Here is a 63032-nt window from a genome sequence, read left to right as displayed (position 1 = left end):
CTCATTGTTCTTTTCAAAGGAAGGCATTGATATGAAGCCAAGGCACCTCTCTGGTCAGCAGAGTGGCCTCTGCTTCCCCTCCCTCCCGAAGGGAGGGAGGGAAAGCAAAGCGGAGGCTCACACAGAAAGCCTGGCGACTATCCGCTCATCCTCTCTGGAAATAAATAATCAGGCGCCATCAAGAACGCAAGTCTTCTCTCCAAGAGCAGCATTTAATTACTCTGCCCTCCACGCATGCTAATCACGGAGGCTCGTGGTGGGAGTCACCTCTCCTGGCCTCTGGGGAAGCGGGGGCTGCCTCTGCCCATTCTGTGCCCCTGCAGCAGGCCAGGCCGGTGCTCCCTGCTCTTGGCCTTGGGTGAGACCCCCAGTGCCGCGGTGTCTGGGTGAGGAGGAGGCAGGACCCTGCGGGTGCTGGGAGCAGGCCGGGGAGGCCTGCGTGCCCATCAGAACCGGATTCATGGTTCCTCCTGAGATACCCGCAGGATGGCTCCTCCCTGACCATCCACATCTCGTCTTCCCTGGCCACCAGCCAGACACAGAGTCACCCTCCAGACCATCCGGAACAGATAAAGCTCTATTTCCTTTTTCAAAGCCAGTGTATCCCCCAAACATCGGGGCCACCACACTCTCTCCCCTGTTAGCTTTCCCGGCTGAGCTATCACATCTGGGTCCCTCCCGAAAGAGAGACAAGGGTAGGGAACGTTTGGAAAACAGGTCTGTCCGCACGACACTGTGTTTCGACCCCACATAAATGAAGACTGGAGCGTCCTTACCAGGACGTGGTCACGTGACCCTTGGCCCAACCCACGCGGGGTGCCTTTCGCTGGAAGGAACCGACCTCGACCTCGGTGAAATCACAGATCCCTCGACGCCCCCCCCTGCTGGGGAGGCTGCCGCAGGCCGGGGCTCCCCGGTGCTCACGTGCTCACGCTGGGCGCGGCCAGCCGAGATGGACTTGAGTTTGGCCATCAGGGCCGACCGCAGACCGAAGGGCCGGTCGACCTCGGGGCGCCGCCTCCGGGCTTCTACAACCGGAAGGACGAGGCGCGGGGAATACTGGGAGCGGGGACCCGCGTGCACCTGGAACCGCACCTGCGCTCAGCCGCCGCCTCCACGCAGAGCTTCTCCAGACCCTGAGGCAAACACAGATTGCCTGGAGAGCTTGTCTCTCACGGGCAGCGCCGTGTTGTCAGCGCTGCAGGTCTGGACGCCACATGCCGAGCGGGAGCGAGGATAGAGGGAAGGACAGTGCAAAACCATGACAATGGGACCGAACATTCCCACTAAGACTGCCAATGGGGACAAAAGGCGAGAAGAGAGGGACCACTGTCCCCACCTTTCCCTGCTCACCTCCTCTAGCTGGAGCACATCCCTGACACTTGAGATTTATTTTTAACTGCCAGCAGCTTTGATTAGCTTGTCTCTGCTGCCTCAGACACCTGCTGGCAAGATGCATGGGGGGAAGGAGTGGCTGACCCAGATCTGACAAATCCAAGGCAGGAAGGAAAGCTCCGGAGGATTCTCGGCTTCCCTTTTGCTGAGGCGGGTGAAAAACCCCACAGCCGGCAAATAACCTGGTGTCCCCCTCCCCCCCGCCCCACCGTGACCCTTGGCATCCTTGACCACAGAGCCAGTGTATACAGAACTGCAGTCATCCCTTTCTGCCAAAGCACTGGGGCTCATGCCGGTGTGTTGGCCCTTGAGGGTGTACACAGGAACCTAGGGTTGTTTCAGACACCCCCCCCCCCCAACAGCAGCCAGGCCTCCACCGGTATAGACATTCTGCTCTAGGTGGATGCCTGAGTTAGACCTGTAGGCACAGGGGCAGCTTCCCTGGAGGTGGAGGGCCCCCCTCACCCCAAGGTAGGACAGCCCCTGCTCTGTGGTCCTGCTCCCAGAAAAGCAGGGGCCCAAGAAGTGAGCGGCAAGGCACCAGGGAGGCCTTCCATTGTCACTCACCTCAACCCGCAGCCTTCTGTGGGGTTGCCCACATGATAAAGTCTGCCTTTCTGTTTGGCATGTTTGGTTAGAGCAAACGCCATACGAAGAGTGAGTGGAAAGGGGCAGTCTGACTGCACCCCTTCCGACGGTCTCTGCTTGCTAGTCTCCTCATCTGTAAAACCTGGGCGACACCATTGCCTCCTTGCCTCGGAGGCTCGCTCTGATGTGAGACTCGGTTACGATGGGATAGGGTCAGTGGTAGGCACATGGCAAGGGCTCGATAAAGGTTTTTGTTTTAAGACGGAGCTGTGGAGGGGCGCCTGGGTGAGCTCAGTCGTTAAGCATCTGCCTTCGGCTCAGGTCATGATCCCAGGGTCCTGGCATCGAGTCCTGCATCAGGCTCCCCGCTCAGCAGGGCATCTGCTTCTCCCTCTGCCTCTGCCCCTCACCCCGCTTGTGCTCTCTTGGTCAAATAAATAAATAAAATTTAAAAAAAGAAAGAAAGCAAGAAAGAAGACAGGGTTGTGGGAATTCATATTGTTATTCAAGCCAGAAGATGGAAGCCAAGTTCAGGTTGTGGCGAAATCAAGGCAGCATGCTGGTATGAAGACGGCAGTCATCAAGGCTGACATTGCCTGCCACCAAGGCCAGGACAGCATCCAGGAGCCGGGGCGTAGGACCTCTGGGGCTACAGGAAGGGCAGGGGAGGGCACGGTCAGCCACAGGACACCACTCCCCAAGGTCACTGGAGGTGTTCAGGCAGAGCCGCAATCCCCCAAGCTGGGATGGCTTAGCACAGCTGACTCCCTCCAGCCCCCGAGCCTCCAGGTCGCCATGGAGGGGCTGGTTAGGGCCGGTGTGGCCTTCTCAGGGGGAGCTATGGGCTGTTCCTTGAGACCCTCTTATCTGCTAATGTCCCTGTGGCCCCTCTAGTCTGACACGCCCCCCACCAGCAGTTCCTCTTACACGTTGCATGTCTCCCTTAAAGTTGCCAAGCAGCAAGATCCTGAGGGCTTGTGGATGGCCTCCTCCTTCTGACTGTACCCACAGGCCCCACGTCAGGGCCCCTGCTCGGGTCCCTCAACAGCCGGTCATCTGCTGTGAGCCCTGGAACGTCACGTCAAGGCAGTCCCGCCGCCGCCTTTCTCTCCCGGGTTGACACACCACGCTCCAGAGCCCATGAAGAATATTAATTAAATGAACGTTTATTTCAAAATTAGTCTTAGAGTGTAAGCTGTTTTCGAGGGCTGGAGCCAGACTACACAGTGAGCGGGAGGGCACTCGCCTTCCACCGCCGCGGGCGGAGAGGCGCCTCCCCAGCCCTGCCCCTCGGTCATGCATCCAATGATCACTAGGACTAGAAGCCAACAGCAAAGGACCCCGCGCGCTTGCTCATGTTTAATCCAGGTTAAGCTATACACGTTTAAATACACGTCGGAGGTTACGTGGTGTCATGCAGTCCCTGGGTTGGAATGACTCTTGCTCCGTGACCTCCGCGACAAGGCTGCCCCCGAGGGCAAGGTTAGGTAGGACAGAGCACTGCAAAGAAAAGGAGAGAGGAGAGAGGTCAAAGCCCAGCGCGGGTCAGGACCTGCCAGTCCAGGGGGGCCCCGGCCCAGAGGCGGTCCTGTCCTGAGCAGAGAGCCTCCCGCCCCGCTGGGACCCAGGGAATGACTGCCATCACACGTCTTCCTTCTGGAAGAAGGAAGAGACAACGGGAAGGTGGCCGCCCGGTGCACCTATCTGGTCTCTGGTGCTTATCTGCCTGAGTTCAAGCCCTGGATCCGGCCTGTGCTAATTCTACGACCTTGGGGAAATCGCTCCACATCTCCGCGCTCGGTTCTCCGTGTGTACAACAGACAGTGCCTCTGCCTACCCCACAGGGTTGTTCAGAAGCAAACAGAAAGTGCTCAGTAAATGTTAACTAGTTTTATGAATTCACTGACATTTCCGTGGATCGCGGTGGGGAAAGGGGTCCAGCCCTCGAGCTCCCAGACTTACCCAACCCATTTCCACAGACCTCCTTTGAGAAATTGGTTTTGAAAGCCTTTAAGAGGCAGAAGTTCTTCCCAATGTTTAGCCTGAAGTCCTCCTGCAGAAAGTTAAGACTAATCTTTCTGATCCTTATGGAAACAATACCACCCAGAGGTTCTTATCCGAGATCCGCAAGCCTACTGGAAGCATACCCAGCGTCGCATGTGCTTGTGGGCAAAGCCAAATGAAATCAAGAATCCAGACAACGGATGACCATCAGTGGATACTGTCACAGCCTGAGTGTCTGGGGCCCCCAGCCAAATTCCCATGTGCAGCTGTATTTGGAGACGGAACCTCTAAGGAGGTGATCTTAAATGAGTCACAGGACGGCACTCTGCTCTGATCGTCCTTATAAGAGGAGACACCAGAGAGCCCTCATTTTCTCTCTTCATGTGCACACAGGACAGGCCACGTGAGGACACAGCAAGAAGGTGGCTGTCTACAAGCCAAGAAAAGAGCCCTTGCTAGCAACTGGATCCGCTGGCATCCTGATCATGGACTTCTAGCCTCTGAAACTGTGAGAAAACACATTTCTGTTGTTGAAGTGTCTCCCCACCCCCGCCCCATACTCCTTACCCCCCGGTGGTATTTTGTTGTAGCAGGATGAGCAGACTAATACAGATATTAACATCACAGAAAGAAAGACAACCAGAGAATATGTGTCTCTTAATGGAAGTTTAGCGCCACTGATCATGTAATGCTTATCAAAAGATTTGAGGCTGAGTCTGATCCAGCCTCTGGCTCTGCCAGCTAACAGGAAATACGAAAAATGGAAGAACATGATAAATTAAACCATGGGGACACAACTGACGAGCAGAAGCCAAAACAAGGAAACTCTATGGGGCAAACAGCCTGGTTTCTCCAAGAAATAAATTTCAAGGAACGAGAGGAGAGGAAGGGGAACCTGTATATATATAAAAAGAGACTCGGGAGAGATATTATCTAATTGCAGTGTATGGGCTCCCCTTGGATCCTGATTCAAACAGATGAGAAAATGTAACAGGGAAATGTGAGCACTGATTGGACAAAGATATTGAGACACTGTTTTATTTTTCTAGTTGTGATAACGATATTGTGGTTAGGTTTTTGAAAAGAGTCTTTATGTTTTAGAAATTTATACTGAAATATTTATAGATTAAGAAAACTGGGGCGCCTGGGTGGCTCAGTGGGTTAAAGCCTCTGCTTTCGGCTCAGGTCATGGTCCCAGGGTCCTGGGATCGAGCCCCGCATCGGGCTCTCTGCTCAGCGGGAAGCCTGCTTCCCTCTCTCTCTGCCTGCCTCTCTGCCTACTTGTGATCTCTGTCTGTCAAATAAATAAAATCTTAAAAAAAAATAAAAAAGAAAACTGATGGTTGGGATTTGCTTCAAAATCATATGGAGGGGAGAAGCTGGGTAGGGGTGTGAGTGAACAAGATCGGCCATGAATCCACAGTTGCTGAAGCAGGACAAGTACATGAGAGTTCATTATTCTCGTCACTCAGCTTTTATGTATGTTAACAGCTCCCTTAATAAAAGATAAAACAAAAGTCGGGAAAGGATGTAGCTAGGCATGACTTCAAGCAGCTGAGACCAGTACATGTAGCCCCGGGCTCTGTTTTTCCCCTAAGAAAGAGCCTGAACTCTCCAGAACTTTCACAATCAGGCTCGCGCTGGTTCTACAGCTCTAATGTGGAGTCGCTCTGGTGACTCCAGGGAGAAGGAATCCCCTTCTCGGGCCTCCTGGCAACATGCAAAGACAAAACCCCATTCCTGGGAGGCCTCACGATCACCCACTGGAGGACCCTGGCCCCGGGCACCCAGTGCCATCTGGGCTGGTGGGACGCTCTGGGAAGGCTGAGGAAGAGAGCGGGTTCCCTGCCTTCAGCGGGAGGTCTTGGGGAGGGGACCCCCGGGAAGCCCTGCTCCGGGGGCCCCGTGGGGCTGCTCTCACCTTTTAAAATGTAGTCCGTTAGCAAAGTGGGCACCTTCTCATTATCCTCCTTCATGGCAAAGAGAACTAAGGAAGAAGAGAGAGAGAGAGAGATGAGCCAAGATGCCAGCATGGCATAAAGGTCACTTCTAGACTGACAACCCACCAACCCAGAGTGAGAAATCAAACCAACCCAGAGTGAGAAAGGAAACCAGACATCACTGAGTATGGAGCAAACATCTAGAAGCTTCTGTCAAGCATCAGCACTCCACCTGCTGATGGAGTAGAATACATCCAAAAATCAGAGTGGCCTGTTGGTGACTTTATTTTCTTTTATCTTTTACTTCTTTTTTTTTTTTTTGGCTCATCTATAATCTCCACATTATTTCCTAAGTATCTCTCTTTAATAAGCATGAAAAGAAATAAAGCAATTTAAAAAAAGAATCAGCTTTCAGATGCAATCTAAATGTTAAGAATAACAGTCATCCCATCACTGAATCGGCAACAAAACTCTTTAAAGACATTCCATGCATGTAAACAGATATTGGAAAATTTTCTCTGATTATTATGATTATAAATTATTATTCCCATTTATTAATAACAAATGAACTTATTTTAACAAATGATTTTTTTTCTATTTTATGCCCACCACAGTGCTAGAATTTGTGAAAATGCAAAAGACTTATGGACCCTCGAGGAGCTCATAGATTCCTCATTGAGACTCCTGATGATTTCCACACATACAAGGCAAACAAGTGGGAAGTTACGAAAGCGTAAGGCTTTTTAAATAGAAGTTTTGAAAATAGTTTTTTCTGTTATTAAACAAGATGCCGCTTTCTCATATTCATAATTCATATCGTGGAAGTCAGCTTTGTAGAAAATCTTTTAAGAATGTTGTTGGACTTTGTTTACAATATCAAAAAATGAGGGCAGGAGAGAGTGCAGGATTTTTCATCACACATGGCTTTAAATAAGCCACTGTGTATCTATCCCATGTAGTCTTATAGACCCCTATGAAAAATGAGAGACAGATTCATGGGTACAAGACATATTTACCGGTGAAGCAAGAAGGCTGCAGAGCATCGTGGATTAGCTTGGAAATGAATAAATCAATGCTAATATTCATAGAAAAAGTCTGGAAGAATGCACGTGAATCTGTTAAGACTGGTTATCTCTGGGTGCGAGACCACAGGGGATGTTCCTTTCTATACCCTATTTCTGCAGGGTCTGGTCTTCTTCAATGAGTACGTTTTGCTTTTCTGCAAGCAGGGAAAGCAAGAAAGGTCAGCCGGCACCAGTCACCAGGAGGAGGCAGCCTCGGCAATATAGGGGACGGATCTCCATCCTGTTCTACAGCCCTGCTCTCTACTGATGCCTCCGCCTCGCTTCAGGTCAGCATGAGTTAGTGGCGTGAGTTAGTGGCCAGGTCCCGAGGCAAGAAAGAGCCTGAAACTGGGGTCCTCCAGGTCTTGGTTTCTTTTATTTCTTCTGTAGTTTAAGATGTGTGTTCGTGTCAACCTAACAGGCTGCAAGTACTTTACAACTGAATATGGGCGCACCAAATGCCGCTCCAAGAAGACAGCTGTGGGGGGCGCCTGCGTGGCTCAGTTGGTTAAGCATCTGCCTTCGACTCAGGTCATGATCCCAGCGTCCTGGGATCGAGCCCCACCTCCAGCTCCTCACTCAGTGAGGCATCTCTTTCTGCCCCTCCCCATGCTGGTGCACACTCTCTCCCTCTCTCTCTTTCTCAAATAAATAAATAAAATCTAAAAAGAAGAAGAAGAAGGCAGCTGTAAAAATGCAACCCTTGTTTTCAGCCAATATGTATCTAAGTTTATTGCCAAAATCCAAAATGTATAGGAGTTGTCTGGTCCCAAGAGCTGGTCCAGGGCCTGCGCCCTTGGTTCAGGAATAAAGAAGAGACATTCGCTGATCCATATGAGGACTGGCCAAAAAAAAAGAAAGCTTTTATAACCTGCAGAGAATTCACATTCAGGAAAGATGGCAGTTTTTTCTTTTAAAAAGAATAAAATATTGGAATGCGGTGTACCCACATGATAGAAGAGAGAGCCATAAAAAGAATGTTAACCAAATGTTAACTGATATGACTAAAATCATGATAGAAAATTTTATAGCCAGTATAATCCCAAGTATGTGGAGAAGACATAAAACATTATGGCTGAAAACACCAAAATAGTAACCACAGTGGAAGGGACAATGAATTATTTATTTTCTTTTGTTCACTGTTCTGTATTTCCAAACTATTCTAAATGATGGAAACACTCCAATTAAAATTTTCTAAACGAACCTGAAACATGTAAACAAACCCACAGTTTCTTAATTAAAATGAAAGGATTTCGCGCTGAATTCCTGAATGGGTATCTGTAATAAATTTATAGCTCTTCCTTTAAAAAAAAAAAACACAAAAAAACCATGATCGAGTACTTTACATACATCAACCTTCGTAATATGTCCAAATTATTTTCCAAATGCTTACTGCTTGTGAAAACACAAACACCTATAAATGTCAGTTCGTTTCTGTCTGCTCCCTTGGAAAAAAAGTCTTAGTGCATATTTATGCAAATAGAGGAGTTTAAAAGGAGTGAAGAAGATGCCAGTGTACTTTGAATTGAAAATTCCAGATTCTCAAGGACGCAGTATCCATGGATGTAGCCAGTGTTTCTGTTTACCAGAAACGCCTGCTTTGGTCCCCAGATTGATAACAATGAAAATGTGTGGTCACTTTTATAGCCCGGGGTGGGGGGGAGCCAGAGGGGGCAGCAGGTGTCTGTCTTCCTCTGCAGAACAGAAGAAGCTCCTCTTACTCTCCCCCGCGCTAGCCTGATGCTCAAGCCCCTCCCTCCCAGGCAAAGGCAGGGCGCCCCTGGGCTGGACAGGCCCGGTGACTCTGTCACTCCGCGCAGTTCACGGTCGCCAGGGAGATGGACATTCCTGTGATTCACTGCGCCTGCCACCCCGTCTCAGTCTCGGATTTTTCTCTTCCTAAAAGAATCAGGCTGACACTGATGGCTAATACCAAGAGGCCCCAGCCTTTTGGGGGTTGTTGCGTTTGTTGTACATGAAGAGATTTTGCCTACAGAGGGCTCTTTGTCACACACGGGTTTCTCCCATCGCTCAGGATGTTTGTTAATATTTGACAATAGAGCCAAAGCAGAGGAGAGGAGGCAGTCGTTTTCTGGAAGGAAAACTCTTCTCTCCGGTCCCCCACTCCTGCCTTGCTTCTCCTTAAAAAATGCAGCCAGCCCCATCGACCAAGCCTCCTGCTGTGGGGCCATAGGTGGGACGAAGCAACAGCAAGCTCATGCCAAGAGAACAGACAAGAACAGACAAGGTAGAGAAGGCCAGGCTTTGAGCACTGTGGGGTGAGCCAGCTCATTCCTTCCTGGCAAGCCTTTGCCCTTTACAAGGAAACAGGGACACAACAAGTCACCTCTGGGTGCCACTGCAGAGCACTGTAGCTTTGCCCACGCTCAGGGGGGGAGTGACACAGGGACACGGAGCCCATTCCCACCCATCTAACGCTGCCCCTCGCGGGGAGGGAGGGACGGGAGTGGGCGACCGGTCTCTCTGAAGATGAGAGGAACTCACTGTTTGTCAGCATCTGGAGATCTTCCACTGACGGGGGTAAGGCCTTCTTCTCATAAGGGATGACCGTGTTCAGATACTACGAGACAAACACACAAACATGCCAGGCAGGGCTGGAGACACCAGTGTGGTCCCCCCGCGGGTGAGACCCGTGGACAGTTCACACGGGGACTGTGATCGTCTCTCCCAGACGTGCTCCATGGAAACTGACAGGCACAGCAACACCCATGATACTCCTCATACCCTTGCCTCGGGACCCCTTCCTGTCTCTGGCGAAAGTCCCTAAAAGGGGCAGCTGGGTGGCTCAATGGGTTAAAGCCTCTGCCTTCGGCTCAGGTCATGATCTCAGGGTCCTGGGATCGACCTCTGCATTGGGCTCTCTGCTGAGCAGGGAGCCTGCTTCCCTTCCTCTCTCTCTGCCTGCCTCTCTGCCTACTTGTGATCTCTGTCTGTCAAATAAATAAATAAAATCTTTTAAAAAAAAAGAAAGCCCCTAAAAGTAAGACTTTCCCATATCAGCCCTCCATTCCATCGAACACATTCTTCGGACAACCAGAAGCTCTTGGATATTTAGGAATCCTGGGGAGCTTTTTCCCTTCAGGCTGAGTGCAGAGAACATTCTAAAGGCAGATTATACTTTTGTGTGCTTGCACGGGCAATAGGAAATCAAACAGTCTCTCTTTTGTCAAAAATGTCAGGGGAGAGAACCTCAACCCCGCCCTTGTTCTTGGACGTTGGGTTTGCTCCCTCTGCTGGATATGAGGTGCTTCTACAACAAAATCATCTTGGCCCCATGGGGCCCAAGAACAGGGTTCCCGAGAGATCCTGAAGGTTGGGGGGTTGGGGGGCTGGGGGAGTGGGTAGACTGGGGGACTGAGTGAGAAGAGCTGCAGCTCAAACACCAGAAGACTTCTCTTTTGGTCTTGTTTCTGCCCCTAGCCATGCGGTCTTGAGAGAAGACCTAATCTCTCCAGATATTAGTTCTGCAAAACGAGGGGAGCAGGTTCCATGTTCCCAGAATCTCCTCCCATGCCGCAGTGCCGAAACTCTCACCCTTAGGATTCAGCTACAAAGATGTCTAACACGTACACAATCACGTGCGCTCTCTCCAGGATCTCAAGCTTGTCCCTTCTATCAGATTATGCACCTCAAGAGGGCAGGGCCCAGGACTTACTCACCCAGGGCTCGGCAACAGCTCAAAAAAACAAAACAAAACAAAACCCAGTTCACCCTTTAAAAGACACTGTTCCTTCTTAAGAGTGGGAGAAGATGATGGGGCGCCTGGGTGGCTCAGTGGGTTAAGCCTCTGCCTTCAGCTCAGGTCATGATCTCAGGGTCGTGGGATCAAGCCCCGCATCAGGCTCTCTGCTCAGCAGGGAGCCTGCTTCCCCCTCTCTCCCTGCCTGCCTCTGTACCTATTTGTGATCTCTCTCTCTGTCAAACAAATAAATAAAATCTAAAAAAAGAAGAAGAAGAAGAAGAAGAAGATGAGTGGAAGAAGATGGTAAGACCTCCCTTTGCCCGAGGGCTGGGATAATTCTAGTGAATCACCACGCTGTGTTCTCCAGGGGAGGCCAGGTTGCAAGGGTCAGGAGGAAAGCTGGGAGCCCGGGAATTGCAGGTACCTGTTTGTCCGTCCCTGAGGAGCCGAAGGTCTGGCGGATGCCGCTCTGCAGAATGTTGGAGATGCCTTCCATGCTGAAACGCTGGGGAGAGGATGGGCGGGGCTCAAGAACAAATGCTTCCTGCTCCATAGTCATCACTCCCCGGGGACGTGGATGTCCTCCCTAAGCTACCCAGACCCACGGGCCACCCCCTGTCCCAGATAACAACTGGGCTAACAAATAGGCCAAAACTTAAGGCTGAACTTTGCAAGAACCAAGAGCCGAGTCTCAAAGACTCTTTTCTTAGTCAGTCCCTCAGGCAACAGGTCCCTCTGCCCTTTCCCGGTTTCCTCCCTTCAGCCTCCTCGCAGACAGAGAAGAATAAAGCAGGCCCGTACACCTGGGACAGATGATGACACAGCATCTTACAGAGGAAAACAAAGTGCCCGGCCACTGGGAAGGGCAGATGTAAGTAAAGCTACTGTCCATATCTGGGAAGCCTTTACCAAAACGCACAAGCCTAGGCCCAATTCGGGAGGTCTGGGACAGAGCCTCGGCCAAGGTACTTGGAACAATCTCTTTGGAGGATTCATTCTCCGGAGCTTCCCTGATCATGAACCAGTGGTCTGAAGAATCCTGTCAGGCTCCCAGCAAGGCGTCAGAATGTGCAACCCCCTCCCGCCATCCTAAGGAGAGCAGTCAGGACGAGTAGCCGGGATGCTGACCTGAGTCCCGGGCACAGCGCCCCTCAGTACTAACTGTCTTCCCCCCTCTTTCTAAGGTCTTGCCTCAGGGAGCACAGGCCACACACAAGTATTTTCCAGTGTCCACGTCCAGTGTCCCCCTGCTAGACCGAGGTCCTCAAGAGGAAGAAAGGAGAAAGGGGGGCCTTATTTCTCTTTACAGTCCTACTGTTTGCCCACGGTCCTGCTCACAGCCCCTGCTCAGTCCAGGTCTGCTTACGGGTCCTGCGCAGGCTTGGTACTAGGGCCGGACATGGCGAGGACCGGAGGCCGGGCGCACCTCCTCTTCCTGCGGGGGGCTTCACGTACCTTGAGAGGCATCTGGTTTCCCTTCTCTATCCGGCTGCTCTGCAGGCTCAGACCTTTCTCTTTCCGCCTCTTCTTCATCAGTTCCCGCTGCTCCTTCTGCTTGTTCTGAACCTCGATAAGCACCGTGATGAAGGAATTCTTCACTTCTTTCTCGAACTCCAGCTCGTCCCGGCGGGCCAGCTGCTGCACCAGCTCCTCCGAGAAGTCCCGGATGGCACCCTCCACCTGGTCCAGCAGCTCGGTCAGCTCTGACCCAGACATGTGCCTTAGACCTGCAGCGGGAGACCGACCCGCAGGTGACCACTGCATCCGAGCCAGAGCCCACTGGATGGCTCCTAGGGCCATGTCTCCCAAGGGGACCCCTCCCACCTCCTTATAGGATGGGGAATTTAGGGGCATCCCCAGGAAGGAAAGGACCCATATACAATGGCCAAAGTGAACACCACTCTCAGGATAACCGAAGAGGAAGAAGAAACAGCCCCCACAGAAACCCACGGACTCCATTCACAGAAATGTGCATGGACAGGGACACCTGGGGGGCTCAGTCGGTGAAGCATCTGCCTTTGACTTCAGGTCATGATCCCAGAGTCCTGGGTTCGAGCCCCATGCTGTTGGGCTCCTTGCTCAGTAGGGAGCCTGCTTCTCCCTCTGCCTGCTCTGCCTGCCTCTACCCCTACTTGTCTCTCTCTAACAAATAAATAAATAAAATCACTTTTTAAAATGTGCATGGAGGGGTGCCTGGGTGGCTCAGTGGGTTAGGGCCTCTGCCTTCGGCTCAGGTCATGATCCCAGGGTCCTGGGATCGAGCCCCGCATTGGGCTCCCTGCTCGGCAAGGAGCCTGCTTCCCCTCCTCTCTCTCTGCCTGCCTCTCTGCCTACTTGTGATCTCTGTCAAATAAATAAATAAAAATCTTTAAAAAAATAAAATAAAATTGTGCGTGGACAGGGGCGTCTGGGTGGCTCAGTGGGTTAAGGCTCTGCCTTCGGCGTGGGTCATGATCTCGGGGTCCTGGGATCAATCCCCATATCGGGTTCTCTGCTTAGCGGGGAGTCTGCTCCCCACTCCCCCTCTGCCTGCCTCTCTGTCTGCTTGTGATCTGTCTCTCTGTCAAATAAATAAAATCTTTAAAAAAAAACGTGCATGCACAGGCATGTGACTTTTTGATCCCTTCTTCCTCTTCCTAGTTTTCCTCTGTGTCTCTGATATTCCTGGTGCAAAATGGGTCAAGGATCAGGGGGAGAAAACATTCAGAGGAGGTTTTGGGCATATGTGCCACAGAGCAGGAGAGAGGTGGTGTTTGTTCCCAAGAACTGATCAAGCTCTAGCCAGCCAGCAATCTCAGCACAGGGGTCTGAGGCCCTCTTCACCCCCACGGTCCTGCACAGCAGTGCAGAAATTCAAGAAACAAGGGAAATGTGCAGCTGACTGGGACCACAGGCTGAAAAGCACATCCGGGCTGGCCAGTACCGAGCCTGCTGTCAGGGAAAAGGGAAAGGAAGCTGAGATAATGGGATACAGGTAACTTTGTTGTAAATTCTCGTCCCCTCAGATTTCTTCATTTAAAATAGATTGGGGGTGGGGGGTGGGGAGTGCTTCTGTGGGCTCAGTCTGTAGAGCCTGCAACTCTCCATCCCAAGGTTACAAGTTCAAGCCCCACGGTGGGCAGGGAGCCTACTTAAAAAAAAAAAAAAAAAAAAAAAAAAAAAAAAAAAAGACCTGGGGGGCGGGAGAGTGAGCATCTTCTCAAATGTGTCCCTTTCTAACATCTTTTGTTTCTGCCCCAGCACCCATTTTACTTCTCTGCTCTGTTTCCGCCATGGCCTGTGGATTTGCTGACTCAGTTCGACCTCCCCCTTTATGCTGCTCTTTGGAGCTGGCCCCCTCCTTCTGCCCTTGCCATGTCCCCGTGCACTTGAGCTGTTTTCCTGAGTCTTCGTGGAGCGTGGCTATGTTTGGGGCCTTTGTGTGGCTGAGAACAGCCTGAATAGAGCTCCGCCGCCAAATCAGCCCCGTCATCGCGAGCACATTCCTTCGGCTTTTGCCCTCGCCCGGCCTCTGCTCTTAAGAGCCACAGAGTCTCGGTTGCTCTGACAGCCTCCGTTTTCACCCGTGTTCGGACCTCATCGCCTGCCCGGTCCGCCTTCCCTCTGCCGTGTTTCTAAGTCCCGGCCGGCCCACACGTGCGCCTCCTCCCCGGGAAGGGAGGTTTTCTGGGTGGTTCTACTTCCCCAACAGCGGCATCCAACACGCCACCTCGCCTCTCAGCACCCTCAACTGCCCCAACCCGCGTGGAGCTGGGGTGGGGATGAAATGAGACGACGCACAGAAACTCTTAGAACTGGGTCTGGCACGTAGAGAGCTTTCCAGAAATACCAGCTATCATGATTATGACCTTTTTCATTGATTTCACGGGAGCCTCGTTTTGGACAGGGGGTTCCAATTTCTTCTGCTCATTCTGCTTTCATCCTCACCTTTGCTTGGTTCTAGCATTTGGACTGTGCTCGATTGCCTTCCCCCCCCCCGCCCCCAAAATGTGCTAACTTCTCTCCTGATGCCCAATAGGAAAGGGGTTGCCAACTCCCCGGATTGGAGGTCCGACTAGGTACATGTGAAGCGGGTGCCCAGGGCCCGGCCCACAGGCAGGAGGGTCCATCCTGGGCAAGGCCGCCCGCCAGGCCCCTCACCTTCGTAGGACCAGTTGTTGTTGAAGGTCTGGGTCAAGGCCTGCATCTCCTGCAGGAGGACCGAGTCTGCCTGGGAGGAGGTTTCTCCCTCATCCTCCTCTTCCAGGACCTCCTCTTCTTCCTCCGGGTCTGGGGAGTTCTGCATCATTTCCTCGATCTCCTCAATCACCTGGAGAAGGTACGCAAGAGAGTGCTAACTCTGGTCTCTGCCGGGGGGGACATCCCGGCTCAGATTTGGGTCAGTTAAGGATGTTTCTAATTTGCTGCCTATAAGATTCCTAAAGCAATATTGTTATTTAATAAATATTGAATAATAATAAAAATAGATCTGATCAAAGGCTGACATACACTCTTCCGTTAACGTAAAGCACTCTAAAATGTGAAATCTCTTCCAAGAACACCATTTAGATGAGTGCTTTATTGGAAAGAAACTCCTCTTTCGGGAACCAAAGCAGGGCTGCCTGGAAGGGAACATTGACTTCAGTGTGCTGAGCACTTGATTTCTAAGTGGGAAAACACTTTATCCCTCCCAACTTGAACACAAAACCCAGCCCATTAATTGTTACAGTGCTTACACTGTTCCTAGACCAACTCAAATTGGGGAGGCTTTTTTTTTTTTTTTTTTTTTTTTTTTTTTTTTAGGTAGAGGAAATTTCTCCAGAATTCACCTAGGTAGGAGCTAAAGCTGCGTAGCCACCAATGCCAAACAAGAAGCTAAAATAACAAAAGGATAGGTGGGGTCTGGAGAGCAGAAAGGAACCAAGGAATCCAGATGTCATCTCCACTCTTGCTAGGGATCTGTTCCTAGCAGAGAGAGCGAGATCAAAGGATTGCCACAGGAAGACAGGAGAGCTGCTGCGTTCATTAACTGCTGACACATAAAGAAAATGGAAGAAGCAAAGACAGTCTGAAAGGCGTCCATGGATGGGTCTGGTCACGACAGGGCACTCATGCATTTGTCTGTCCTTGATTCTGTGACGGGTTCAGGCTCCAGGCCCCTGGGCTGGGTGCTCTCTGAGGCAGGCTTCTTCACGTCAGCTGGACCAAGGACAAGAGGACTTAGGGTGCCCGCCTTAAGAGTAATTTCTATTTTATTCCCACACCTTCTCACTTCCATTCAGCAAATTTAGGGAATACTTAGTCTTTGCTTCCTGAAAGCCATTTATAAAATGCAAGCAAACGACAAGCCCCCTTCAGAAATTTTAGGGCTGACTTTCTCCCTCTCTCACAGAGAACTTTTCACTAACCTTGGATCACTGAATTGTATTTCTCCTACAAGAGCTGTCAGGCCCTCTTCTCTTTTCATCTGGTGCCCCTCAATCTCTTGACCCTTACCTGTTTATATCCCACCTTTTTGCCTCAGATATGAAAGAGTTCCTTTGGCCGAAAAGTGCTTTCTGGCACCACAGGCTCCTGGCGGAGCTTTTTCGGAACTACCCTGTGAAAACCTTGTATGGTTCCTGCTCAAAAAGTTGCCCAGAAATATTCATTGACCAAAAAGTTGAAAAAAGAATCCAGAGACCCAAGATGATTCCCTCCTAAGTAACAAATGACTAAAGCCAACATTTAACTAATTCAATCGAATGTCAAGCACTACCTTTTTTTTTTTTATTAAACAAAGACACAACTGTCCATTAAGACTCCTTTTGGAAGGCTCAGCATTTTGGGTATTCTGTGAAATATGAGAAAATACCCATCGTACAAAAGCCTCAACTGTCACCTCTATTTTTGCAAGAATAAGTCTTTGGGACCCTCATTTAAGTGTCTTGACTCTTCTTTTTTTTTTCCATTTTATTTTATTTCTTTTCAATGTTCCGGTATTCATTGTTTATGCACCACACCCAGTGCTCCTTGCAATACGTGCCCTCCTTAGTACCCACCACCAGGCTCACCCAAACCCCCACCCCCCCTCCCTCCAAAACCCTCAGTTTGTTTCTCAGAGTCCACATTCTCTCATGGTTTGTCTCCCCCTCTGATTTCCCCCAACTCACTTAATGAGATTGCACTCCGAGGCTTAGCAAGAACTGAAGCCAGTCAACACCAGGCCTATCTCTGGCTATAATCAAACATGAGTCCCACCCAACCCAAGGGTCAGGAATTATGTTCCTATTTACTGCAGGTGGGTAAACCGAGGCCTAGAGAGAAATGAATTCCCACACCAAAGACACTCCAAGTCATCGACCCAGGCAACCATGAGACCAAATATTTGTCTTTTGCTTTAAATGGACATGACACGTAGGTACTCAGACTTTTTCTTGATCCAAAGAACAAAAAGTCCCAAGAACCAAGAGAAACATTCATACCTGATCTGCTGTGAGTAGAGGCTCCTCATTGATACCAGAATCATGTTCACTCTTCTCATTGAACTCTTCCTCTTCTTTCTCATGGATCTGAAGGGGGGTGGGGCGTGGAATTCTGATTGATCATCAGCAGAACTAGGGTTCTCTTTACTGTCTGGTCTCTAGAACAGACGACACGGACTGAGAGGCCCCTCCGGCCATCCGCTGTGTGAGGAGGGAATCTGAAGAGATGCCCAGAGTTTCATCCAATTCCAAACACACCCCTTCTGCACAGCATGCCTCCCCGAGTCCAGCAAGAGCGTCTGACTCAAAGGGAGGAGCACTGTTCCTTAGCCCACGGATGGGTCGTCCCTGCATGAACAAGGTGAGTGGTACCTCAACCAATTCCTGCATCGAAGCCTCTCTTACTTAGACGAGGAGTTTCAATCTGGGGGGTTGTTTCCAGAGGGCACTGGTTGAGGCATTTTAAGGGGTGGGTTGTTCCAGTCCAAAGAGTCAAGCTTTGACTGGATTGGACGCAACGCCACCCTGTGACGGGAATCTAGGCGTGAGGTCACGGCTGCTGAAGGGGGTGCTGAAGCTACGTGAGACATGCCGGGGAGCAACCCGACCACGTGAACCGAGGCCCGGACAAAACGACAACCACAATATCGAAACAGGTGTCCTGATCCTCTGAGATCCCGCAGTGCCAAGTAAGATTCTGGAAGTTCACAACCACTGAGAGTCTAGATGTTGCAATCCAACAAGATATTCACAGCACATCTGGCTTTCCTAACCATATCCCAAATGACCACTGCCCGGCATTTATGCTCATATCCTGCACAAAGTCAACCCCTAAGCCACCCAACAATTTGTCTATGTCCAAAAGTCCATCTGAAAGTCATTTAGGGGCTGGCGAGGGGTGCCTCCGGGAAATCTTTCTGCAGAGACACTTCTCACCCAGGAATCAATTTGACTTGCTCGTGGATAGCTGGTATGCTGATGGGCCCCTTTCCTGGGATTACGCTTCTGCTCTTCCAGCAGAAGACGCCCAGTTCCCTCCCAAGCAACCATGTCGGAGATAAGCCATCCTCGGAAACTTCTCCCCTAGTCTTTGAGCTCCACCTTGCCAGACATGCCTAACAAAATACATCACCTTCTATCTAGGTTTGCTTAAAACCAGGACTCTGTCATTAAAAAAATTAATCAAATGCATCTTAAATGCCATCTGCACTCCACCTGGGTAAGGGGTAGGGCAGGGAGGTGATGGGATCATCCGAGGGGCTTGTGTGCCAGATGGCGACATCTATTTCTGCGGGCGAACCCATATGCTCCCCTCTCTGCCAGGTGTACCACCTGTGGTAGTCGCCTGGCTTCCACACTCCCCACTCTGCCAAACGAAGCCCCTGGAACCTCAGTTTGTTCACGACTACACGGCTAGGGCAAACTTTCTCGGGGCCAGAAAGGCCTGTGCTGGAAGTCACGCTCATCCTGGGAGAAACAGCGTTCCTCATTTTCTGTTTGGATTCTTTTTTATAAGCGAGTGTGAGTCTATAACCAGAATTTTTTGGGGGGGTGGGGGGAGTGGTCAATAAGTGTATTCTAAAGGTGGAAGGTTTACATTTTCTGAGACATGGACAGTTCCCACTGTTAGTAGAGCATCGTTGAGCTAAACCAACCCCCTTCAGGAGGTCTTCCCTCTGAGTTCCTGGCGGAAGGCGGAGAGGAAGCTTCTAGGCATAGACCCCCTCTTGTCATTTTAAATGTTATCAAACCTGAACAGAGGTGTGTGGATCCCTCTTAGAGCTGTCTCTCCTCTCCCCATCTCCGGCACAAAGCCTACAGGTCTGACTTGTCAGGCTTGGGTGAAAAAAAGACCTGAAAATCACCTATAATCACTGATACGGTTCCCTGAGTTCGAGGGTTGTGGGAGCTGCACCTACCCCACACTTCCTCAGACCTCAGAAGTGTGCCACTAAGAAGTAAAATAGAAGGAGAAGCAAACACAAAGTACTTACAGGAAGCCCTGGCTCCTTCCCTCTCCCCAGTGTGGACAATTCCCTGCCTCTGCTTTCACCACACCCAACCTGTATCTGGCCTTTCCTCGTCCCTCTCTAGGTCTCCGGTTCTCGTCCCTCGGCACCTTCTCTAGGGCTCCTCCCACATTTCCTCCCAGACCCGGCAGACTCTGTCCCACCCTGACCCTTATGTCTCAACGAGTTCTCTCCTCTTACAAATGCCACTGAGAGGATCCCGACCTGCCGACCTGCCCTTCCTTATCGTGACAGTATCTTGTGCAGAGAGTATAAAGCTGGATGGGGACTAACAGAGGAAAAGAGAAAGAATTTTGAAAGATGACGGCACTTATATATATGGATAGGATTATGTGATTTACACACACACACACTTACGCAGGCGGAAGAGTGTATGTATACTCTAATTCTTTTTTTTTTATTAAAAAATTTTTGTTAAGATTTTACTTATTCGACAGAGAGAGCACAAGCAGGTAGAGCAACAGGCAGAGGGAGAGAGGGAAACAGGCTCCCCACTGGGCAGGGAACCCAATGCGGGGCTCGATCCCAGGACCCTGGAATCATGACCTGAGCTGAAGGCAGATGCTTAAGCGACTGAGCCACCCAGGCACCCCTACTCTTATTCTTAATATATGACAGAGACCTAGAAATTGCCACAGGGGGTTCCTTTAGCCTCTCGTGTGACAATGAGAAGGCTAAAGCCACAAACAACCCACAGGCCAGGTCATCTGGGGCTGAATTTCTCTGTAGACCGAAACTCGAGCTGGTTCCACACTATAGAAGTGAACTATGGCTCTTCCAAGAAATATCATTCTTCCAAGAGACTTCTTTCCAGAACGGAGAAGAGAAGACCTAGAGGCAGAAAAGGTCTGGCCATCTTCCTCCCCGGCAAGCTGTTTCTTCCTTCTGCTTTCCATAAAGGGTGTGCCCTTAAGGCTGTGATGTGGTAGCTTAAAGCTTGACAGTAAACGAGGGAATCTTCCCTGGGCCCTAACTGCTACTAAATCTTGCCACACAAAGTCTGCGTGAGGACTAAAATGATGCTGAGTCCTTGGGTTCAATAGCGACTGTTAGCCGTGGGCTCTCGTCAGAGCAATCCAGATGATTCTATTCACAAGAAAGGGAGTCTGCACTGCCTTGTATTTCCCTCCCCTTATCACAATTGTTCCACATAGGTGGTTCCTTCTTGACCAAAATTAAGAAAACAAAGATCCATTCACCTTCACTCAACAAGTTAAAAAAAAAAAAAAAAATTCCACGACAGGCACCCAGCCCAAGGAAAGGACAACTACATCCCTTCATGCTTGTGAACAACCAGGAAACATCTGTGTGAGGTTAAGTCAGTGTCTCCAAATCCCCACAGTGAGACGCACCAGAGCATAGCAAACAGCATGTAGACAACAGACCTTTCTGGAAAGAATTAATGAACAAATAATGAAAGCGAGAAGAATGGTCGCACGATCACCTCCTATAGTCAGTCCAACTCCACACACAACTTAGCTGCTCAGTTACCTGGAAAACAGAAGGGCTGGACTCACTGTCGGGACTTTGTTTCCTCTTGTCCAAGACAACCACCACCTGCTCTTAATCACAGTTACAGGGATAAAAGAGACAATCTTTTATATAAGCCAGGGACAGAATATTGGTAAACTGAAAAACCCAGTAAGTGTGGAGAGTTGTAAATAATAATAATAATAATATTACATAACTCGAGCATATTATTTTGACCTAAAAATATAAGAATATACTTGTTTTTCCCCAAGCTCTTAATGTAAGGTCAGTGCCTTTTTCTCCATGATGGGTCTCTGAATAGAGGTTCCACATTGTCTTTCTTCTATCATCCACATCAGTACACCATTTTTTAAGTGGGCCCTCATTCCCATTTTTTTTTAAGATTTTATTTATCTATCTGAGAGAAAGCGAGAACAAGAAAGAAAGAGACAGAGGGAGAGCATGCAGGGAGAGGGAGAAGCAGACCCCCTGCTGAGCAGGGAGCCTGATGTGAGGCTCGATCCCAGGACCCTGGGATCATGACCTGAGCCAGAGGCAGATGCTTAACCAACTGAGCCACCCAGGTGCCCTCCATTTTTTTAATAACAGAAGGAAGACATGTAGGGGATTGAGCACACACGTTTATCTCCTCTTCCTTCTGAAACCCGACTGAAGTGAGAGCAAAAGGACCAAAAGAGAATATTCTACAGGGACAAAACAAACCGAGGAAAGACAACAGTGAACGAGATGCCAGAAAGCAGATGCTGAGCTAGTAGGCTAGAGGGTTAAGCCCTGTGGGAGAAAGCTTCCCAAAGTATGTGCTTTCACTCCCAAAATGCTCAGAGGCTCAGGAATTGGAAACTCCGGTGGGGGGTGGGGGGGGTAGGGGGGGAACACTGGGAGGTGGGGCTACAAGAGGAAGGATCCGCCAGGATTCTTCACAGGAGCAGTAAGACCCCAAGTCTCTTCTCCTCTCCCATGAAGAAAGGCAACTGCCATCCCCCACCACCACCAACAAAAGAAGTGGAGATTTCACTTTGTAAAGGTTGAACTAAGGGGACCTGTACACAAGAGACACCAGGTCACCTAAAAGCTGGGGTGAGGGATCGTGCCCAAAACAGAGGGATTAAGTGAAAGTCTACATACTCACCAGAGACCCTTAGCCTCTTGCCCTGATTAGGCTCCAAGAACGCTTGCTAGCAGCCAGGCTTATCCTCCTCAAGCAAAACACTGGAGTACTCCACTTAGTGGTCACTACATTTCCGAAGTTACACCACGCAAGAAAAAAGACGTACATGCCAATATCCAGGTCTCCAAACAAAATGACCAGGTCCTTACTGATCACTGCAGTGGGGGCCAGTAGGAGACAAGCCCTTCCCCCACAGGAAGAGCTCTGTGAGTTTAGCCTCACTTTTAAATATGCCCAAAGATTGTCAAATATTTTCAGACAATCCCCAACATGAAAAACAGGGACTAAAGCAAATACATAGGAAAGGTAAATCACAAGTAATACAGAGGGCAGAAGAAACTCCTTCCTGTCATTAGGAAGAGGGATACCAAGAAACATTGCCTGCTTGAAACATGGCCTGTTTAGTAGAATTAATTCTAAAAAACAAGATAAAGCTCTTAGAAATTAAAATTATGGTAGCAAAATTAGTATTCTCCGTAGAAGAGTTGAAGTTAAGGCTGAGAAAATCATCTAGAGAGTAAAAGAAAATAAGTAGATAGAGAATGGGAGGGGAGAAAAAGCAAATGATCAGTTTAAGTCCCACACTTGAATAAAAGGAATTCCAAAACACAAAAACAGACGAGATGGCCTCTTTCAGCCACAAAAGAGTAGCTAGTACTGGACTTACCCTGCCACACACAAATATAAATCTGGACAAAATCTAAGAGCCTATTGTTCTGAGGCACTGGGCACAGACAGTGCAAGGCTGTGATCGTTGAAAGAAGGGAAAACATGAAATAAATGAAAGCAGAGAGTCTGTCACCTGTGAACTAACACTATAAGATTACTGTAGAAAGTTTTTTGACCTGAAAAGAAATGATTAAAAATCTGATTTACAGGAAGAAATAAATAACCCCAGAAAGGGTAAATAGAAAAAAATTGTTTTTCCTTCTCCTAAACCCTTTAAAAGACAACTAACTATCTAAAGCAAAAATTGTAACTTGTGTTGTGGGGTATGTAATGTGGACTGAAGTAAAATATATGACAAGAATAGCACAGAGGATGACAGGAGTATACTCAAACTGTTGAGAGTGTTTCACATTTTATGTGAAGTAGCATAATATGAATCCTAAATAGACTATGATAACTTAATAATGCAGGGTGTAATCCTTAGAGCATTCAGTAAAAAAACAAAACAAAACAAAACATATAAAAAACGAGCACACAAAGAGGTATAGCTAAAATCCAATGGAAGAGGGAGTGCCTGGGTGGTTCAGTCTGCTAAGCGTCCCCTTCAACTGAGGTCATGATCCCAGAGTCCTGGGATCAAGCCCCACAACTGGCTCCCTACTCTGTGGGGAGCCTGTTTTTCCCTCTCCCTCTGCCTGCTGCTCCCCCTGCTTGTGCTTGTTCTCTCTCTATCAAATAAATAAAATCTTTTAATAAATAAATAAATATTAAAAAATAAAATCCAGTGGAAGAAAGAAAATGGAATACAAAAAAATTTTGATTAACCCAAAAGAAGGCAAGGAAGGTGGAACAGAGGAACAACAACAACAAAAAACCCAAATAGGACAAATAGAAATGCAAGATCATACCACTAAACACAAATTATTAAAGTTATTCTAAATGCTAATGAACAACATACTATGCAAATGAACTAAACTCAATAGGCCAAAAAGCATAGATCATCATTGTCAGACTAAACACAAAAGACTCAACTGTATGCAATCTATAAAAGGCATACTTTAAACATGAAGACACGGGTGAAAAGTAAAAGGATTTAACCCTAACCCAATCTATTAATTACACTACCAGGTATTTACCCAAAGAAAATGAAAACATTAATTCAAACATTGATGTCAGCATTATTTACAATAGCCAGGCTATGAAAGCAGCCCAAGTGTCCTTTGATGGATGATGAATGGATAAAGAAGACGTGACATATACATCTATACATAATGGAATATTACTCAACCATTAAAAAGAATGAGATTTTTGCCATTTGTGACAACATGGATGGACAACGTGGAGGGTATCATGCTAAGTGAAATAAGCCAGACAGAGAAAGGCAAATGTTATGATTTCACCTATATGTGTAATCTAAAAGACAAAACAAGCAAAACCAGAAATATTCATAAATACAGAGAACAAACTGGTGATTTCCAGAGGAAAGGGTGGTGGGGAGAGGCACAGGCAAAATAGCTTAAGAGGGTTAAGAGGTACAAACTTCCAGTAATAAGATAAATAAATCAAGGGGCACCTGACTAGTTCAGTTGGTAGAGCATGTGACTCTTGATCTCAGGGTCCTGAGTTCAAGCCCCATGTTGGGTGTAGAGCTTACTTAAAATCAATCAACCAACAATGGAGATCAAAAGTATAGCAAAGAGAATATAGTCAGTAATACTGTAATAACATTGTATGGCAACAGATGGTAACTACACTTGTCATGGTTAAGCATTGTGTAACATATAGAATTGTCAACTCATTATGTTGTGCACCTGAAAAAAGACGTAATTTAACATTGTATGCCAATTATATTTTGAATAAAACTTAAAACAAAAAAATAAATTCTCATGGACAAACAGACAAAAAAATCAGTTAAGAGCTAGAAGAATTCAATAAAACTATAAACTAACTTAATCTAATTGAGCTTTATTGACCATTATAACCAATAATTACAGAATATACATTATTTTCAATGGCATATAGTGCATTCTAAGATACAACATATGTTGGGCTATATATCAACTCCAATATATTTTAAAAGATTGAATTTGTACAGATTGTGTTCTCTGACAAGATTAAACCAGAAACCAATACAAAATTATAACTATTAAATCCCTAAACACACTGAAATTAAGTAACATACATCTAAATAATCTATAGGTCAAAGAAGAAAGAAATCCCAAGAGAAATTAGAAAATATTTCAAAATGAGGTTAGTAAAAACACACCATCTCAAAACTGGGATTCAGGTAAAGCAACACTTAAAAGAAGTTTTATTATTTTAAGATTCTTATGTTATTGCTGGCCTAAATGTTTGCGTCCTCCAAAATTCGTTTGTTGGTATCTTAATGCCCAACGTGATGGCATTAAGAGGAGGGGCCTTGGGGATTTGCTTACCTTATGAGGGTAGAGCCCTCATGAATGGGATTGGTACCTTATAAAAGAGTCCATAGAGCTCCTGAGATCCCTTGTACCATGTTAAGAACACAGACAGAAATTGGCAGTCTGCAAGCCAGAAGAAGGCCTTTACTGGAATCTAATCATGCTGACACCCTGAACTTGGATTCCAGCCTCTTTAACTGTGAGAAATAAATTTCTGTTGTTTATAAGCCACCCTGTCTATGAAAATTTGCTATGGGAGCCTGGGTGGACTAAGACAATTATTGTTAAAGTTTAAAATCTGGGGGAGCCTGGGTGTCTCAGTGGGTTAAAGCCTCTGCCTTCAGCTCAGGTCATGCTCTCAGAGTCCTGGGATCGAGCCCCACATCATCCAGCTCTCTGCTCAGCAAGGAGCCAGCTTCCCCCTCTCTCTGCCTGCCTCTCCACCAGCTTGTGATCTCCCTCTGTCAAATAAGTAAATAAAATCTTTTAACAAATAAATAAATAAAATCTGATCTAAGCTCCCACCTTAAGTGGCTTAGTAAAACCCTAGTAAGTATAAGGAAGGAAATAATAAAGTTAAGGAAAGAAATCAACAAATAGAAAATGAACAAACAACAGAGGTAAAAGAGAAAACAAGAGTGATTTTGTGGAGAGATTAATAAAAGTGATAACCCCCCCCAAAAAAGTGATAAACCCATAGCTAGACTGAAGAGAGGAGAGGGGAAGAAGAGGGAAAGAAGGAGAAAGAAAACACAAATTAGCAGATCAGAAATAAAAAGGAGAACATCACTGTACTATAGTAAGATCTATGGATCTTACTTACATTAAATTAATAAAAGTGTATCATAAACAACTTTGTGGTCAATTACTCAGATTAAATGAAAAAATTCCCTATTTACCAAAATCAACTGGAGGAGGAAACAGAAAATCAGAACACCCCTATATTTATTAAAGAAATTGAATGTGTCATCCAAAACCTTCCACAGAGAAAACCTCTGGTCCAGACGGTTTCACTGGTGTAGTCTACCAAACATGTAAGGGAGAAATAATACCAATCTAAGACAAACTCTCAGAAACTAGAGAAAGGAAAATTCCCAATTCAAGTCACGACATTACAAGAAAATTACAGAAAAAAATTCCTAGTGAACAGAGAAGCGAAAAGCTTTAATAAAATACTAGCAAATCAAATCCCACATTATATAAAATGGATAGTATATCATGACTAATTGGGGTTTATCTTAAGAATGAAAGGTTGGGGGGCACCTGGGTGGCTCAGTGGGTTAAAGCCTCTGCCTTCGGCTCAGGTCCAAGGTCCTGGGATCGAGTCCCGCTTCGAGCTCTCTACTCAGTGGGGAGCCTGCTTCCCCCGTCTCTCTCTACCTCCCTCTCTGCCTACTTGTGATCTGTCAAATAAATAAATAAAATCTTTAAAAAAATGAAAGATTGGCTTAATATTTGAAAATCAGTTTGTGTAATTCACCACATTAAGAAAATAAATTGATCTACATATATAAATTGATATATGGATTTAACAGTCACAGTTGAATTTCCAGCAACTTAGAGAAATTAGTTAGCTGATTCCAAAATTTATATGGAAATGCAAAGGACCAAAAATAGCCAAAACAACTTCAAAAAAAAAAAAAGAAGGAACAAAGTTGAAAGACATACAGTTGACCCTTGAACAATGCAGGGTTTAGGAGTCTGGATGCCCTGCACTGTCAAAAATTCACATATAACTTCTGACTCCCCAAAACTTAACTACTGGTTAAATTGACAGAAGGCTTACTGATAATATAGACAGTTGATTAATGCATATTTGGCATTTTATATGTATTCTATACTGTATTTTTACAATAAAGTAAGCTTGAGAGAAGAAAATGCTATGAAGAAAATCATAAGGAAGAAAAAAATACATTTACAGTACACTATTGTTTTTCCCCCAAAAAATTTCACAAGTAAGTGGGCTCACACAGTTCAAACCTCTGTTGTTCAAGGGTCAGAAGCTGTACTATTTTATGCTGAGACTTATTACAAAACTATAGTAATGAAGATAGCATGGTATTGGCATAGAGATAGACACCCATTGATGAAAAAGAATAAAGAATTCAGAAATAGATCCACACATATATGGTCGATTGATAAAGGTGCCAAGACAATTTAATAGGGAAAGAATAATATTTCCAATTAGTAGTATCAGAACAATTGGATAGCCATACACACACACACACACACACACACACACTCATACACACACGAACTTTGACCCTTACCTCACACCATATACAGAAACTAACTTGAAATGAATCATAAGCCACAGACAAGCTAAAACTATGCAACTTCTAGAAGACTTACGAGAAAAATCCCAATGACTACTTAAATACTGCACATTAAGCACAAACTATAAAAAAAAATCAACAAATAGGGCTTCATCACATTTAAAAAACATTTGACCTTCAAAATAGGTTAAGAAAGGTAAAAGCCAGTCCATAGACAAAAAGATGTGCATAAAACAGGGAACCTGGGTGGCTCAGTGGGTTAAGCCGCTGCCTTCAGCTCAGGTCATGATCTCAGTCAGGGTCCTGGGATCAAGCCCGGCATTGGGCTCTCTGCTCAGCAGGGAGCCTGCTTCCCACCCCCAATGTTCTCTGCCTGCCTCTCTGCTTACTTGTAATCTCTCTCTGTCAAATAAATAAATAAATAAAATCTTTAAAAAAAGAAAAGATGTGCATAAAATATATCAGACAAAGGACTGTGTCTAGAATGCATGTGTTAAGTTAATTAAACAAGGAGGCCATTAGACTGAGGTGGTTTTAATGCCTTAGTAGATTTCCAAGCCAGTCAAAACCTAAGCCTTTAATGCCTCAAGGGTAAGAATTCAAATCAAAGAGCAAGCAATCTCAAACAGCCAACTAGGCTTTCCCAAATAATAGAGCCATTTAAGCTATAGCAAACTGAATACTTTCCTTCCTTTGCTTCCGCTTTTCTATAGTTCCCGTTGGTGGAGAACTCCTAACCGCTTTGGGCTTGTGCTGTCCTATTTGATCTTACTTACATTAATTCTTAAAAATTTAGTATGCCTTGGGGTGCCTGGGTGGCTCAGTTGTTAAGCGTCTGCCTTCGGCTCAGGTCATGGTCCCGGGGTCCTGGGATGGAGCCCCACATCGGGCTCCCTGCTCAGTGGGGAGCCTGCTTTTCCCTCAGCCTACTGCTCCCCCTACTTGTGCTCATTCTCTCTGTGTCAAATAAACAAACAAAATCTTTAAAAAAAAATTTAGTATGTCTCATTTTACCTTTTAATATAAGGAATAATAACAACTTAACAAGATCACTCACAACCCATTAAGAAAGTGGGTAAAGGACTTGGAAGCACGCTTCACTGAAGAAGATTGTAAATCAGGACATGAAAAGATGCTCAGTAGTGCAAATTTAACCCAAATAAAGTACTCTATATGCCTACGCCAATGTCTAAATGTAAAAGGCTGCCTATAACAAGGGTTGGCAAGGATGTGGACTAACCGGAGCTCTCAAACTGGAGAAGAGTTTGACAGATTCTTAAAAAGAGAAATATACATTTACCCTATGACCCTAACATTCCACTCATAGGTTTTCTATCCCAGAGAAACAGAGACATACGTCTACAAGCAGACTTAGGCAAGAATATTCACAGTCACTGTATTTACAATATTCAAAAAACAACCCAAATGTCCATCACCAGGTGAATGAGTAAACCAATTATTTTATATCTCTATAATGGAACAGCCCTCGGCAACAAAAAGGGATGAACTGTTGATTTAAACAACAAAATAGATGAATATCTAAATAATTATACGGAGTTTTTAAAAGCCAGACCCCTCCCCCCGCAAAAAAAAGAGTATCTGCTGCATGATTCCATCTATACAAAATCCTAGAAAACACAAACTAATTTATAGTGACAGAAATGGGTTGCCTGGAGATTGGGGGGTGAAGGGGAGTAGTTAATGGATATTCTTGATATCTTGATTGTGGTAATGATTTCACAGATGTATACATATGTCAAAACTTATCAAATTGAGTACTTTAATATATGCCATTTATTGTATTCCAATCATCCTTCAGTAAAGCTACGAGAAAAAAAGAAAACCACACAATGAAAGAAAAGAAAAGAATGATACACCATGACCAAGTTGGGTTTATCTCAAGAATGCAAGGCTGACTTACTATTTGAAAATCAGTTCATGTCATTGATCACATTTACATAATAAAGGAGAGAACTACATATGCAATCATCGCCATAGAGGCAGAAAACAGAAATAATTCATCTTCAGAGAAATAACACAAGAAAACATACCACAATTTAGTCGTGAGCTTCCAGGGTGAAAGGGCGCACTACATATAATGCAGACTGAATTGGGGGGGCAGGAGAGGGGACTTCACTGTAAGGCACATCAATGGAAAATTTCAAATGAGAAAGGAAAAAGAGGGGCGCCTGGGTGGCTCAGTGGGTTAAGCCTCTGCCTTCCGCTCCGGTCATGATCCCAGGGTCCTAGGATCCAGCCCCCCATCAGGCTCTCTGCTCAGCAGGGAGCCTGCTTCCTCTTCTCTCTCTGCCTGCCTCTCTGCCTACTTGTGATCTCTGTCTGTCAAATAAATAAATAAAATCTTAAAAAAAAAAAAAGGAAGGCAAAAGAATATCCTCAATGCTTTCAGAAAGAACCATAAAAGAGTCACATATAAAAGGATAATCAGAATGGATTCGAGTGCTTCTCAACAGCAAGGGAAAGCTGGAAGATAAGAGAATAATGCCTTCAGAATTCCAGGTAAAAAAAAATGTTTGCAACCTAAAATAACTATTAAATCAAACTCTCAATCTAGTCTACGGCAGGAGAATAAAGACATTCTAGTATATTCTAAAAAACAGACTCTTCTGTACCCTCTCTCAAGAATATAGTGAATTTGGGGGAGCCTGGGTGGCTCAGTGGGTTAAAGCCTCTGCCTTTGGCTCAGGTCATGATCCTAGGGTCCTGGGATTGAGCCCCACATCGGGCTCTCTGCTCAGCAGGGAGCCTGCTTCCTCTGTCTCTCTCTGCCTGCCTCTCTGCCTACTTGTGATCTCTGTCAAATAAATAAATAAAATCTTACAAAAAAATCTTATACATTAAAAAAAAAAAGAATATAGTGAATTTTTTTCCCCCACCAAAACAAGGGAATATACCCAGAAAGATTAAAAGAAAATACATCAGTCAAAGGACAGGAGAGAGAGGCAGGAAGACTCCCCCGGATGAAAGTGAAGGAAAGTCCCACAACAACAGCTGTGTACCAGATCTAGAATACAACCAGACTAGTTGATAGTAGAAAGATGAAGATACTCATTTGGACGTTTTCAAGACCAAAAAAAAAAAAAAAAAAAAGAATTGATAGAATGCCTGGGTTTTTTTAAAAAAGATTTTATTTATTTATTTGACAGAGAACACAAAGAAGGAGGAGGTTGGGGGTGGGGGGGGGCAGAGACAGAGACAGAGGGAGAAGCCCCTTGATCCCAGGACTCTGAGATCACCACCTGAGCTGAAGGCAGATGCCCAACCAACTAAGCCACCCAGGCACCCCTGAGTGTCTGATTTTTTTTTTTCAACCATATTGTGAGATTTAAATTTCACTCAAGAGTTCTGGGTTGGACTATTGATAGATAAATATACAGAAAATCAAGCAAATCAAAAAACAAGGTATTTCTTTACTGCAGGCTAAGCAAAAGGTTGTATAGGAGAAGAAATATTCTTACACAACACTACATGATTCAGTAAAAAATAGTACTTACATAGTTATGATAGTTTATATATTTAGTATTGATTTCACTATAAATCGGTGACAACCCTCTGTTGGAAGGGGGAAGGCTAAGTGTGAATATTTGGGGTGGTATGAAAGCATTAAATCTTATCTTCCATAGTACAAAGTTAAAAAATAACAGCCGAAACTGTTGGTTTTAATCATCAAGCAAGAAGCAATATAAATGTGTTACTTAGAAAATTTGAGGTCTGGGCCACCTGGGTGACTCGGTGGGTTAAGCCTCTGCCTTTGCTCGGGTCATGATCTCAGGGTCTTGGGATGGAGCCCCGCATCGGGCTCTCTGCTCAGCAGGGAGTCTGCTTCCCTCTCTCTCTCTGCCTGCCTCTCTGCCTACTTGTGATCTCTCTCTCTGTCAAATAAATAAATAAAATCTTTAAAAAAAAAGAAAGAAAGAAAGAAAGAAAATTTGAGGTCTACGCCAAAAGAAATAAAAGTGCTTGCCCCTATGGACTAGGGAAAGACAAGTCAGGAGCATCTGGGGGCCAGAGAGAGGCTTTAGGTCTTATAATATTTTTTTAAAGATTTTATTTATTTATTTGATAGACAGAGATTACAAGTAGTCAGAGAGGCAGGCAGGGAGAGAGGAGAAAGCAGGCTCCCCACCAAGCAGAGAGCCCGATGCAGGGCCCAATCCCAGGACCCCGAGACCATGACCTGAGCCGAAGGCAGAGGCCCCAACCCACTAAGCCACCCAGGCGCCCCTAGGTACTATAATATTTTTAAAGTATATTTGATTTTTAAGATTATGTACATATATGGGGTATCTGGGTGTCTCAGTCAGTTAAGCATCTGCCTTCAGTACAGGTCATGATCTCAGGGTCCTGGGATCGTGTCCAACATCGGGCTCTTTGCTCAGTGGAGAGTCTGCTTCTTCCTCTGCCTCTACCCACCACCCCCTCCACCTCCACCCCATCCCGGCTCATGCTCTCTCGCTCTCACTCTCACTCTATCTCAAATAAATAAATACTTTTTTCTTAAAAAAAAAAGACTATATACATGTGTTACTTTGATTTTTAAAAAGCAAAACATGACTCTCTTTGCTGTCATAATGCAACAGTTTCTGCAATGTTTGATTACATTACTTGGAGTCCCAAGGACAAGCGTAAAGAGGCTTGGGAACAAACACAACTGATTCCTGGCCATGAACCACTTAAGTGGAAGAAGAGCTATGAGAGCTTGCTCGAAGCGGCCTACCAGCTGTGTGCATTCAGCAAGACAAGGACACTGGGTCGGCCGCTCTCTTACAGGACTACAGAGCGCTGGTTAATCTAGCAAATCATTTAAACTGAGGTCAGTTAAAAGAGCTTCTACTGTAATGAATCCCGATAATAAAGGAGATGAAATAAAACAGCCTTAATCCATCCACTTTGGCTACCCTGTCATTTTCCCATGGGTTGGATGGAAGAAATTTCACAAGGAGTCGAACTCAAGATCATCCTTCTCAGGGTCATTCAATTTTCCCTGAAATATTAACCCTCTTGAGGGAAATCTGCAAATGAGGATAAATTAGAAACCTTCTGAAGGGCAGGCTATCTTACACATCCTCTGGCTTAATCCACAGAATGAGGTGGAAAGGTGGCAAAAGGGATAAGAAAGCAAAATCTGCCTTTTGCGCCATGATGGACCTGATTTCATTTCAGTAACGAGATTTACTCCATGGTCGTCCCCTTGTCCTTTGCATTGGGGTAAGGATGCACATTAGCATCGCAAGAGAAAACAAGCGGTCCGGAGCCAAAAGGCGACTTGGGATGCAGCCTCCTCTATCCACGCTGAGTAGGATTGTCGCGAACATCCTAGTGTCAAAGTCACCACCTTACCTGCCCCATCCATGAAACCTTGAGGTTTTGGGAATTTTGGATTGCTAATTATTACAAGAGTTAAGGATGTACAGCCACCTTTTCAATAAATCAGCCTGCTGTTGATCTCTTTGCTGTGCTATTTGGGGCAATGATCTGCAGAAATATCGCCCAGTAAGGAAAATGCATCTCTGGCTCTTTCCCTTGAACTCAATTCTGGAGGACCTAGGAAGATGAGATCCACCTCCCCTTCCCTCATTTGCTGAGCCCACAGGGCTGTGACAGCCCTTCCTGGTAAGAAATCGTCAAATTTCCTTTACAGCTGAAACTAGAAAACTAAGCAAGGCAGAAATCAGCTTTTAGGAAGGACGGAGTCATTAAATGATTTTTTTTTCTACACGTAGATTCAGCTAGGAAGGGCCATTTGGATCTTCTGAAATGTCACTCCTCATAGCCCATGCAAATCAACTCAAAACAAGTATATTCTCTTTATTCAGAAACCTTGAGGCTACTTTCTTCTTTGGCATCAGTAAGCACAAATGTGACTCAGGTTCAGCTGCTTAAACATCTTCTTGGTTGAGTCTAGAAATGTCTCATTGGCCACTCCCCACGGAGCGACCACCTCCCTAATGTCTCTGCCCTAGCTCTGGTCATTAGCCAGGCTTTGACCTTGCCACAAGTGTATCAATACTTGCCATCTTGGTTTTGGTGGGACTGAACTGTTCATTTTAGATAGGAAAACCTGATATATTTTTTTAAACCATTCGTATTTGCACACAAGGGACGTGTCATAGTCACTCTCCTCTTACTTCAGACCACCTTGTTTCGCACGTTGCAGGACACAGATCAACCACAGAGTAACTTGCCTTGACACTTTTCACAGACAGCCATTCGAATCACCTCGTACACATCGGAGGTCCCCTCCTCTTATTCTCTACCTCCACCACAACTCCTGCCTTCCCAGCAATGTTTGGGAGCTACTGCTGGGCTTCATGACCTAATGGGGAAGACTGTTGAATTACTGAATGTTTTCCTAGATGGGATCTACATCTTCTCGAGCTTTATTAAGTAAGGGGCCCCAGAGAGGTACCTCCGTGTCAGAGCTGTTGCCATTCAGAGCCTCCATGTTTGGGTCCCTCCAGTCTTCTGAGAGTGAAGGGATGTAATTGTCTGTCAGAGCATCCCAAACCCTGTAAACAAAGAGAAGCTCTCATTAGCACACATCTGTGGCCTCGCCCCGCCTGGAGGAAGGAAGAGCAGGGCCAGGGGAGGAGAGAGGCTTCTGTGTGTGCCAGGCTGAGGTCATCTGCCTTCCAGCATGCGAGAGCAAAGCAGCTTAAAAAACGGAATTAGAGGCACTACCAGGAGAGAAAGAGCCAAGAGAATGGACCCCGGCCAGGGGCTTCAGCATGAAAGGTGTTTGCTTAAGAGAAGAGCGCTTTCTAACCATTGGGATGCACATGGTAGAGTACAATCAAACCAACTCTGGCAAAAAATATATTGCTCCTGAAAATAAATCTGCCCTTCCACCAAATAGTTCATGTGTCACGAACCTAAGAAATGCCCATGTTTCCTTTCATTTCCTATGGGCGAAGAAGACAGAGAGAAAGAGGAAGATCACAGATAGATAGATAGATAGATAGATGGATGTTAGACAGACACACAGATGGACATCGGGGCAGATTTTCTGGCTGAATCTCATTAAGACCAGGGCCATCATAAAGTTCAGATGCATTTCAATTTTATTGAGTGCAAATCAATCTAAATGGTCAAGAATGAACTCCTTGACATCTAATGTAGCTAAGGGGATAATGCCGATGCTGTTCATGCTTACTTATTACTCAGAATGCTCTAGCAAGCCCACAGGTGGCACGATCCCACCCTCTAGCAATGTAAGTCTCCATCATGGACACTCTAAGGCAAATACAGGAAAGGAATCAATCAATACACCTCTAACAATTGGTTTTGTGAGGGAAGATGGGGCTCCCTTTATTACGTTACTTTTAAAAACTCCAATATGTACATTATAAGAAACCCTTTCCTACAACTCATGCCGTTTAATTCACTTATTTCAGAAAGATTTCTTGGGCGGGGCGGGGTGGGAAAGAGGGGGTTAGGGGAAATTACCTAAAGTCACAAATTCTCACACACAGGAAAATAAACAAATGAGGGCACCTGGGTGGCTCAGTCGTTAAGTGTCTGCCTTCAGCTCAGGTCCTGATCTCAGAGTCCTGGCATCGAGCCCCCATTCAGGCTCCCTGCTCAGCAGGAAGCCTGCATCTCCCTCTCCCACTCCCCTCGCTTGTGTTCCCTCTCTTGCTGTGTCCCTCTCTGTCAAATAAATAAATAAAATCTTAAAAAATAAAAATAAAAATAATAAACAAATGAATCAACACCGAGAGATTAACAAAAATCATTAAACCAAGCTCCTAAAATAATGTCGTCCGCGGCAGACAGTGGCATTGGCTAATATTGGCTAATGATAAATGAGGGCTCTATGCAATCTTCCTCAGGTGCCTACACATGCCAAACATGAGTGATACCTACGAAAACAAGGTCTAAGAAGGTACATTTTATTTAGATTGACTAATATAAAGAAATAGCCATTTAAAAATAAGCAACTAAGTATACATATGGATCCAATTCAAAACACGACAAAATCCAGGCTGAAAAGGCAAGTGCAGGACGGACAGGAGCACAGACATTTGAAATGTAGACAGGTGAGTGCTCTTAACATACGTAAAACCCAGAATGATGTATGATTTATGGGCATAGAAGCAAAGAGACTTTCCTAGTGCACAAGGTATACAACCGGTCATGAGGCACATTGAAGGAACTCAAGAAAACACAGTTTCAGAGCCGTGCGTGGGTGATCCGCTTACTCGTTATTTTCCTACAATTACAAGAAAGCACTTTGAGAGGACTCATCAAGTGTTCATTAGACATCCATTCAGCAGGATTTCAGCGTCTGCTTCTTAAACATGGGTGATAATCCAATCTCCATCAGGCACCATTAGAGCTTCATTAATCCAGCCTAATGCTAACGCAAGTCTCAGTAGCATTCTAAAGCCAAGAGGCAAACATGATTTGCTGTCTCCAGGACAAAACTCCAAGTCCCACACTGGGAAGGCCAGCGGGTGACTCCCCCTTAACATGGCCGTGTTACCTTCTCTGCTGCGGAGAATCGACAACAAGCATGTGGGCATTGACCTTCGAGTTCTCCCTGCAGCAAGCGCCTGGAAAAATGAAATTCAGCAAAGCCCAAAATAGGCAGGAGGCTTTTGTGCCTCCTCTAGGCTGGATAGAAGCTGGGAACTTTAATGAACCACACACTTGCCAATGACCTTGAAACTGCCTGCATTCTTAAAACAACAAGTAGGGACTCTGTCAAATCATGGAGGGAGTGGCAGCTTTTCTCGTGTGAGCCTTCACTGACATATTCTGGATTTCATCTTCCAATTCTAGATTTTTAGGGACGATTCTCCACACCCTGATCTCCTTGGGATTTCAAGCCATCCTCATTCTTTCCTGTTCTGTCCAAATTTTCTTCTTCTTTTCTGAAGCACTTTTTACCCTTTAGGGTTCATAAACAACCTTTAAGACAGAGTGACTCTTATCTCTGTAGTTGCTCGCATACACCACACCCCCACACGTAGTCAGTGCCCACGTCACAATAATAACGGCCAACCCTTAACGGGCACTGACCATAAGCCAGGTACTCTCCTAAACCTTTGTGTGGATGGATTCATTTCTTCCTCACAACTCTATAAGGCAGATCCTAAGGAGCGGTGGGGGGTGGGGGGGGTGGAGAAAACTGAAACAGAGAAGTCCGTTAACTTGTCTAAGGTCACACAGCCAGTAAAGACAGAGGTGGGATTTGAAACCGGGCAATACAGCTACAGAGCTTATATGCCTAACCACGTAACCATTCCAGTTCTTTATAATTTTACTGGCACTGGCACGGGCATCAGAATAATATGCCAAGTTTCCCACTCACGAGCTAGAACAGCAGTTCAGAAAGTGGCTCTGAGTGAAAGATCTCGAACTCCATTTTCCTCGGACAGGGTGCTTTCATCAGTCTCCAAAAGGAGAGATGTCAGGGGCAGCAGGGGCGTGACGGCTTCCTGTCTAGCTCTCCTGCCCCAGCAAAGGTTACATAGAAGGCAAGGGCAGAAACACTGGCGGCAGCCACGAGAGTGGGAGAGGGAGCAAAGAGCCAGTGGTGGGAGGGAAACACAAAGCTTTTTCTGAGGAAGAGAAGGGGAAGGGCTTTCTCCCGCAGAGAGGCTACCTATTCCCCCACAAGCAGGGGCCTTGGGAATGAATACATTCCCTTTTACAGGCACCCTGAGGAGGACTGTGAACTTCTACTTCCCTGAGAAGCACCCTGCTACGGACTCTTATCTTGGGGAAGGGGGAGACTCCGAATGTTACCTCCTAGATCTGTTCTCAAACAGCCAAGATTAAACAGGTTGCCTCAATTCCCGTCATTATGCTGCTCTTCGGGTGCATGGTTTATGGCCTGGGCTTAGCAAGGTGCCTGTGGACTGACTAAACCACACAGAGCTGGGGATTCGGAAATGGACACAGGCAGAGTGTGAATGGACTGAGCAGGATGGGTTGTGACAAGACCCGTATACAGAGCTCTGGGTCTACTGGCAATATGGCCATCAAGGCTATGTGAGTCCTGCCACACACACATACACGCACACACACACACACGCACACACGCACACGCCTCTTTGTACCTATTCTGGACAATACAGCAGGCAACTAGGCTTAAAGGGCTTATTAGAATTCCGACTTGATAACCTTTCCCTTAATACCCTTGAGGCTGGCTCCTCCCTCCCCCCAGTGTTTTGTGTCCAGCCAGGCCGACAGCCTCACTTGGGTGTGTGGTCCTGTGAGTATATTAATGCTTGTTTCACAGTTAATACTTAGGAATTATTATACGCACGTACTGGCTTTGAACAACTTTTTAAATTCTTTCGAGGACTTAAATAGCATCAATACTACCACTGCCCTCTGGGGAAACTGAACTTCTGAGAAGAGAAATAAAGTTCCTAAAAATCAGTTACCCGTCGGCTTTCCCTGTCCTGCGTATTTGGTATTTACTTGTCTTCACCCTCAAGTACAGCTGACTACGTGGTATTTATTTACCGCGTGGACTTTACTTGGTTTTAAGTTTTTACTTATTTAAGGCATCTCTACACCCAGCACGGGGCTCAAACTCACAACCCCGAGGTCAAGAGTCGCATGCTCTTCCGGACCGAGCCAGACAGGCATGACCCCACGTGGACTTTATTTTTAACAGCTTTAATCCAACAATTTTATCTGAAGAACAGGAAACTGTGATTGTTCCCACATGTCTGGACCCTCGGTATCCTGGGTGCCTGTAAGAGGACTGATCGCAACCCCAGTGAGGCAGGCGGTGGGCTGAGTTCTCTAGTCTCTGCGTTCAATCTCTCATGACAAAGGAAAGGATGATCATACATGTGCAAAGAATAGATTCTGGAAGTTTCTAAACTTACAGCCAGGAAATAACTATTCAAATTTGACTCTCTTGTAGTGCCTAAAACTTCCACGCCCTGATGAATCAGAGTTAACTTGACATCTCAGCCAACTCCCTATTGGCCAAATGGTTCCACACGGGAAGGAAAGAAATCCAAACTTTTTTTTTTTTTTTTTTTAAGAAATCCAAGCTTTAAAGGGAATTACTACACGGGCTTTATGACTTGTGCTATCTTTAAGGAGGTTAGTTTGACTAAGAACGACACAGCTTTTGTTTTATGTTTCTATTATTTAGCTCTAACCCAGCCGAAACACTTACAGTCTGTTTGTGGATGAAACACCCATTCCACTACCAAAACTAGGCAAGTTTAGTACAAGCTATGCTCAGGAGAATCATAACCAAATTAGATATTAAACTATCTTTTTCCTTTCTCCATCATAATTTTATAGTTTATAATTTTATAGTGTCTGGATAGGTATCTCTAGGCAAAATGTGTAATTTAACTCTGATTTTTATTTTAAGTTGGAAAGGCTTGGGTACATGGACTGCTTAGAAAGCACAGTGTTAATTTCTCTCTTCCCGGCTTCCTCCCTCTACGCTATCCCCAAATTGTACCTTATCTCTAAGGAACTATTCAACCTTTGGTCTTTTAGCTGAAGCAGTCAATGAGGCAGGCAAGACAGAAGAATCAGGGTGAGCGGACCAATAACCCCATGTGATGGTAATTAACATTGAGTGGCCTCTGCTAATGTGCTAGAAGAGAGTAAGAACCAGTTCACTGGGCCTTCGTCCTTAATGAGGCAGCGGGGAGCAGGGGAGGCAGGGTTGCCGTTAGATTGGGAAGAAATGATTTGTTGGAAGCAAAAGGAATGGGACGCATCTTAAAATGTCATTGTGGGTGAGATAAGGAATTAGGGTCTTTCCGAGTTCTTAGCCCCGCTTCATCAAGATTGAGCTCTGGAGGTTTCAGAGATGAGGACCCACGCAGTCGACTAGAGTTAAGTGACTAGCCCAAGGTCACACAGTGAGTTAGCAGGAGTAAGAAAATTATAATTCACAGTCTTTGTATTTCTAGTTCATTGCACCAGGCAGTGAAAAAAAAAATACTCTGTATAATAAAGCCCCAGAGCCATTCTTTTTTGACTTACACGAGTTAACAAATTATAACAGTCTCGGCATTTAAGAAAAGTCAGTTTCAAACTTAAAACCGAATTAAAACACAGAGCTCACAGTTACAGTACTGGTCACCAGAGTAAAATGTTCTCTCTGATCATGACTTCAGGCCAACATTAATTAAAAAGGAGAGAAGGAAATGGTGTGTATCTGGAAATGCATTACCTTTACCTACGAGGACAGCCATTATTGCTCACCCAATTCATTTAATATTCAGTATTTCATCCAAAAAATATTCCTGGATTACTTACAAAACACCAAGCCCTGCAGTAGACATGGGGGTATAATAGTGAGTGAGACAGACAGACACAGAGTCCCGGTACACTCACAGGGCCATCAAGTCAGCAACTATCTCCCACACTGGTCAGGCTCCCTTGTCTAGGACACGCCCTTTTATCCCACTTATTTATGGGCAACAGTCCCCCTCCCCCGGCTCAAGTTCATAAAAAGAGAAACCAAAACCCGGTTGCTCCAAAGTCCCATTACAACTACATGTGTGATCCCTTAAGAACAATTGATACTTATTTTATCTCTATAGGGAATTCAGGCCTATTTTTACTAAGTGCCTAAAACACCCTTCTTTAATTTATGTGCCTAATTATCCCCTTCTTCTTTTTCTAGTCACTCCTCATACAGCACTTTTCTCAAAGCCCTTTTCTTGACTACAGTTAAGACCCCAGGAGGTGGCTAGGCTAGTAAGTGACCCAGGGACCCTGTATACTCAAAAGCCACATCACCTAATTGTCATCTTTATTGTGCCCAAAGTAATTCCCTGGGCTCTCCTGTTTGTATGGTTTCTGGTTTGGACATATCTTAACATTTGTAGATGATTTTCCAGTCCTGAGGAGGGTTTGTAAACAGGTGATTTTCATAATTCTGCTGTTTCTTGAAGCAAATTGTTGGAATCTGTCACTGTTTTGTTTTGTTTTGTTTTTTTAAGATTTTTATTTATTTATCTGACAGAGAGAGAGATCACAAGTAGGCAGAGAGGCAGGCGGGGGGGTGGGGGGAGTAGGCTCCCTGCTGAGCAGAGAGCCTGATGCAGGGCTCGGTCCCAGGACCCTGAGATCATGACCTGAGCCGAAGGCAGAGGCTTAACTCACTCAGCCACCCACAAGCCCCAGGAATCTGTCACTGTTAATTAATTTTTCTTCTGGTCCTTATTTCTAATATCTGGGTGGATTACTACTGATATAAAGAAAACCAAAGAGGTACCTGTTTGGCTCAGTTGGTTAAGTGTCTGTCTGCCTTTGGCTCAGTTCAGGATTTCAGGGGTCCTGGGATCAAGCCCCACATCAGGTTCCCTGCTCAGCGGGGAGTCTGCTTTTCCCTCTCCCTCTGCTCCCTCCCCCGCCCCCCACTGCTTGTGCTCTCTCTGTCTCTCAAATAAATGAATAAAATCTTTAAATTAAAAAAAAAAGGGCAACCCTCTCGGGTCCCCTCCTTCTTCGGGAGCTTTGTACTATCACTCAATAAACCTTGCTTTGCTGCCCTCAACTCTGCCCCGTCTACCTCTTCATTCTTCAAAGCAGTGTGACCAAGAACAGCAGGCACCGAAGGCAAAAATCCTACAACATGTGCTTCTAGAAATTACTAAATGTATCCCTAAATTTGTCTGTCTGAAGAATGCTATTATAACACTTCACCATTGTTTACTTCTTCGTTTTCACCAGAAGGTAAGCCTTCTAAGGGTTAAGAATTCTAATTAGTTTATGTAATTAAAGCTACTAGAAATAATAAGGGAAACAGCTCCACATGCAAGCAAAGTAAAATGTGTGCTTTAATGAGGAAAAAGAGTCATAGAAGGCTTGTGCAAAATAAATTTTGGGGAAGGAAAAAAAAAAAAGAAAGAAAACTGAAGATAGGCCCTAAAATGGATCATGCTCCTAAAATTCCATTTTGTATCAAAGAAAACCTATTTTCTAAAAATCTTTCATTCCTTTAAGGTTTCCATTTTAAGAAAGCTCTACAGGTCACCGTACAGGGACATAATAGTGTAATGTCGGCAATTCCCGGGGCCCTGCCCCACTAGAGGAAAGTGTAAGTGACACGAACCCATGGACAGAAACCAGGTCTATGTCAAGGAGCCCCAGTCTATGGGGCTCGTGTCGGAAGCAACAGAGGGCAATTAAGACTTCTTACTCCTCGTCCTGCAAGGTCTCCTCCTCCTCCTGGATCTGGAACTGGTTCTTCACGGGAGCCAGGGTCTCCGTCTTGGCGTTGTAGTTCCGAAAGCAGACATTGAGCTTCTCATCAAATTCGTTCACGAGGTCCTCCATGGACTTGAAGCTGATTATTTCGGAAGAAAAATTCTCCAGCTCAGAGAGGGAGGGGTCCTCTAGATGGTGGGGAGATGAGCCGTAGAAACACTGTGGTTTCTCCTCCCGGTCGTCTGAGCAGCAGGGCCGAAGGTCCTCGAACTCTTCATCCAGACTCACCAGCGGGGCCTCCATTCTTGCCCAGCAAGAGGACAACGGCAACTCTCAGTTGATCTAGGAGAAATAAACAAGGTAACGTGAGCTGGGCTGGGTTTTTGTGACAGCTCTGCCGGGGAGCCATAACCAAGTCGTCCCTGACTCTAGATCCCTCTGAGACTGAAGATTCCGCTTGCCAGGCATCCATCGTGGCTGCTCACTGTTATACACGGGAGACGTTCAAATAGGGTCGTCCGTGTGAGTAACCTAAGTGGAGAAAACTTTGGAGACAGGCCTGCTTCCAGTTCCCTGCTCCAAAACACAAAGCAGAGTGGTTAAGACGCAGGCCCGGACCACACTGCCTAGGTTTACATCCTGTTCTGACCCTGACAAGTTGTAGCCGGACAAGTTGCTTAATTCTCTGGGCTTCCTTTTTTTTTTTTCTCAAGAAATAATCATCTACAAGGGATTGTCTGATAGATTAAGGGAGTAAACCCAGGTAAGTGCTTAGAACTGTATCCGGAAGATAATAAACATCATTGTTGTTCCATATGTTCTCCATTTAATATTATTATTATTATCATTACTATAGGTCCACATTCTTCACCATGTGCTCTGAGAACCAGAAGTCTTTCATAACTTATTTGGTGGCAGAACCTGACCTGACCTCACTTGGCAACTAAAGCTGATCTACACGAATATAAAGTTGCTTATGGTTTTAATTTATTCCATTTAATGTGTTTTGCTGCAGAAATATTAATGTTTTTAATTATGGCGATTGCTGCCCCAATCCCCAGGAGATGATATGCACAATATGCACTCTATTGCTGCTTTCAAAATGCCTGGCCCTAAGGGTTTTGGATAGGAATTCATGGACCTGGATATTACTACCCTCGTCAATCAATCATAGACCAATAGAGACTTTCAAACAAGCACCTGAGCTCTTCTAAGACACAGAGCTTCTGTCTGGGGTTAAAGGAATGGATCAAATGATTGGTTATCCTGAAAGAGAGAGACCCAGCTAACTGCCCATGTGCTCCAAGGCCAACCTCCATAACCATCTCGGGCACACGCTGCGGAAAGGCTGCACACTCAGGCCTGCTTTCTTTTCCACGGCTCTGGGTCCTCCTCATACACTGCCTTTGACCGCGATATATCCAACCATGTGGATATCCAAGTCCCTCCCCAATTCTAATTTCAATCCCTCAAGGGCACAAACATCTCTGGACATCCCGTATGGCTTCTAGCACACACTGCTGTGCAGCTAGGCAATCAATCAATGTGCACTCAACAAGAAATGATCATTTGTCCCCCCACATACAGTTTCTCATTTTCAATTTCAAGCCGCACAGCATTACTGTCTCTCATACCCTTCCCTCCCTATTCCACTTCCTTCCCCATAACGTGGAAAGGCAACCAAACTCTTCTCTCCTGTCTGTGTGATTGCTGGTCCAATTAGATGCTGAAATTGGAACCACCACCTGAGAGAACCGAACAGATAACAAAAACCATGGGTTTTGCCCTGCAAGTGCCGTTCTCCATCTCTGTCTATAAAACTTAAACTCTAAATGAGTGAGGCAAAGGTCATGCCAGGCCAGGACCGAGCCAGCTCTTACTGGGATTGTACTGGGATTAAGCCAGTTACCATCACATCCCAACAAAACACATTCTAAGTATTTATGGTTTGCAAAGGCAATATGATAAGACATAAAAATAAAGAGATATAAAAGCAGTATGGTATCTTGGAAAGAACATATGCTCAAGAGCCAAAGAGACCTGCCAATGTGTGGCTAAGTGACAAGCTTCATGGGTCCTGATTTTCTCATCTGTTAGGATATGAAGGTGTTGGTGTAGAGCTAATAGTTTTGGAAGTTAATTTCAATAACTTATTAATTAACAATCTTAATTTTAACAAAATATTTAATAATGTATTTTATTGGATCCAATATATCCAAAAGGTTGTATTTCAAAATGTACTCTATATTTTAAAATATTATTGAGACTGTTTCCATTCCTTTTTTGTACTCAGTCTTTGAAATCCAGCGTGTGTTCACTGTACATTTTCCATTTGGACTAGCCACAGGTGGCTTGTGGCTACCATATTGGATAACAGAACTATAAAGCAATATGCAACTAATTCGCAGTCAAGGGTTCTTCATCTAGGGTCTACAGACACCTAAAAGGGCTCTTTGAATATAACTATCTTTTATGCACTTAAAAACATATTTGGAGGAGAATCCCATAGGTTTCTCTACATTGCCAAAGGGGCCAATAGCACAAAAAAGACGGAGAATCCCTGAGTGTCAAAGTAAGTTGAGAAAAAGTCATAGAGTACAATAGGAAGCAAGGAAAGGCTTTACAGATGAGGGATTTGGAGGCACCTGGGTGGCTCAGTCATTAAGCATCTGCCTTTGGCTCAGGTCATGATCCCAGAGTCCTGGGATTGAGCCCCGCATCAAGCTCCCAGTTTGGTGGGAAGCCTGTTGCTCCCACTCCCCCTCCCCCAGCTTGTATCCCCTCTCTCACTCTCTGTCAAATAAATTAAATGAAATTAAAAACAAAAACAAACAACAACAACAGATGAGGGATTTGTTGAGGACTAGAGCAGAACTCTGTGATGGTTAAGAGCCTGGACTCCAGGTTCCCCTTCTGATCCTATCACTTCTTAGGTATGAGACCTGGGCAAATTATCAGCCTCTGATAAACTTGTGCCTTAGTCTCCTCATCCATAAAATGGGGTTTAAATAATATTTTGGGGTGCCTGTATGGCTCAGGCGGTTAAATATCCCACTCTCGGTTTGGGCTCAGATCATGATCTCAGGGTCACAAGATGGAGCCTCGCATCAGGCCCCATGCTCGGTGTGGAGTCTGTTTAAGATTCTCTCTCTCCCTCTCCCTCTGCTCCTTCCCCCTGCTCATGCTCTCTTTCTCTCTCAAATAAATAAATAAATAAATAATTTTTTTTTTAAATAAAATAAAATGGTATTTAAATTGAATGTTATTTTGTAGAGTAATGAAGATAATCTTTGAAAGTGCTAAGCACAATGTATGGCATATGTGGTGTCCAATAGATGTCAATGATTTTAGGAAAATAAGGATAACTCAGTTTCATGGAAAGGTAGGGGGAGGGTGGTTCAAGTAAAAAATAAAATAAAGTAAAAATGACCCCTGCCGTGACAGTCTATGTGCAATGCTCCAAATGTTGATCAAATGGGAGAACCATTGCTGCATAAATTTTATCACCTTTTTTTCGATGTATTTGGTCAAAGGTTCTTGGAACACGGGCCCCATTTCAGGGAGACATGAAAGCTAACTGGCTCATGTTCCGGATATTTACATTTCCTTTAAATTTGTACTCTTCTCTAAGAGAGAAGGGGGAGCGGGAAAGAGTAAGTGATACCAATGGGGGGCTAGTTTGAAATGGCACAGTCCATACTATTAACCAGCAACAAGAGAATGATCCAACCAGAATCTAAGACAAAGACTGAGTTTGGGGTGTTGGCAACAGGAGGATTATGCTGAAAGCACCTATCCTCAGCCCAGGCAGCCTCTGGAGGAAATGGATTCACCTAGATGATTATAAAAGAAGAAAGGGATAGCACAGCCCTAGAGTTCTGAAACACGGTCATAGCCTGATTTCTGTTCATTGATTCACGCCCAGGAGCCAAGAAGCTCTGCATGAATGACCACCTGGGGACCTGAGGATGAAACAAAAACTGAAAGCCTGCACTGGAAATTGGAAGTCACTCAACACCCAAGTCGAGCCGGGTATTTGTAGAAAGACCCCAGGCTGCGGCAGAGGCCATGAGAGCCTGGCTCAAGGAGGGGCCTCTGGGTGGGCACTGGCCACCCTTCTGGAACCCGTGCCCCTTCTGTCCTTCCTTTAGCTCACTTTCTCTTGCTCTTCTCCCTTGGTGAGGTGCCTTTGCACTCCCACTGAAATATCCTACTCTTGCATCCTGACAAGCTCTCCCCTGTCTTCACTCCCAGCTCATCTCAGAGGCCTCCTCCCTGAAAAGCTAGGGTTAATGCAATTCAGAGCTTATCCTCTGTCTCTACACTTCCCAGATGATTTTTTTTTTAAAGGCAGGAAGAATGGCAGAAAAAGGGAACCGCGGAAGGGTCACCTTGTCTTTTTCACTCTATCCAATAACAGCGTGCAGGACTAGACTTTGATTATGTCCTATAATCTACTCCATTTATTTTGGCTCCCAATAGATGGTGTAATTTGGAAAAGAAAAGACGGTTCCAAGCGTCACGGAGACCCAGTAGGAAACATAGAAGCCTCTCCCTTGCAGCATAATGATGCAGCTTGGGGCTGCAGTAACAAATTTTCACTCCCTGCTTTGCTGAGCTGAACAGAGAGAAGCAAGAGCAGAGAATTCACCACCGCCTCCCCCTGCTGGGCCCCTGCACCTCCACAGAGGCCCCAGTCCATCTCCCCCTTCTTCCTATTACCTACCCCATAGATCAGTTATTTCTAGCCCCTAACCCACCTCATCCCGAAAATCTGCCCTGCACTGATCCACCGCGGCTGTCCCACTGCTACTCAGCAAAACCAGCCAGGATACAGGACTGTGCCAGCTTCCCACAACGAATGTATTTTGTTGCATAGAAGTCAGCAACCCCTTTGCGTTCTGCTTCCCCCCTCTTCCTCCACCTCCTGCTGCTCCATTCACCCTCATTTCACATCCCCCTCCTCCCCACTCCGCCCGGGTCTGTTGGGGTAAAGAAAGGCTTCTCCAAACAGCACAATGGCTGGCGCTCCAAGAAAGCTGGGCTCAGCCCGCGCAGGCCGCACACAGACTCCACGGCCCTTTGGCCAAGCAAGAGCGGGACACGGGAGTGGCAGGGAGCTCCGCGGGTGTCCAGCGGCGACAAGGGAAGGGATAGGCAAAAAAGAAGAAGAGAGGGCTGGGATAACACGCCCGTCCTGGGGCTCTGTCAAGCCTCGCGCCCCTGAGCCCCAGAGGCCCTGGGCCCACCGGGGGGCAGCCCTCCCCCCCAACCACCACCACCCTCGTCCTTTCTCCGACCTGTTCCGTAGTAAAACAATCGCTCCCGCAGCGTCTGCGGCAGCTGCCAGCGGTTCTGACACTGCAGGAATGCATGGTCCTGGGGACGGGCTCGACACCCCGGGAGGGGCACAGGCGGGTGCGGGGTCAGGCTCTTAGGGACATAGATGACTCGGGGGCGTTTAAGAGTAGCCGGGCCGGATAACGGTCCAGGGAGCAGGTACAGTCCCACTGCCCCACACCATCCGGCAGCGTTCCCGGTTCCCCCAGCCCCCAGCCCGCGCCGCGCCTCCCTTCTCTCTCAATCTCTCTCTCTCTCTCTCTCTCTCTCTCTCACACACACACAGACACACACACACTCACACACACACTCGCACGCACACGCACGCCAGGCCTGGCTGGGGGGCCCAGGCTCTGATCTGATGATGCTTGAAGTGCCCATCATCCCACAGCTCCCGGCCCGGGCGCTGCGCTCCCTTGAAGGGCTGGGCAGGAGGGCGACGGCCTCGGGGCTCTTCCGTTCCAATTCCAGGATGGGACGGGATGGGGGCGCGGGGCTGCGGCGCCCCCGGACCTGCTGGTGGAGAAGCCCCAGTCGCGGGGCCTCTCCTTCACCACCCCCGTCCAACCCCCACCCACGGCAGTGGGTCGGTCGGGCTAAGGTCGCCCCCCGCGACGGCACCTGTGCGGGTCCTGACGGAGGGAGGCGGATATCGCGGGGCTCAGCGGGACACCCCCATCCACGGGCCGCGGGGAGCGGCCGGAGCACAGCGCGGCGGCGGCGGCGGCAGCGGCGAGCCAGCGAGCGCTCCCCCCGCAGCTCGGCCGGCGCCCGGCTCCGCTCCCCTCCTCCACCCCGCCCCCTCCGCCCCCTCCCCGCGCTCGTGTCCGGGCACTCGGGGGCGCGCCCGCGCTCGGGCACCCGCCCGCTGGCACGCGCCGGGCCCGACGTCATCTACTCGTTAGCATTCAGAGCCTTCCTTGCAGCATGTGGCCTGCCTTTATTAATATTTATGACTTACTATTTCTCCCCCCTCTAACATTGGACTTTCTTCTGCCCTCATGAATATTCAGCAGCTCCAAGATCTGTGCGTGCTGTAACTCCCAATAAGGATACCTCACAGCGCCTGACACTGTAGATTCTCCATAAAAACATAGGCAGGTGGCTGAGTGGAGGGGCAGGTGGATGCCCTCCAATAGACCGAAGACTCCCCTGGCCTTTTTTGGGCTCTGACTCATTCCACTCTATTGGGGACCGAGGTCGGCAAGCTGAGGGATGGCTGGCAGCCCAAACCCAGCTCAGACCTCCAGCCAAAAGTGATAAAGGCGTTTACCGCCCAAAGATTCAGGATGAGAGCTGGATCCAGGCTGATAAAGCTGAGTGAGGTTTCTGGCACAGGAGGACTTGAGGTAATAGAGAATAATCCACCAGGGGATTATAAGGAAGGCCCTGGGGTCTTATGAAAATTGACTCCTCATTCATTTATCTTGTCCACTATGTGTAAGTCTGTGCTTACAGGTGCTGTCAGCACAAAGTCTAATAATTCACCAAAGCAGACGACTGAAAGCACAAGATCTGTAGGTATCAATGGAAGGCACCCAATGAGCATGTCTCCTTGGAGAACCCAAACACTTTGGTCAAGTTAGAGATGAAGTCAGATAAACTGGCAGGTGTGTGGGGAAGGACCTCTGGACCAAGCTGAGAGCTTCAGCTGAAAGGAGCTGCAGCCCTTTTTCGCTCATTTATGCCTTCATTCCACAGACATTTCAATCATGAGACAAAGGTGGAACAAGGGAATAAGGTCCCATTCAGAGGAGAGCAAGAGTTGGTCACTTTGCCCTCCAGGGGGCATCAACCAGATAGAGTGGGGGCTGGGTCAAAGATCCATGATTCAGGGTGCCTGAGTGGCTCAGTCAGTTAATGACCTGATTTTGGCTCAGGTCATGATCTCAGGGTCATGGGATCAAGCCCTGGGTTGGGCTCCTCGCTGCGTGTGGAGTCTGCTTGGGATTCTCTCTCCCTCTCCTTCTGTCCTTGCCCCACTCACTGTCTCTCTCTAAGATAAATAAATATTAAAAAAAAAAAAAAAAGAGAGAGAGAGAGAGGGGGTTGGGTGTCTGGATGGCTCAGTCGGTTAAGGATCTGCCTTCAGCTCAGATCATGATCCTGGGGTCCTGGGATCAAGTCCCACATCGGGCTTCCTGCTCAACAGGGAGCCTTCTCCCTCTGCCTGCCTCTCTCCCTGCTTGTGTGTGCTCTCTCTCTCTCTCTCTGACAAACAAGTAAAATCCTTAAAAAAAAAAAAAATTTAAAAAGAGGGGACCCCAGAGTCTGCTTTGTTGGGATGTTACCCAGTTCTGTGACTTAGGCTAGTTAACCTACTTGTGCCTCATTTCCTCTTCAGTAAAATAGAATAAATAAATAGCACCCACCTCCGATACCTGTTGTAGGATTAGAGTTACTATATGTAAAGTACTTTCTTTCAGGCACAATAGAAGGCACTACAGTCTTGGCCAGTATCCTTTTTAGGAGAAGCTTGGGGACACTGTACCAGAGGCCACCTTCTGTCCTGATCTTCAAAAGCATGAGAGAGGCTTTCAAGGAAGCACAGCAAAGTGATAAATAGCTTGGGCTTTGCAGAAAATTTAGGGTCAAACACCAGTGTTCCATGTATCAGCTGGGGACCTTGCACAAGTTACTTGCCAGCTCTGAGCCTCAATGTCCTCTGTAAAGTGGGGATTCCAATATCTCCTACAAGGTGGCTGTGCAGATTAAATAAAATAATGCCCACAAAATGCTGAGCATAACGCCTGATGTATAGTAAGTATTCAATAAGGGAATTCTGTTGTTCTTATTTTTGTGAGGACTTGGAGGAACTAGAAGTTGATGGTTGATATTCTAAGCATCTGGAATGAGAATGTCCTAAAACACGAGCAAGGTTATCCTCCAGCAAACATTTTTTTTTTTCATTTCATTGTGGTAAAATACACACAAGATAAAATTTAGCATTTTAAACATTTTTAAATGTACAATCCAGTGACATTAAGTACGTTCATATTATTATTGCCACCATCACCTCTTTCATCCCAAACTGAAACTCTGTATAAATTAAACAATAAATCTCCATTCCTTCTTCCCTGCACACTCTGAAACCACCATTCTACTTTCTGTCTCTATGAATCTGACTGTTCTAAGTTTGTCTTTCTGTGTCTGGGTTATTTCACTTAGCATACGCTTTCAAGTTTCACCCTTGTTGTAGCATGGGTCAGAATTCCATTCTTTTTTAAGATGGAATGATGTTCCATGGTGTGGATATACCACATTCTGTTTGTTTTGTTTTGTTTTGTTTTTTAAGATGTACTTATTTATCTTAGAGAGAGAATGAGAGAAAGTGAGTGCATGAACGGGGGAGGGCCAGAGGGAGAAGGAGAGAGAGAATCTCAGAGCCCCTGCTAGGCAGGGAGCCCAACTCAGGGCTTGATCCCAGGACCCTGAGATCATGACCAGAGCCCAAATCAAGAGTCAGATGCTTAACTGAGCCACCCAGGTGCCCCTAGCTGAGGAGATTTTTCAAGAGTGAAAAATGTGGCCTGGCATCTCCTTGCTGCTTAGGGTAAAAGGCAATGAGGAATGGAGGCCTGGACCCCCCCCCCCTACTCATTGTGTTGCATGTAAAGTTTCTGAGAATTTCATCCAACAGAAACACTGCCAACCTGGGCCCAAAGGATTGGGGATGGGATGCAATGAAGGAAGACTGTTTAACTTCTGAAATCCAGAGTCAGGAAACAGGGTGATAGAGAGAGGCACTCGGCCGTGAACATCTGGTATCCTCCAAGAAGAAGGAAGAACGACTCTGAAGGTGGGGTGCCCACTCTGGGCCTGGACGATGGTGCCCTGAAGCACAGGAGATCATTCTCAGGCCTGGAAATCTCATGGAATTTGCCCTGCTGGGTTTCAAGCTTGTTTTAAACCACTGGTCCTTTTACTCCTTCCACTTCCTCCCTTTCAGAGTGGGAATGTCTATCTTCTGTCTGTCCTTCCCTTGTATTTTAGAAGACAACCAGTTCCACCGGTCCCTAGAGGGAGGGCTAATTTGCCCAGGGCATATCACACCCACCATCTCACCCATATCTGATTTAGATGATCACATTTGAAACTTTCTGAGTGGATGATATTTTGATGAGATCTGGTTCATGTTGAAATGGGTTAAGACTTGGGAATGTTGAGACGGAATGAATGTGTTTTGCACGAGAGGATCAGAGGGCAGACTGTAGTGGTTTGGATAGTGTCCCCCAAAACTCATGTCCACTCATGTCTTAGTCCATTCAGGCTGGTATAACCATGTACCACAGTCTGGGTGGCTTATAAACAACAGAAATTGATTTTTAGTGGTTATGGAGGCTGAAAGTCAAAGACCGTGGTGCCAGCATGGCAGGGTTTCCAGGGAAAGTTCTCTTCTGGGTTCCAGATGGCCACTTTCTGACAAAGTAGAAGGGGCCAGGGCCTTGGGCCACTTTTACAAAAGCACGGATCCCATTCAAGAGTGCTTTGCTTCATCTGTGAGGTTTCCCAAAGGTCCCACCACTGAGTACCACTACACTGGCCGTTAGGTCTCCAATCTGTGAATTTTAGGACACAAAAATTCAGACCCTAGCAACCCCAAACTTTAGAATATGACCTTACTTGGAAATAGGGTCTTTGCAGATGTAATTAGCTAAGATGAGATTACACTGGCTTAGGGTGGGCCTGAAATCCAGGGACTTGGTGACATTGTTAAAGTGGTCTCAAGAAACTAATACAGGGGCACACCTGGGTGGCTCAGTGGGTTAAAGCCTCTGCCTTCGGCTCAGGTCATGATCTCAGGGTCCTGGGATCGAGCCCTGTATCGGGCTCTCTGCTCAGCGGGGAGCCTGCTCCCCCCCACCCCCCGCCTCTCTGTCTACTTGTGATCTCTGTCTGCCAAGTAAATAAATAAAATCTTAAAAAAAAAAAAAAAGAAACTAACACAGGATCCTAGAAGAATTATATAAGATAATTCAACATTCACCTCATATTTAAAACTCCTGGGGCGCCTGGGTGGCTCAGTCTGCTTTTGGCTCAGGGCATGAGCCCAGGGTCCTGAGATCGAGCCCCACATTGGGCTTCCTGCTCAGAGGGACGCCTGCTTCTCCCTCTCCCATTCCCCCTGCTTGTGTTCCCTCTCTCGCTGTGTCTCTCTCTGTGTCAAATAAATAAATAAATAAAAACCTCCTATGTGCCACCCATGTAAAGCTTTGGCACAAGACCTAGCAACTACTAGCTGTTCATGAAGTGCTGCTTATATGTTACATAAAGGTTTCCAAAATCTTCCTTGGGCTGGGTAAGTAGCGCTATCCCCACCTCCCCACATCTCCAGTCCCAGGAAGTCCAATTACACTGACACATTCTAAGAGCTTTTAGAGCCTAAGAGAGTTTCCAAAGGACACTCCCATTAGATAAAGTGATCAGTGCTTTAAAGAAGATATAAAGTAGGGGTTTTGAAAGACTGTATTTATTTCTTTGAGAGAGAGAGAGAGAGAGCAGGTGCAAGCGCGCCCAGGAGCATGAGCACCAGTGCGGGGAGGAGCAGAGGGAGAGGGAGAAGCAGACTCCCAGCTGAGCAGGGAGCCCCACCCGGACTTGGGACTCGGGATCATGACCTGAGTGCAAGGCAGACATTTAACAGACTGAGCCACCCAGGTGCGGCAGATATAAAGTGTTTTAAACAGAGTTCTATGACTGCTGTGTGATGGTGGGGAAAAGAGCAGGGGGGTTGCCTGAAAACCTTGGGGCAGGTTTTCTCCAGCCCAGGCCTGTTGAGTTTGGATGATCTCTGTTGGAGGCTGTCCTGCGTGTTGCAGGGAGTTTAGCAGCCTCCCTGACCACTAGGTGCCAGTAGCATCCACCCAGTTGTAACAACCAAAAATGCCTCTGGATTTCATCAAGTGACCGACCCCTGGAGGGGAAAATCACAAAATTACCCGAGTCAAGCACCGCTACCTTAGACATAGGTCTTTAAGGGGTGAGTGGACGGTCTGCTAGCACAGTGCTACGTTTCCCACAGAGAGAACCAGCAGAACCAAAGCTTGGGTTATTTGGAAAGACATACATGTACCTTTTAAGTAAGAAAAACTGAGGCTGGGGGCACCTGGGTGGCTCAGTGGGTTAAAGCCTCTGCCTTCAGCTCAGGTCATGATCTCAGGGTCCTGGGATGGAGCCCTTCATCAGGCTCTGCTCAGCAGGGAGCCTGCTTCCCCTCTTCCCTGCCTGCCTACTTGTGATCTCTCTCTCTTTCTGTCAAATAAATAAATAAAATATTTTTTAAAAAAGAAAAGAAAAACTGAGTCTGGTCATAGGTTCAAACTGCTGGCTGTGGGAAATACAGCATAAAAAATTTTGCTAAAATCACACTAGGACCATTCTAGGGGCTGATTTTAGTTCCTGAACTGAACTTATTTTAGTCCCTAATTTACATGATAGAATCAAAGAATCTTGGAGGCTATAGAGCACTTAAAGGTCATCTAATAATCTAACCTCCCACCTGATTCAGAACCCAGTATCCCTCCTGGGTGATGTTAGATACCTCCTGTGATGAGAAACCTGACCTTGCAGGGTAACACATTCCTTTTTGTTGTTTGGGTTTTGTGCTTTTAATGGCTTTCAGGGCTAGAAACAGCTTGTTATCGTTAGAAATTCAGTGATAGCACGATATGAACTGTGCTCGTTCTACTTGATTTTCCTTAGAAGGACCCTTCTGGAAGAAGCCAGTTTTCCATGGCATTCTGGAAATGAGCTGCTGAGTCTTTTTTGAAAACCTACGTCAATCACAGCCCAGCAAATAAAGATGAGCTCATAGCTGCTAACATTTTAAGGCTGCTTGATTTTTTCCATCACTGGTAGCTCTCAGACACCAACATTCAATTCCAGCCCATATTCATCTCCATCCTCAATCTCCAGGGTTGATTAAACTCCCTGATTTGTTTCCACAAGGGAAGTGGAATATTCCCCAAGATTCAAAATGTATTCATACCCATCTAGTCGGTAGGTAATTACTCTCCACCACAAAGCACAAGCCCCAAGAACAAGAGCACATTACTTTCAAAAAGAATAAGCAGCACTATAAAAATTGACAATAAATCAACCTCAAGAATAATTACAAATTCCAGAATAGTCACCTCTGTTACCTGATGAAAAATGACAAAATACATGAACTAGTTGGCAAATATTAAAGAATGAGATCCCTTAAGATATTGGAAATTCCCTTCAGTGGAAATATGACAACAATTTTTTTTTTCTATAAAGAAAATACTTGGCTATTTCAGGAAAGGAGAACCCACAGATTTTAATTGGAAAAGGAAAATGAGGTCCCCGGTGTGGGGGAAGCTTTTAGATCTACAGTGGTCAAAAAAGAAAGGTCGTTCATCTTCCCCTCTCTGTAGCTACCAAGGGATTTATCAGCATGATTCAGCATGTGCCGGGGTGAATGGGGACAGAATAGGCTATTGTGTCCTTCTCTCCTACTACTTAACCACAGTGTCATGATGGGAGGCCACTCACGAGATGGTTCCGGTCCATGAGTTTACTTTTCGATTAATTTTTGGTTCTTCATGCATCCACCAGGTCAAGCAGACTTGGGACTCGTTTATATATAAACCTCTGAGGACTGACTCCCCCTGTCCTCTATCTCAGATATTCTCTATTTTATGCTCCCCAGGATACCCTGGTATTCAGAAATGTGATGATTCAGAAATGAACTTGAGGAAATGAAAATGCCAATTAACACTGTTATTTCCCTATACTGGTCTGGCCGCACAAAAATCACTTCACCGGCAAACCGTTCCCTGCCCCGCCCCACCCAGCCAGGCCCAGCCCCGTGTGCTCTGCAAATTCTGCCCCAGGCCACAGCTGTCCTCCTTAAGACTTGACTCTGAGTCACGACAGTATTTTCCCACCCTGTAGAAATAAGGAGCAAAGAACCCCCAAAGTCTCACTTTCAGCAGTTAGGCTTTTTCCACCAAGTCATTGTCGCCAGGATTTAAATAAACCAGTCTCTTCTAGTTGTCACATCCTACAAGGTGAGAGCTTCACAGTGTTGAACACCAAACCCCAAAGAAGAGTTATGGTTGGTGATGAGCAAGGGGCTCCCCACAAATATACAGACCAAATGACATCCTGCAAAATTCTTGACATGACATGACATCGCAACTGGGTCTTGGGGAGCTGTCAGAGGAAAAACCCAGTGTTGGATATGGATCAGACCCCTGGGATGCGTGGGAAGAAGTCAATGATGCAAACGCACAGGGCTTAGAAACGCACAGGGCAGTTAGATATAGGGCAAATGTAAATAAGGAAGTTTTATTTACAATCTACAATCATGTATGACAATCTATAATCATCCAAAATCTGTTGATTTTGTAGGTTTGCATATTGAGAAAAATCCAGAATCTTTCCAGGTTAAGAATGTGTTTGTTCATTGGGTCCAGTGGACATGAAGGAAATGGAGAATGTATACATCAAAGGAAGCTCACTTGTTACCTATCAGAAGAGAAAAGATTACCCCATAATCTAATGATGATTATTCTTTAATCCTTTTGTAAACTTTGTTTAGAACAGAAAACTATTTAATCTGTATTAAATAATCCAGCTCTCTATACTTGCAAGATCTAGGAAAAATTCTCAGTCTAGTGTTTCATAGAACTATATGATTATGGCTGATCTGATTATCTGGACCACATTACAAGAGAAGAAAATTAAAAGGGAGGGAGGAAAAGCAGAAGGGTGTGTGATGTTGGGAAACACCTAGCATAAGCTAGGAGTCAGGTATTTTGGATTTTAGTGTCAACCATTAGCTAGCTCTGTGATTCATGGAGAAGTACTTAGGTTTTCTTTTCTTTTTTTATAAAGATTTTATTTATTTATTTGACATAGAGAGAGAGAGATCACAAGCAGGCAGAGAGGCAGGCAGAGAGAGAGGGGGAAGCAGACTCCCCGCCAAGCAGAGAGCAGAGAGCCCAACGTGGACCATGACCCGAACCGAAGGCAGAGGCTTAACCCACTGAGCCACCCAGGCGCCCCATACCTAGGTTTTCTGCCCTCTGTTTGCTCATCTACAATAGAAAGAGTTTCAAGTAAGATCTTTTCCTTCTCTTAAATGTAATCAAACTAAACTCTATGTTTTCCTTCCAAAACCAATCACAACATTTTATTTAAATTGACTCCAAATTCAGAGGGATCTTGGAATGTCTTTAAATTCCCTTCATTTGTGTGTCCATTTGTAGACTCCTAAGTATTTCGCATAGGTATTGGAAGAAAACAAGATGGCACAACGCTTAGTTATACAAAACCCTAAGGAGAGAGCCAACTGAATTAAATCTACATACTAACTCCAAATTGCATTTTATTCAGGGATATCCTCTAACCCAGCTTCAGTTGCTACTGAGTCATAAGAATGATTTATACCAAATGGAGGTTCTTGAATACCCCCTTCTAGCATTGCCAGATTTACCAAACAAAATATAAGATACCCAGTTAAATTTGAATTTCAAATAAATAACGAATAGTTTTTTTTAAAAGAAGTATGTCACAAATATTGCATAGAATAGACTTGTACTAAAAATCTATTCATTGTTTGCCTGAAATTCAAATTTAACTGGATGCCCTGTATCTCCATATTTTATCTGGCAACCCTACCTCTACCCTTACTTCGGTGGAGATAAGCAAATTGTAAATGACGGGTGTGTGTGTGTGTGTGTGTGCGCGCCCGTGGGCATGTGTATGATAATTAATGAGTTGCATACTTTTGTATAGCTTTTCTCAATAAGAAAATTAAAACCAATGTTTCTAAATGGTATTTTTAATTGCCCTTGAGGACTAAGTCTGGTCTATATATCATTGTTCCTCTCTCTCTCTCTCTCTCTCTCTCTCTCCTTTCCACACTTATGGACTATCTTTTGTGGGGGTGAAAAATATCTTCCATGAGCATCTCAGAATGCCTTACCTGGATATTTCCAAAAGACTGATTAGACCACTCTACAAGGACAGATGAGTGTAAGAGTAAGGAGAATAGGCATAAAGGAAGGTATAGTCAAGAGAAAAATTTAAAAGAAGTAATGACATCAGCCTCTCTTTCATATTTACCATTGGTTTATCCCATCATAGTAGGCCAGGGGGCCTGATACTTGATCAGTACATACACACAAAAACTTGTACATAAATGTTTGTAAGAGCCAAGACAGTGGGAACCACCCGGATGATCATCTGAGGATGAATGGATAAGCAAACTGTGGTCTATCCATACTGTGGAATATTAGTTAGCCATAAAAAGGAAGAGTACTGACACAGACTGTAACATTGATGAACCTTGGAAACATTATGCTAAATGAAGGAAGTCAGACACAGAAAGCCATAAATCACATGATTTCATATATATAAAATGTCTCGATAAATCCACAGAGAAGGAGACTAGAGGAGCGGTTTCCAGGGGCCGTACGGAAGGGGAATGGTGAGGGGTGGGTAATTGCTGATGGGCGTGTAATTTCTTTACTCTCATCGGGGGAGATGAAAAGGTACTAAAATTAGGTAATGTGATGGTTGTACAAGTCTCTGACCATACTGAAATCCATTGAATTATATACTTTAAAAGGGAGACTTTTATGACATGTGATTCTATCTCAATAAAACTGTTTTTGTTTTTTTGTTTTTTTGAAAGATTTTATTTATTTATTTGACAGACAGAGACCACAAGTAGGCAGAGAGGCAGGCAGAGAGAGAGGGGGAAGCAGGCTCCCTGCTGAGCAGAGAGCCCGATCTGGGGCTCTATCCCAGGACTCTGAGATCATGACCTGAGCTGAAGGCAGAGGCTTTAACCCACTGAGCCACCCAGGCGTCCCCTGTTTTTGTTTTTTGTTTTGTGTTTATTTGACAGAGAGAGAGACATTGATATATGTATATATGTATGGCTTTTCTCAATAAGAAAAGTTAAAACCAATGTTTCTAAATGGTATTTTTAATACCATTTAGGTATTAAAATTAGGGGACACAAGTAGGGTGGGGTGGGAGAGGGAGAAGCAGGCTTCCCCCTGAGCGGGGAGCCCGATTTGGGGATCGATTCCGGGAGCTTGGGACCATGACCTGAGCCCAAGGCAGATGACCAATGACAGAGCCACCCAGGCACCCCAAAGCTGTTATTTTTTAAAAGCCGGTGCATTAGAGAAGATCTTGTTCAGATCTTAGGTGATGCTATGGAACCAAACAGAGCCATTCTAAACAGCCAACAGAGTAACAAGACTTGTGACTATTATTCGGGTGCTTTTCAGGCAAGGAGCTCTAATATTACTTTTTAATTAAGCCCTTTTAAAAATATATGTTATCCGATTTTCACAACATCCCAAAAAGTAGGTACCATTACCCTCTGTCTTGGGAGGAGAGGAAACAGACTCTGAGAAACAGTAATTTGTTTGAGGCTGATACAGGTAGGTGAGACGCAGGGCTGAGTCTACCCCTGGGCCATCAGACTCCTAAGCCCAGGACAGCCCCAGTTCACACCCTGTCCATCAGAGAAACCAGGACCAATAGGGATTCTGGCTAAGCCCAGAAAAAGGAGGGGCAGGGCCCTGCCAGCTGCCCTGCTGTTCTCTCCTTCCACTACAGAAATTTTTCCTTCCCAGTGGATCTTGTTTGGTTTTTGTTTTTACTGCCTTCCTTTTTTTTTTTTTTTTAAGATTTTATTTATTTATTTGACAGAGAGAGAAATCACAAGTAGGCAGAGAGTCAGGCAGGGGTAGGATGGGGGGAAGCAGGCTTCCTGCTGAGCAGAGAGCCCGATGCGGGGCTCGATCCCAGGACCCTGAGATCATGACTTGAGCCGAAGGCAGAGGCTCAACCCACTGAGCCACCCAGGTGCCCCTTTACTGCCTTCTTTGCCTTCGTCAACCTGGTTGCATGACCTTAGATGCTGCTTGGAAATTTCCTCACCCCCAGACATCTTTCATGAAAGGTGCTTGGACTCTCAGAGCCCTACCAAAGCCCTACCAAAGTGTGGTATTTGGCCTCCAATCAAAACTTCAGGTCAGAATTTGCCCACATGCTGTGGGATGGTTTACTCTGTGTCTCCCAGCCCCTGTTCCTTTCTTGGTGCTGCTGAGGCACACTTTAGTCCAGAGAAACATCAAGAGGTCTAGCTCCTGGTGTCCAGTTTGGCACAGAGTCCTACCCCTAACCCCCTGAGCTGGATGATAAAGTGAGCTTTGCATTTGATCAGGGGCTTGTCCTTGAGGCGGGTCAGAGAGCTGGGCATCTTTCCTCCCCGCTTTTCCTTCCTCAGCAAGAAGGAGGGCTGCTTCCCCCTCCCCTCTTCCACAGGACTACCTCCCACCACTTCCATCCCTCCACCCTTTGCTGACTTTCACTGGCTGCCAGGTTGCCATGCCAATAAGGTTCCCATGGTTACTAAGCAGAGCTGCTACATTCCCATAGGCGCTGACTGTCTACCCAAAGAGAAAGGGAGACCATTATGCCTCCAGGACAAAAACAAGGGTCTCAGCCCAGGGAATGTCAGAGGACAGATCTTGTTACTCTCTGATGTCTCCAGGCTGGACCTTGGACCAATTCCCATTGCCTTCTCACCAATTCTCTCTTCCCTAAACCTAGAGAGAGAGGTGCCTGGCACTAGTTCAAGTCCATTGTTTGGCCTAGTATGGAGAATGAATAGACATGGCATTGTGAAGATCAAGTTAGTATGTAAATATACTAATACATCTGGGCTCTTTGTCGAGCTGGGAAAATGACAAAATGTAAAACATGCTTTGCTCTATCTTCAGTTGGATGTCTTGCCTGGAAATCTGCTTTTCTCCTTATGGTGTTCCTCCTTGGCTTGACTCTCTTAGGTCACGCCATATTTTTTTGTTTTGTTTTGTGGGTTTTTTTTTTTAATTTAAGAATTTTTTTTTAATTTTGTCTATTTATTTGACAGAGAGAGACACAGCAAGAGAGGGAACACAAGCATGGGGAGTGGGAGAGGGAGAAGTAGGCTTCCCGCTGAGCAAGGTGCCCTACACAAGTCTCTATTCCAGGACCCTGGAATGGACCCAAGCCGAAGGCAGATGCTTAATGACTGAGCCACCCAGGCACCCCTTGTTTTGTTTTTTATTTATTTATTTTTTAAGATTTTATTTACTTATTTGACAGACAGAGATCACAAGTAGGCAGAGAGACAGGCAGAGAGAGAGGAGGAAGCAGGCTCCCTGCCAGGCAGAGAGCCCGATGTGGGGCTCGATCCCAGGACCCTGGGATCATGACCTGAGCCAAAGGCAGAGGCTTTAACCCACTGAGCCACCCAGGCGCCCCTTGTTTTGTTTTTTTAATCAAAGTGTCTTTTCTCTCAAATATAAAGAAATTCATTTTAATATAAAATTCAGAAATAGGGGCGCCTGGGTGGCTCAGGGGGTTAAAGCCTCTGCCTTCAGCTCGGGTCGTGATCTCAGGGTCCTGGGATCGAGTCCCGCGTCGGGCTCTCTGCTCTGTGGGGAGCCTGTTTCCCCCTCTCTCTCTGCCTACCTGTAATCTTTGTCTGTTAAATAAATAAATAAAATATTTTTTTAAAAAAATCAGAAATAAAGAAAATAAGAAAAAATGATTTACAGTTCCAAAATAAAAATATTTATTTCATTTTAAAAATATACATTTTTCAGGGAGAGGGGGCACCTGGATGGCTCGGTTGGTAGTGATTTGGGGGCTATTTGTTCAAGCCCCACTTAGGTGTAGAGATTACATAAAAGTAAAATCTTGGAAAAAAAATAAAAATAAATTAAAATCTTGGGATGCCTGAGTGGTTCATCGGTCAAACATCTGCCTTCACCTCGGGTCATGATTCCAGAGTCCTGGGATCAAGTCCCGCATCAGACTCCTTGCTCAGCGAGGAGCCTGCTTCTCTCTCTGCCTGCTGCTCTACCTGCTTATGTTCTCCCTCTCTCTCTGACCAATACGTAAATAAAATCTTAAAAATAAATAAATAAAATATTAAAAAATAACAATAAATAAAATATACATTTTTTGTTGTTACTGGGTTATCTTATGTTGTAAAAAATTATTTTTTAAATGTAATTTACTTTAAATTTTGCTATGGTGAATTTTCTCTCTGCATTTATCAGTTCAAAAAAAATGGAAATTCATAAAAATGAACAAAAACTTATTTACCTTCAGTGCCTAAAAGCAGGGCATAAATTTCTCTTTGAGAAAAGTGCTTCTCCCCAATACCAGTGAGAGAAAACAAACTCTTACCTTTGAAGATGAGAAATCACACCAAGATGGGCTTGCATAAATAGATCTTACTAAAATAGCCCTTATCTTCCATTAGTTCCCCTCTATATTTCCTAGTTACTTCCCGACAATGTATTGTCCCTTGAAACTTTGTTCAAACTTTCCTTTAAGAGAGTATATAAGTTCCCCAAATTAAATGCTTCCTTGATTTTCACTCTTTTCTGTGATCTCTTATGCACATGAACTAAGTACCTTTTCTCCAGTTACTCTATCTTTTGTCCATTTAATTCACAGCCTCCAGGTACAGAACTTGAGAGAATAGAGAAATTTTTTTCCTTCCTAACGCACTCGTGTTCATAGAAACATTATTCACAACAGACAAGAGGTGGAAACAACACAAATATCCATCAATGGATGAATGGATATACAAAATATGGAATATACATACAACGGAAATTTTCTGAGCCTTAAAAAGGAAAGAAATTCTGACACATGCTATATAACCTTACATGTATTAACCTTAAATATAAAACTGTCAGTCATTTTACCAGTAAAAAAAAAAAATGGGTTTATTCACGAATATCAGAGAATAGACACCTGGGATGAGCAAGCTCTGGCAAAACCATAGGCAAGTCTACAGAACAAAGGGGAGGAAGGCTCTTATAGAAGAAAGGGGGAAGTTGGAAGCGTTGCTCTAAACAAAAAGTCCATTAGAGTAACCTGGAAGACTGAAATATAGCGGCTTTTCATTGGCTGCGCTATGACTCTCTCTCTCTTTAGCCAGGCTGTTGCTAGGGGAGGAGGAAAGCTTGCCATTCTTCTGCTGGGATAGTGAAGTAGCATCAATGGGCAAAGTTCATCTCTTCCTGTGGGTCTGCAATAAACAATGAGTGACGGGGCATGAGAGCTCCCCCTGCTGGCCTGCCAACTCCTTTCTAAGCAAGGTTTCCTTTCTTTTTTTTTTAATTAGTTATCTTCTATTTTAATTTTACAGATGCTCAGAGTCATACAACATGTAATTGGCAAAGTTGACATATAAACACTGACATTTAAATTTTAGAATCTGAACTTTTTTAACCACAACTCGGTGATGCCTCCAATTATAACATATAATAAATAGCACACTGGTGTATTATTTGAAATTAAGCAAAGGGGTGAGTAAATATGGTATCTGAGGGCAATAAAAAGAAAGAAATCAGCAGTTTTGGGCAACTACCATATGCCAGGCACTGTACTGTTTGCTTTACTTGTATTATCTCATTTAACCTTCACACACCTACTATGAAGCAGATACTATTTTTTTATTTTCCATTTTATAGATGGGGAAACTGAGGTTCAAAGAGCTTGGATAACTTATACAAAGTAACTTCAGGTCCATTTGAAAGTAAAGTTCATGCTCTTAATTACCAGAAAGTGTCGGCTGTATATTCATGGTTATAAACACGTCTTCCTTTCATTAATTTTCACACATGATTGCATGTTGAAGACATTTGCTGAATGAAATAAACCAGTCACAAAAAGACAAGTACCATATGATTCCATTTATAGGTATCTAGAGTAAATTCACAGAAACAGAAAGTAAAGTGGTGGTTACCAGAGGCTGGGGGGAGAAGGAAATGGGGAGTTGTTATTTAATGAGTATAAAATTTCAGTTTACAAGAAAAAGTTCTGAAGATTGACTGCACAGCAGTGTGAATATACTTAACACTACCAAATTGTACTGAAAAAAAGGTTGACATGATAAATTGTATGTTACCTGCATTTTACTACAATTAAAAAACCCAGGGCGCCTGGCTGGCTCAGTTGGTTAAGTGACTGGCTTCGGCTCAGGTCATGATCCTAGTGTCCCAGGATCGAATCCAACATCAGGCTCCCTGCTCAGCAAGGAGTCTGCTTCTCCTGCTGACCTCTCTCCTCTCATGCTCTCTCTCTCTCATTCTCTCTCTCTCTCAAATAAATAAATAAAATCTTAAAAAAAAAAAATAAAACCCAAACAAACATAGTTACCATATGCTCCAGCAGTTCCACTCCTAGGTATGTACCCAGGAGAAATAAAAACTTGTGCAGGAAAGCTCATAGCAACATTATTCGTAATAGCCTAAAATGTAAACA

At 45.6% G+C, this 63032-nt stretch overlaps 1 protein-coding gene across 2 annotated transcripts; it reads right to left on the bottom strand.

Annotated features, from left to right (window-relative positions):
• Positions 1–3125: 3125 nt before the first annotated feature.
• FEZ1 (fasciculation and elongation protein zeta 1) lies at positions 3126–47503 on the bottom strand. 2 transcript variants are annotated; one of them, XM_080815857.1, is made up of 10 exons: positions 47328–47503; positions 41359–41708; positions 33622–33721; positions 17138–17224; positions 14835–15003; positions 12150–12421; positions 11119–11199; positions 9497–9572; positions 5909–5974; positions 3126–3483 (listed from the first exon to the last, which is right to left on the bottom strand). In XM_080815857.1, the coding sequence occupies exons 2-10, from the start codon at positions 41667–41669 to the stop codon at positions 3467–3469; spliced, it is 1179 nt and encodes a 392-aa protein (XP_080671983.1). In that variant the 5' UTR covers positions 41670–41708; positions 47328–47503; the 3' UTR covers positions 3126–3466. The 2 variants fall into 2 exon arrangements, with proteins under 2 accessions (XP_080671983.1, XP_080671984.1); XM_080815858.1 differs by lacking the exon at positions 47328–47503 and adding an exon at positions 46667–46968.
• Between the last annotated feature and the right edge of the window lie 15529 nt (positions 47504–63032).

This window comes from Martes martes (assembly GCF_963455335.1).
Source record: "Martes martes genome assembly, chromosome: 10".
Taxonomy (NCBI): domain Eukaryota; kingdom Metazoa; phylum Chordata; class Mammalia; order Carnivora; family Mustelidae; genus Martes; species Martes martes.
Note: the sequence above shows the minus strand (reverse complement) of the source record. Positions and strands in the feature narration are given on the sequence as shown.

Bases quoted from the DNA above. Each gene is read 5' to 3' on its own strand.
- FEZ1 (XM_080815857.1), bottom strand. From the start codon at position 41,669: ATGGAGGCCCCGCTGGTGAGTCTGGATGAAGAGTTCGAGGACCTTCGG. The intron at 17,225-33,621 runs GTACCTCTCTGG...ACCCCCCTTCAG, and splicing joins GCAACAGCTCTGACACGGAG to ATCCATGAGAAAGAAGAGGA. The intron at 11,200-12,149 runs GTACGTGAAGCC...TCCTCTCCCCAG, and splicing joins GAAACCAGATGCCTCTCAAG to CGTTTCAGCATGGAAGGCAT.